This window comes from Trichechus manatus, unplaced genomic scaffold, assembly GCF_000243295.1.
Source record: "Trichechus manatus latirostris isolate Lorelei unplaced genomic scaffold, TriManLat1.0 scaffold00035, whole genome shotgun sequence".
NCBI lineage: Eukaryota > Metazoa > Chordata > Mammalia > Sirenia > Trichechidae > Trichechus > Trichechus manatus.
This window is the reverse complement of record NW_004443971.1, coordinates 10,366,362-10,438,450: the sequence shown is the minus strand read 5'-3', so window position 1 is coordinate 10,438,450 and position 72,089 is coordinate 10,366,362. Positions and strand designations below refer to the sequence as shown.

Here is a 72,089-nt window from a genome sequence, read left to right as displayed (position 1 = left end):
TTTGGACTAATATTTTCCACGTGTCTTTGGTTTTTTTCATTCTCCTTTGTTCTGGATGGGATGGGAACAATAGATGCATTTTAGACAGCCACTCACAAGCTTTTAAGACCCCAGACACTGCTCACCAAAGTAGGATATAGAACATTTTCTTTATGAACTATGTTATGCCAGTTGACCTAGATTCCTCTGACACCATGGTTCCCACCCTCAGCCCCAGTAACTCGGTCCCTCAAGGTATTTGGATGTGTCTAAGAAGCTTCTATGGCTTTGCCTTGGTCAAGATGTGCTGACTTCCCGTGTATTGTGTGTTGTCTTTCCCTTCACCAAAGTTAACACTTGTATACTATCTAGTTAGTGATTTTCGCTCCCCATCTGTGATGATTGTGTGTCAACTTGGCTGGGCCATGATTCTCAGTGTTTATATGTGACCACTCCCATGATTGAGTCTGCTGTGAGTAGCCGATCAGTTGCAAGGGAATTTCCTTGGGGGTGTGGCCTGCATGAGAATATAAGTAGACGTTCTGGCTTTCTGCTCACTCTGGATCCTGTGGCTGCCTCCTGTTCGTCTAGCCTCCAGTTCTTGGGACTTGAGCTATCAGCTTATCTTCCAATCCCGGGATTCATTGATCTTCACAGCCTATGAGTGGAGTCCTGCTTTCCAACCTGCTGATCTTGGGTTCGCCAGCCCCTGTGGCTACATGAATTGGGAGAAGCCTCTATCCCAATCCATGGACTTGGGACGTTCCAGCGTCTATAATCACGTGAGCTGTTTCTTTGATATAAATCTCTCTATATATATATTTATACGCTTTACTGGTTTTGCTTCTCTAGAGAACCCAACCTAAGATACCATCCCTTCCTTCCCTCGTAACCATCAAAGATTGTTTTTTTCTGTGTGTGAACCTTCTCTTGGGTTTTTATAATAGTAGTCTCATACAATATTTGTCCTTTTGTGATTGACTTATTTCACTCAGCAGAATGTCCTCCAGATTCAGTATTTCTCCTTTTGTGACTGACTTATTTTACTCAGTAGAATGTCCTCCAGATTCATCCATGTTGTGAGACATTTTGCAGTTCATTGTTGTTCTTTATCATTGTATAATATTCCATTGTGTGTATGTACCATAGTTTGTTTATCCGCTCATCTGTCGATGGGCACTTAGGTTGTTTCCATCTTTTTGCTACTGTGAATAATGCTACAACAAACATGGGTGTGCACATGTCTGTTCGTGTGACAGCTCTTATTTCTCTAGGATATACTCCTAGGAGTGGAATTGCTGAATCGAATGATATTTCTATTTCTAGCTTTTTAAGGTGCAATATACCTGCAGATTTTTAAAAATAAAAATATAAAAGATTTAAACAGCCCATTTAATAAATCAGATTTAACACATATTGAACCCGCACCTAATAATTTAGAGAATACCCATTTTTTTCATGTACAGATAGAACACTTAAGAAAATTTGACCATGAGAAAGGCCATAAAGCAAGTTTCAACATTTTTTTAAAAAACTGGCCTCACACAGTCCATGTTCTCTGCTCCTTGATTACTTTTTCAGGAATTACATCTTCTCCATTGGATGCAAGTAGGCAAATCTAGATGCCTGCTTCTCACAGTGAAATCTGGCAGAGGATAGATCCTCTCAGTTCCGAACCAACAGAACTAGGAGACAGGCCTGTGACCTATTCTCGGCCAATGGAACCTGCTAGCTGCTGACTCATGGCAGAGATCATTCATCACAGCCATGAAGAGGCCTTTGCAGTAGGCTCCAGAGCTGCCCACGTTCCTACACAGATTCTGTGAGCCTGATCTTCCAGTTTCCTGTCCATTTTGTGAGCCCTTAATATCCTTCCAACATATATTCTCAATCTCCTAAATTAGCCAGAATTGGTTTTCGTAAATGTTGAGAATAATAGATGTTCATAGCACATGAACAATACAACAGAAAAGCAATACACTAAAAGTTAGAAGCTCTCTCCCTAGGAGACCACTGTTATCAGCTTAGTATATCCTTACTAACTTTTTTCTATTCATAATATAGAGGTGGAATAGGTCTCTAGATAGTTTGGGGTTATGGGGAATGGAAGGGATTTTTGCAACAGAAAAAAGGTCATACTAGATATATTTTTATATAATTTTGCACTCAATGCTATAGTATAAGCATCTTTCCCTGTCAGTATATATAGATCTATGTCACTCCTTTTAATGGCTGCATAGTGTTCCATGGCACGGTTACCATAATTTAATCTTCCCCTTTTGTCAGACATTAACACTGCCTCCAATGTTTTGGTGCTACAAATAATCCTGCAATGAGCACCCTTACATTTACACAGCTTTGCACACTTGTAGGCAAATATTTCTGTAGATTAGGTACAACCTAGGAATCATTTCTGGGGCAAAGGATATGAACATTTAAGTTTAGGTACTGCCAAATTACCCTTTTGTGGATATATCCCTCCTACCAGCAACAGAGGGCAGTACTTGTTTCCCCATGCCCTTATGAATAGAAATTTTTATTTATTTCTAGTAATTTGATAGATGGAAGTATCTTTTGGGTTTTCATATGCATTCCCTTGATTACTAGTGAGAATGGACATCTATTTCAAATATTTATTAGCAAATTTGATTTGAAACTTTTTCTTACTGACTTCTTCACATAGCAGGACTATGAACCTTTCATCTGCTATATGTTGTGATTATTCTCTCCAAATTAGTGATTTGTTTTTACTTTGGTTTTGATGTCTTTTGCTGGATGTAAGTCCTTAATCTTTATATTGTAATTTCTGTAATTTTTTATGGCTTCTGGGTCCCAAATCATGCTCAGGAAAGTTTTTCCCTGCCCCTAACTATAAATGAAGATACTTACATTTTCTCCTGGAGGCAACATGGTGTAGTGGTTAGTTGAAGAAGCCGAGGCTCTGGAGCTGGACTTTTTAGGTTCAAATCCCATTTCTGCCATTTACAATGTATGACCCTGCTTACTTACCTCTCTGCCCTTAGTTTTCTCATCAGTAAAATGGGTTGTAGTGAGGCTTAAGTGACTTAGTATAAATAAAGCACTTACAATAGTGCCTGGCACACAGTAAATACTCAATGTGTGCTCCTAGTGTCTAGTGCCTTTATAGTTTTATTTTTTTTTACATTTAGATCATTAATATACCTGGAATAGTTTTTTTCCCAATTTTTAAAAATTTTATTGTGGCAAATATATATAACATAAAATCTGCCATTGTAACCATTCTTAAGTGTACAATGCAGTGACATTATCGTATTCACAATGCTGTACAACCATCACCACTATCTACTTCCAAAACTTCTTCATCACTCCAAATAGAAACTCAGTGCCCATTAAGCAATAACAACTCCCTCCTCCTCCCAGTTCCTGTAACCACTAATCTACTTTGTTTTTCTTTTTGTGATTTTACATTGAATTTCTCTAATGAATACATTCTTTTTAAAAAATAGTTTATAGTGTTTTAGGTGAAAATTTACATAGCAAATTAGGTTCCCATTTAACAATTTTTATACAACTTGTTTGGTGACATTGGTTTTACAATGTATCAACGTTTTCATTATTTCCTTTCTGTTTGTTCTGTTTCCACTAATCTAGCTTCCCTGCCTCTCCTTAGCTTCTCATCTTTGTTTCAGGGTAAATGTTGACTGTTTGGTCTCATATGTTGATTAGTTAGGGGAGCACAGTATTCACGGGTCATATTATTTATTTTATAAGCCAATCTATTATTTGGATGAAAGGGGGCCACCAGCAGTGGCTTCAGTTCCAAGTTCAAAGAGTATTTTAGGGCAATTGTCTTGGGGGTTCCTCTAGTCTCTGTTGGTCCAGTCATCTGGCCTTTTATAGGAATTTGAGTTTTGTTCTACGTTTTTCTCCCTTTCTATCCAGGACCTTCTATTGTGTTCCTGGTCAGAACAGTCAGCAGTGGTAGCTGGGCACCCACTAATCTACTTTTGTCTCTATGCATTTGCCTAGTCTAGATATTTCACATAACTTAGATCATTCAGTATTTTTTTGTGTGCGTCTGACTTATTGGAATTCTTTTTGGTATAATGTTAAGGCTCTTATTTTTACCCAACAATTCCACTCCTAGGTGTATACCCAAGACTTGAAAGCAGAGACTCAAACAGAGACTTGTACACCAATGTTCACTGCAGCACTATTCACAGTAGTCAAAAGGTGGAAACAACCTAAATGTCCACCAACAGATGAATGGATAAACAAAACATGGTACATACATACAATGGAATACTACTCAGTCAGTAGGAAAAATGAAGTCTTGACCAAAACCAAACCCACTGCAGTCGAGTCAATTCTGACTCATAGCAAGCCCACAGGACAGAGCAGAACTGCCCCACGGGGTTTCCAAGGAGCAGCTGATGGATTCAAACTGCTGACCTTTTGGTTAGCAGCCAAGCTCTTAACCACTGTCCCACCAGGGCTCCAAAATCTTGACACATGCTACAGTATGGATGGAGCTTGAAGACATTATGCTGAGTGAAATAAGTCAATCACAAAAGGACAAATATTGTATGACTTCACTTATATAAAAAAGACAAGAAAAGGCAAACATATAGAGACCAAAGTTTATTAGTGGTTACCAGGGGCTGGTGGCATTTGACTGTGTGGATCATAACAAATTATGGATAACATTGTGACAAATGGCAGTTTCAGAACACTTAATTGTGCCCATGAGGAACCTGTGCATAGATCAAGAGGCAGTCATTCGAGATACTGCATGATTTAAAATCAAGAAAAGTGTGCATCAGGGTTGTATCCTTTCACCATACTTATTCAATCTGTATGCTGAGCAAATAATCCCAGAAGCTGGACTATACGAAGAAGAACATGGCATCGGGATTGGAGGAAGACTCATTAACAACCTGCGATATTCAGATGACAAACAACCTTGCTTGCTGAAAGTGAAAAGGACTTGAAGCACTGATGAAGATCAAAGACCACAGCCTTCAGTATGGATTACACTTCAACATAAAGAAAACAAAAATCCTTGCAACTGGACCAATAAACAACATCATGATAAACAGGGAAAAGATTGAAGTTGTCAAGGATTTCATTTTACTTGGATCCACAATCAATGCCAATGGAAGCTGCAGTCACGAAATCAAACGATGCATTCCATTGGGCAAATCTGCTGCGAAAAACCTCATTAAAGTGTTAAAAAGCAAGGATGCCACTTTAAGGACTAAGTTGTGCCTGACCCAAGCCATGGTGTTTCCAATCGCCTTATATGCATGTGAAAGCTGGACAATGAATAAGGAAGACCGAAGAAGAATTGATGCCTTCAAATTATGGTGTTCCCGAAGAATACTGAATATACGATAGACTGCCAGAAGAACGAACGAATCTGTCATGGAAGAAGTACAGCCAGAATGCTCATTAGAAGCAAGGATGGTGAGACTTCGTCTCACATACTTGGACATGTTATCAATATGGACCAGTCCCTGAAGAAGGACGTCATGTTTGGTAAAGTAAAGGGTCAGTGAAAAAGAGGAAGACCCTCAATGAGATGGATTGACACAGTGGCTGCAACAGTGGGCTCAAGCGTAACGATTGTGAGGATAGCACAGGACTGGGCAGGGTTTCGTTTTCTGTTATACATGGGGTCGCTATGAGTCAGAACCAACTCGAAGGCACCTAACAACAACAAAGGGCTGGAGGGAGGGGGGAAAGGGAAGTGCTAACAGTGATGGAAAAATCTCATTGATTAAGGGTAGGTTTGCAAAGCTGATTATTGTAATTGCTGTCAAGAAGCTCAACACCTGTAAAAAGTTGAATTGGAGAAAGTTGTGTGATATAGTTACAACAACGACAGAAACAAAAAGAGAGAGAAGCTGCTGAGGCTGAGGCTGAGGCTGTTTATGTACAACCAAACCACCTCATGGGATTTGGCTCCTTGGTTTGGAGGTTTAAGGTCATAGTTTCATGGGACATACCAGTTGGCCTAATAACATGTTTAGTGCTTCTGTTCTACCTCCTAGGGTGCCTGGGGTCTTAAAAGCTTGCAAGTGGCCATCCAAGGCACAATTGGTCTCTATTCACCTGGAGCAACAGAGGAAGGAGAGTCAAGAATAGGAGGAGGATATGGAATGTGTGGCTAATTGCCTCCATGAACTGCCACCTTTATCATGAGACCAGAAGAACTGGATGGTGCCTGGCTACCATTACTAAACATTTTGATCAAGGATCCCATAGAGGAATCCTGATCAAAAGGGGTAAAATGCAGACAGAATTTCAAATTCTCACAGACTCCAGACTTTCTGGACCCATGGAGGCTGGATGAACCCCTGAAACTATTGCCCTGAGATAATCTTTAAATCTTAGACCAAAAATACCCAAGATCTTCTTAAAACCAAACAATAGTTTAGCTTAACTAGTAAAAAATGTCTGCCTTGAGCATTATGTTCTTTTAAGGACTATCTATATGAGATCAAATTGATAACAGCAACTTGAAAGATTAGACAGGAACCTTAGGAGGTACTGAGTTAATGTTAATGTGGGAGGAACAACTCAGAAAATGAGGGTGAGAAAGGTTGCACAACTCGAAGAATGTAATCCGTGTCACTGAGTTGCACATGTAGAAACTGCTGAATTGGTGTATGTTTTGCTGTGTGTATCTCAACAACAAAATTTTAAATTAAAAAAACTCTTTTCTCATATGGATAGTCAGTTTTATCAGATAGCCTATTTTTTTCCACTGGTTTGAAATGCTACCTTTAGAATATACTAAGGAACAGGGCCATCCCTAGAAGGGCCTTGAGAAGCCTCAACCAGCACATGGCCACCCATGATAACTACGCTTGAAAGGAGGCAGTGATGGTTAATGTTGTATGTCAACCTGGCTAGGCTATGATTCTCAGTGGTTTGGCAGACCCTATGTAATCACCTCCCATTTTGTGATCTGATGTGAGCAGCCATCAGCTGGCAGAGGAGTTTTCCTTGTGGGTATGACCTGCATCTATGATATAAACAGATGTTCTGGCAAAGCTCTCTAGATCCTGCGTTTGTCTTGTCATCGTCTGACCTCCGGTTCTTGGGATGTGAGAAGCCTTCAGCCTACCACCTGACCTGCAGATTTTGGATTCAGCCAGCTCCTGCAACCCCATGAGTCAGTAGCCTGCTGCCTGACCTGCAGATTTTGGGTTTGTCAGTCCCTGCAACCGCTTGAGTCAGGAGAAGCCTCTAGCCTGCCGCCAGACTCATGGATTTGGGACTTGCCAGCCTCCACAACTGCGTGAGCCATTTCCTTGAAATAAATCTCTCTGTATATATTTATACATACACTTCACTGGTTTTGTTTCACTAGGGAACCCAGCCTAAGACAGAGGCTATCCAATTAGCACTTCGTTGACTCCTTAGGACTCTGCTAAAGGCAGAAATTTTGAAGTTGAATTTAATAATGTTCAGAAAGGGAACAAGGTACACCATTTGGTGGCTTCTCTCCCCTAAGGCTCACCCACATACAGAACCAGGGAGGTCACCCCAGTTGCCCTACTCAAGCGACAAGCTTGCTGAGGGATGCATTCTTGGAAAAAGTATGCCCAGTCTAAAAATGTGCATTCTCCAAAGTAATAATGGTAAAAGAAGGGGTTAAGGGAACTCAGTTACACTGAATTATATACTAAGAGAATACAGACTATATGCTTATAAGATGGGCTATGTTTAACTGTGAAGGGTGACTAGAGTTAGTAGAGGGTGACAAATGAAAGAGTTTCACAAGTGTAAGAGGCTTATCTGCATTAAATGATTGTGTAGGAGTCACTGTGAGTCCAAATCGACTCAATGGCAACTAACAATAGGCTGAAACTTCACCTTTTCCTTTAAGAAACTCAAACGCATGAACAGTTAAGATATGCTGGCATCTCCTGGTCAACCTTGTGTTGCACTCCAATCACAAGCAATAAATAGCAAAAAGGAACTCAGGCCAGATGAACACAAGTCCGACATGATATGGTAACCAAACCAAAATAAAGCAAACACCCCGTGGGAGCAGGAGGCTTGACTGGTGCTGACATTCACAGAGTGCTGCTTTCCTGGCAAAGTCTCTGGGTGGTGTAAGCGGTAAATGCGCTTGGCTGCTAACTGAAAGCTTCGCGGTCAGAGTCCATCCAGAAGTACCTCGGAAGAAAAGTCTGGTGATCTACTTCTGAAAAATCAGCCATTGAAAACCCTATGGAGCACAGTTCTCCTCTGACACACATGGGGTTACTATGAGTTGAGGTCAACTCAATGCCAGCTGGTATGTGGTGTGTATGCTCTCCTGGCAGTGGTCTTCGATGGTGCCTGTCAGACATTGCTGAGCAAGCAAATGTGAACAGTGGGGTGAGCCTAAATAGAAAATTCAAATATTCTAAATGCAGTTAGGCTGGTATACATCCTCACTCAGAATGCTGCAAGTTTGTGCTGAAACGAAGCCGGAGGGATGGGTATGAACCCAAAACAAACAAACAAAAACACACACACAAAAACATCAAACCCACCGTGTGGCTGTTGAGTTGATTCTGACTCACAGTGACCCCATGTGTTAGAGTAGAAATGAGCTCCACAGGGTTTTCTTGACTGTAATCTTTATGGAAGCAGATCACCAGGCTTTCTTCTGCAGAGCCACTGGGTAAATTCGAACCAACCTTTTTGTTAATAGTTGAGCACAAACTGCTTGCTCCATCCAGCTTACTTTGCTCCCTTCTCTGCTGTCCCACCTTCCCTTTCACCCCCCTGCCCCACCCTACCTGTAGTAGTGGTAATGTAAAGTACCCAGAGACCCAGAGCAATTATCATGGCTGGGAGGTCCTTTATGGAGGAGTAACAAGCTTTGTCAGTGGCTCCTAAGGCAAATTAAAAAGACATCTGACTGCACTGGTCACAGTGGAAATGCAGTGAAATAGGTGGGGATCATCCTGTTAACACAGGCAGTGCGATAAAGGAAACTCAAAGCCAAACAGACGCAAACCTAAGACGTTAATGTGATCTTTATTACACAGCACATCTGGTATCTGTGCATCCCAACAAGTATACGGAATAGTCTAGAAAACCAAACCCAACCATTGAAAATTACACTAAATGAAGACTTAACCCATAGTCGCATCTCTTAAAAATACAATTAACATGGTCCTGCTGTAACAGTATCACAGAAAGAGCCAGGTAGTTTCAGATGGGAGAGGATAAGGACTGAAGTTTGTCCCAGGTTTTCTTCTGTTATTGCACTTTTATTCTACACACTTAGTATGTTACATCTTTATTTAACACTATAATAAACATTAGTCCTTTAAAACAAACAAAAAAAAATTACATGAAGACAAAAGACAACAAGCTGTCCAGATCAATTTTCTTTTCAACCCTCTGGACAAAGTGGCCTCCCCAATGCCAGGTGTTCACACACAGTCTCCACCATCCCCTCAGGTGGGCCGGATGATAACAAAGCAGAAGTTAACAATAAAACCCTTTAAGAACAGTAGGGCTACTAGAAATCCCCAAGGACGTCTGCAATACAAAGATTTCTCAAGGTCACTCCTTCCTTACCCCGACGTTGCCCAAGAAGGATAAATCCACTCCTCCTTTTTTCCTTTTAAAGGAAAGGTAGGTTATTTGATCCAGCAAATCAAGCTTTAGAAAAGTCAAGGAAAAAAAATACTCTCTTGGCAATGGACTCTTCCAGGGCTGTGAATCCCGCTCTGATGCGACACAGGCTTTGGCATTTCCATGATTAGTCAAAAGGAATACCAAGCATGCCATCCCTCCAAGGCAAGGCCAGAGGGCGCCCCTATTCCCCAAAGTGCTACTGTAACCACCACCCCCTCTCTGCTTCTCAGCACTCAACAAGCCAACGTATAAAGTGTCATTCAGTGCAGTTACCACGTTACAGCCCTGCCACCCCAAACTACTTCCCCCCTCAGGAAAAGAAAGTTCCAATCCCTCTGAGAGCTGACAGGTACTAGTCGAGAGGTGCACCATTGCCCTGATTCTAACCCTGGTGGTGGCGGAACCTTTCTGCCACTGTTTCCTTGAATTTTAGTGTTTAAAAATTAGGAGAAGCTGCTGCCTGGGCTCTGTCCCCCTGAAGCTGATGGAGTCAAAAGTGACTCTCTTTGGTCTGGGAACAACCAGCATAGTCCTCCTTCCCAGAGAAGTGAAAGGCTTGCTCGGTCAATGAGCCATTCTCAGTGGAGGATCAAGGGAACTAGGTCATGGCTGTGGACACCTTGGCCACACTGAACATTCCTCACCAGAGCCAGGCTGACCATGCCACCAGCTACCTAGGCACAGGTCAGTCATTCGGCCGCCCCAGGCGCCACCAACACCGCTTCAGATTTCTGAAGCGAAATGAGTGACCTGACTTCAAGGGCATTAAAAATGGCCAGGTGGTCATTTTCTCGCTGGGGTAAAGTACCCTAATCAAGTTGATTACAAGGGTAGCACACGGTAAGGGTGATTCTGTCATGATGCCATCCACTTTCCTCCCCCAGCCACCTTACCTCACCACTTGGAAGTGTGTACAACCACAGGTAGCAGGTAAACTCTTCAGGACTTTGGCTATGCTGAGTCCTCCATAGCCCAAGTGCCACCAGATTTCTTTGAATATCTAGTGTCTTCCCAAGTAATACACAATACAGTACATTTCACGGCATTCCATCACTTTAGTAATAATGGGTGCCAAGGAACAAAGAGTCCAAAATTAGCTGACAATGTTATAAAACAAAAGCAAATATACATACATAACACATGTATTCCTGCACTCAGCCTGCTGAGTGTTTAAATAACACCCCCAAACAGCCCTATGTGGACTTTGGCTGGCCTGGAGACTTTTAGCAATAATTTGCACCTTTTTTCGGAATACTTCTTAAATGAACTATAACACAACTACTCTTCTTACTTAGCGTTAACCCCTCCCTAACTCCCTTACCCTGGGCAAAAAATGTGGGGAATCTGCTAGAAAACTGGTATCTGAGAGCAGACTAAGCCACAGGGAATAAACTGAAATGGGACTCTGGGTGGGGGGAAACGTAACCTCCCAAGTGTGAATGGAGGTAGGAGTTAAGACTTCCAAAGAATGTTAGGAATGTGGTCTCCATAAGGGAGCAGAGACTTCTAATTATAACCAGAGCTAAAAGAAACTCTGAAAAGAGGAACTATGTAAGGCTTTTCTTGAGATTTCAAACAGAAAAGACTTATACTGATTTTCCTTTTTTATTATTTTTCACAAGTAGAGACTACTCATCTTTCCTACCTGAAACCTGGCTTCCTGGAAGTCCCATCATTGTCCCCAGAAGGACAACGAATTAATGCTGACAAGAATAGAGTGACTTAAAGTATAGCTAGTAGGTATTAAAAATTCTAAGAAGTGTACTGAGCATTCCACCAAAACAAGGCTCTACCCTACAGAGCTCAAAGATCGGTCACTTCATCCTTTGCAAGGGAAAAGGTTTTTATCCCTGCAGTTTCTGAAGGCCTCAAATGTTTAGGGGGCTGCCACACTCTAACATATCATAATTAGAGCCCAGGACAGCCAAAGAGTTCAACTAAGTTTTAAAGATTCTATGAAAAATTTCTTAGACTCCACTGACACTGTTAATATTCAAGAGATGGCCATTCTGGCACGACTCTGGAAAATCCCATCTTGTTCGGGGACCTGTTTCCCATACTGTGGGGCTGGCCACATGGGCCACATCACACTTCCTGGGGATTAGGCAAATAGATGGAGGCTGCTCACCTCCACTGCCTACTCCTCCTTTGCCTGCCTGTTTTTCTAAATCTAATGGACCAGTTTGGTTGAGGAAGGCTTGAAGTCAAACATTTAAACCAGTGTTTAAATTATACGCCTTCCTGTGACAGGAATCAGAATTTCTCTCATGTATACTTCATGACAAACTCTCCAAAAGACTAGCATCCCTCCTCCCAACTGCAAAGGGAAGAGAACCTTCCCAGACACCAACACACAGGGTAAGGTACACACACACAGGGTAAGGTGTACACACACAGAACTAAGAGACTGTTCCCTTTTGTCTCGTTCTTTTTTTTTCTTCTAACAAATTATATTTAAAATAAGGTAAAGAGAAGGGACAAATTGCAGCAGAAACCTTGGTTAAAAAGCTCATTGATCAAGTTTTTAAAATGTCAGTGTGTTAGATTCAAAAATAAAGAGTTTCTGATTTTGTTAAGTTGTGAAAACAAACTGGTATCTTCCAGTAGATTTGTATGGAGCCCAGGGCTTCCAGATCTTGCCAGCTTCTCAGGTCTCACCAGATACTTCAAAAGTGGGTCAGTTTTGCTCAGACACTCACCCCCAGGTACCATGTTATCTGCAGCTTCCCCACCTTGAGAACAAAACCAGAAAGAAAAACAAGACCCAAGAGTAGAGGAACAGATTCTGTTCTGTTCTGGGTTTAGCAGTAACTCAAAATCCAATAGCTTATACACATACATACATATATGCCTTTTTTTCTTTTTTTCTTTTTTTTGCCTCTTGGTGATGTAACTGTGAAACCCACCCCCAGAAACCAGGGATATGTGATCCTACAAGTGTAAACACACTGGTGCCTTGAGGGACAGAGGGGCTTCTTTTGTGACCTGAGACCTCTGGTTGCAGACAGCAGGAACCAAGCACCCACACATTATTTTTGTTGTCTCTATGTTCTCACAACCACAGAACTAAGCTCAAATTTTCTAAGGGTTCTGACCACTGAATGGAATCAAACTGTGGAAGTCATGGCAATGAGTTTCTAATACTATCGCCACTGCAGTGTCCACCTGGTATCTTGGAAAGAAACATATACAGTGAGCAGATGATGGTAAGATTTGCCTCCTTATCAATTCTAAGGCCAGACCATCCCATTTGTCAGCTTTTACACATGACCGAGACAATCTTTCACTAACGGGACAGCTTGGGACATCGGTGAACTGCCAAATATGCTCAAACAGCCATCTAACTCTTCGCTATCCAAGAGTCATCTTTGCTTGGGAAGGTCTCAAGTTGCCCAGCAAGCACCAATCCCTCAAGAGCTCCATGTACTGAATAAATGTCAAACTTTCCCCATGGCCAAAAGGTTGGGGGAAAGGGAAGAACTAGAGAGTAAGAGAGAATGGCCTCTTCTTTGCTTTCAAGTGGAGTCATCTAGTCCTCTGTTTGGCCGCTCAGAATTTGACTTGCATAGCCGGTCCATGATGCCCTGGAGCATGGGCTGGACAATGCCCAAAAGAGGCCTCTGAGAGGGGTCACCATCCCAACAGGCTTCCATCAACTGCCAGCACTCCTCATCAAACACAGGGAGACGTTCTGGGCGGGCCCCTAGAGGAAGGAGCATGGAAATAAGACCAGACTTAGTAAGAGGGAGACCAATGTAACGAAGAGGCATGACCAGCTGACAGGCTGATTATCCAGCTGGAGCTCAGCATGCTGAAGATGCAATGAGTTTTGACTTCCATTGCAAAAATCTAGGTTAGAACCTAACAGTAACACTGATGAAAAACTGGAACACACTGGCATAGGAAGCTGAAGAACTGGAAATTCTAAAGAAAAAAAGGCATGTATGACTGTATTGCCTTTTTGAAACATTTAAATGCAATGCTGCCTGGAAGCAAAAGTGTGACTTCAATGTTTTCTTGATTCCAAGGGGGGATGAAGTGTGTGTGTGGTCCTGCTGGGTCGTGGCTGCAAAAGGAGGCAGGAAGCCCCTGCTGCAGTACCCAACCTCACGGCTCTCACCAGGGAGTAAGTAAGACAAGTAGGGCTCAGCCCTCTTACCTCTCCGCACATTGTTCCAGAGGTGGTCTTTGCTGGCACACCTCTCAAATGCCTCAGGGAGCTTGACAGAGCCTGAGCATATATACCAGAAAAGAATCCCAAAAGCGTAGACATCTACGGAATTGTCATACTTTCCTACAGCAAGAAGGAAAAGCAGTGAGTGAGAGAGAGGCAGGCAACAGCAGCGCTGCCACCTTGCATCTGCAAAGGTCCTTATCCATTCTGTCTAAAGCTTTCAACATCCGTTCTCATAACAACGCTGTCATGGAGGTGGGGCATATTTATAACGCCCGTTTCACGGTACAAAAAACTATGGCACTGGGAGGTCAAAGCTAGGTGTTGGCAAGAACTAGCTACTGCCTAGAACTTGATAAGGAGAAGGGAAATCAGCCTTTTTACTTTATGGAACAGTCAAAAAAATAAATCCAGAGAGGTCATAGTAGGGACAGAAAGTTGGGAAATACAGGTGGGTGGGTGGATTGGAACCAGAATAAAGATTTTTAAAGTCAGACACAAGAGTCTGAATTTAGTAAGCAATGGGAAGTCATTTACGTTTTACAGCAGGGGGTGACATGAATAAGATGCTTTAGAAAGATTATTCTGACAGCAGTAGGGTGGTGCGAAATGTGGAAATACCTTGTAAGAAGCAATTTGGCCTTCGTTCACAGCACTGTACCAACACCTGAGGCTAATGAGTGGGGCTGACCAAAGAGAGACACCAGAGGGCCCGATGCTGCCTGAGCCTCAGAAGGCATGAGGTAATCTATCATGGCCACCTGGGGACGCCCATAAGCTCCCTGAACCCTGAGGTATAGATGGGGCTTGCTGGTTGGTAACCATGCATAGGAGGGGTGGCGTGCCCCTCTTTGGGACATGGAAGCTCCACGCTGTGACCCCTTCCAGACCTCACCCTATGTGTTTCTTTGTATCCTTTTTGGTTGTAATAAATCTGTAGCCATAAGTATGGTGTTCCTCCATGAATTCTGTGAGTCATTCAGTGAATTAACGAACCCACAGGGGCAGTGAGAGCCAGCAGGAGCTGGCGTCCACCTGTTTGGCAGTCTGAAAGAAGGGGCCCTTCTAACGTGTGAGCTCTGACCTAGCTCTGGGTGGCTAGGGTCTGAGAAACGCTGCATGTGCAGCTGGTCTCAAAGATGGCATCCATCTAATGTGTGAGCTCTGACCTAGCTCTGAGTGGCGTGAGAGGCTGACAAGGATGGAGAAGTGGAGAGGTGAGGACTGGATCCAAGTCCACACTATTGGAAATGGATTCATGCTGATCCTTACCACGCAGTTAGCAATGGAGGTAGAATGTGTCCGCTGTGCCCCTTGTTTAGTGCAGGTGCACTGCAGGCGAAACAGTGAAAGGAACTTAAACATGAAGTAGCCAAAAAGAACAGGAGCAGTGGGAATAGAGATTTTTTTTGAAAAAGTAAATCTAAAGAAAGAAAAACATGGTAACTGTCTACTTGGTTCATATCTGGGTAAGGCTATAGCTATCCAGCTGAACTCCTAATCCTTATGTGTATCACTCAGATTGGGGGGAAACTTGTGTACAAGGCCAACCAGAGAAATGTAAGCATTTTGCTAGGTTTAACTCTTATCAATATTAATGACTGACCTGCAATTACCTTTTCATCTTCCCTGACAATGGTACAACCTTCTCCATCCACTCAGGCTCAAAACCTTGGAGTCATCTTTTAGTCCTTCCTTTCTGTTCCTCACCCACATCAAGTGAATAAAAAATCCTGCCCATTCTTGAACTGATCTCAAATCTGTCACGTTTTTTTCTATTTCAGCACTACCAACTTAGTCCTGCAGACAACCACCACCAACTGGTCTCCCCAGCCTCCAGTATTTTCTCTCCTTCAAGATAAATGTTTGGATTTTGGAAACAGAAAGCTTTAGATTCAAATCCCAGCTCCACTTCTTTCTAGCTCAATGTTTTGGGCTAGGTTTCTTCATCAATCTGGCCTCAACTTCTTTATCCGTAAGTTGACATAAAAATGCATCATCATCATAGAATTGTGAGGAGTAAATGAAACAAAATATATGAAACAACATACCCACAAAGCCTAGCTTAAAAAATCTACTTAATAAATGAGTTCCCTTCCTACCGACCAATTTGTCCCAGCCTGACTCAAGTTCTCCCCCAAATCTCAACTCTACCACAAAATCATCAAACATTTCAACCTTCATTTATGCCTTTTCTGAATACTGACGGTACTTCATGTAGCACATAATTTAGCACTTAATCACCCACTGTCTTATACTGCTCCCTAATTATTTTACCTCTCTTAATATGATATCTCTATGTCAATGTTAACTTCTTTAATGGTAGTGGACAACTCCCTATTATCTAACCAACTGCGAGTTATTATTCAATCAGTATTTTATGATGAAATAATTGGTTGATTATGGCAATTTATGGCACTAATATCCCAGAGAGGCATCCAAAAGAATAGCTGGTGACTGCCACTGGCACTTCTCTATTTTTTCCCTCACCCTTTGCCCCTTCTCCTGCCCCCCTACTTGTCTTAGGTTTCCCCTGTTCTCGTTTCTCCCTTGCCTGTGCCAGACCTGCCATAGTACTAGGGGATAATACTTAGCCCTAGGGGTAGCACTCGGGGTTAAAGTACCAAGCCCTGTCCAAACCCACTCTCTGCCCTCCAGCCTTACCTGTGAAAAGTTCAGGGGCCATATGGATTGGGGTCCCCACAATGCTGCCTGACATCATAGCCTCCGGCTTGCAGAATCCTAAGTCAGTAATCTTGGCACGGTTCTGCTTGTCTAGCTGCCAACAAAGCAAGGCAAGAGTCACCCTGTCTCCGATCCTGCACACGGCACTCAGTTTAGACAAACTGAAAAAGCAGGTACTTAGTAAATCCTGCCTCCAACCTGCCTGTCTCTAGATTTGTTCCCATTACTGTCTTCCTCCCCACACTATGAGCAACCTGATGGCAGAAGCTGTCTTTCTCGTCTTTGTACTTCAGACACTGAACATAGTGCTTAGCACATATCAGGACCTCGGTAAATCTTTGAAGAATGAGTAAGTGAAGGTCCCTGGAAGGATACTGAGGGAAGCATTTCAGCTCCTGATTCTCCCCCAACCTCCACACCGCAAGGCAGGAAGCTGATAACCAGGAAGGCTGAAGTCCTCTAGTCACCTGAGGAGAGCTTCTTGAAGTCCCTGTAGCTTCCTTCCCTAGAAGTCCATGAAAATAAATCTATTTGGCTATAGATAAGCCTCTCAGGTTTCAGTCTACAATTTTAGGAATATTTTTCCCTTCCCCCAGAGAAAGAGAGAGAGTATGAATCTGAGTGAAGGGTACGTGGGCCTTCACAGTACTTGTCTTTTAACTGTTCTGTAAGTTTAAAATTTTCCAAAATAGTATTGGGAGAAAAAAACTTCAAGCATTATAAGCTAGGCCTGTGATGAAAACCAGTGAGGAACATCTTCAGTGCACGCCCCCGAAGTTTAAGTTCAAGAATGTAAAGTTCAAACTTTGAGTTCAAGAGGATGGTATATCCATTGTGCTGTTAACTCTACTATTTTCCTTCTGGTCTTTTCTCATAACCAAACTTGCATTTACATGTACTCTCCAAAAGGTCACCTAACCCAGAGAGGAAGGGTATTATCTTGGGGAGACAGCTCTACTTACCAGCACATTCTTCAGTTTGATGTCACGGTGGACGAGTCCCTGGCTATGCAGGAAGCGGATCCCCTCCACCACATCAAGTGCTATCTGTAAACGTGTCTCCAGGGTCAGCCCAGCCTTGGGAAGACAAAAGAGCTTACTTGTCACTAACAAGGAAATGCCTGGATCCCTACTAGCTTGAACCAACTGAGAGTTCCTTCTGTGGGATGCTAAAGGAATGACTGTACTAGAGCACACAAGGACAGAGAGGGGACTGAGAGAACAGGGAAGAGGACAACAGAGAGGGAAGGAGAGGAAAAGCAAAGAAGAGCAAGCTATAAAGGAGACAAAGCCAGATAAAACCCCTGGAGGCTGCACTTTGCCAGCTAGACAATCCACAAGTGTGACTAGGAGAGGTGCAATCAGACAACTGAAGCATGACCTCATTTCTAACACTTCAACAAACTCTGGAACTGCCCACAAGGCTCAAAGTAACTAACTCTAGGTGCCTCAGGCCAATTTACTTCCATTGCTTTGTAGGCCTGGTTAGCCCAGGTTTGGTGGATTCAAATACCAAAGTCATATTACTTCTACCAAGTCTCCACTTTAGGGTCTCTTGAATTCTGGAGAACATCATACTGCTTATCCAAAAGTTCAAGTAAGGTTCTCTAGCCCACTTATGGAAAAGACTCCTCTGAAATGAAGAGGGAAAACAAAGTCACTTGGAGAATCATTTTCTTCATCATATTGATTCCCCATGGCTCCTGGAAGCATTTCTAAGGTTTCCTTTGTCCTACTTCTGGCAGCTTCTGTTTAAACTGGTACAAGATGAATTTGTGAGAAGGCACCCCCTCTTCTTCTCAGTAGGGTTTCACCACAACTCTTAGCCCCAACTGAGGGTCTCACCACAACTATTAGCCTTCACTTCAATAAAATCCTTCGGTAGCTTCTCACTGTCTATAATAGAATTTGGATTCTATGGAAATTCTTAACATTTCTGGTCCTCTATAATTTGTTCCCAAACTCTCTTTACACATTATCACCCTCCTATTCCCAAAATGAACCACCTGCTTCAACCTGACTGTTGTCCTTACTGATCTTCACACGCGCTCTGGGCATTATGCTGTTCCTCCCCTCTCATGTGGCCTCTTCTCTCCAACTGCACACAAACTCCACATCGTCATGAAAAACCACTGACTCAAATTCTCTTCAAAGCCCCTGGCAATTATACTTTTTGGTGTCCCCTTATGGTGCTTAGTATAGGGCCTTGTACCAAGTTGTCACTAATAAATATTTGTTGACTAAACAACAAAAAATGGCTTTAACCATTGAGGGCGAAAAGAGAAAGAACAAGAGAGATACAGGAAGCTTGTCTGCTCTTCTAAGGAACTCTGGTGTTATTCTAAACCCGGGGGGAGTAACCAGTCTAGATTTTAACCACCTCCACCGAGGTCAGAGTGGTGAATGACAATATCCTGGATATATATTGAAAAGAGATTCTGAGATAGACATTTTTAAGGTTTTTTGGAAATAAAGGCAACAAAGCTGGATTACTCCAACAATCTCTTATGAAAACCAGAAGCTCTGATTAAACAGGAAAGGATGGAGGTCCAGCAAAGAGCCTGTGTATCTGGTTGCCAGCTGGCTCTGGCTCTCTCCTCCATCAACTCACCTTCAGCCCTGTGTAGAGGTCCCGGTGTAGGCGCTCCATAATGAGCAGCACGGCAATGCTGGAGCCCCCGCCATAGCTGTAGTCAATGACTGAACCATGGAGATCCACCAGTCGCTCATGCTTCGGCAGAGACCTGGTGCAAAGGAAGAGGGCTCTGGGCTACAATGCTTAGGTTCTAATCCTACACAGCACGCCACAATATGGGAAGGAAAAGCCTCAAGACCACACTTAGGCCAGGTCTGGAGGTAATGGCTCTCAGTATAGAGACAAGGCATGGAGAATGGCTTCTCCAACAAGGACAAAAAAAAAAAAAAATTAAATCTAAAAACTGATAAGCCATAAGGACTAAGAAACAAAGGCAAATGTGAAGATGAGATAGAAATTAGGATGGTGGGGAAAAGCAAAGACAGGAAAGGCCTTTGAGAGAGCATGCTTCTGGGTTAGACAGAGAAATACTAGTCCACAACATTTTGAGACCTAGATATGAAGACACAGGGCATGCTGTAGCTCTTCGTATAAAACTTCTACTGGGCTTCTGGCTTCTCTATCTTTTTTCCTATAAAGATGAATGATATCAGGACCCACCTCATGTAGTGAAACTCCAAAGCCAGGTCATTCCAGTGCTTCTCATCTGGAGGGACAACTGACTTGAGGGCACAAGGGAAGTGTCCCCCCCAGTTGTCACACAGGTACACCACACCGTACTGGCCCCGGCCTAGTTCCTGTCCCAGTTTAGGTTTACCTATAAGGCACACAGACAAAGAGAGATAAGGTTGGACCAACCTGGAAGCCAGAAAGCCATACTTATCAGGGTGAGAAGTTCTGGTGTCATTCTAAGCCCGCAGAAAGTAACCTAACTGGTTTAATTTAAATAAACTTTGACGATGTTATTTGAACTACATAAATAGCAGGACCAAACAAACTTCAGGAGTTCAAAAACACCTAAGTAAGTGTGGAGGTGGTTTTGCAAGGAAGGACTGCAGTTCTCTCCAACGCTGGACATGAGACTGTCAGGTATCCAGGACCCAAAACAATCACAGACTCACAGTGCAGCAAGACGTCCTGTAAAGAACGGCTCTCCAGTGAAAGGCGGGCCAGGCGGGGAGCATGATCTTTCCGAACCTTCAGCCACAGGTCTTCAGTTTTCTCCAGCCGGCCTGAGTGGCCAGCTTCCAGCTGGGAGGGAAACAGAAAAAAGGCATATGCTTTATCGAGTGTCTAGCCTTGACCTTCTCACTTGTAATACAAGGATAATAATATCTACCTCATAAGGATGATTGTGAAAACTAAATTAGGTGTATATAATGTGTTTAGCACGGAGACTGGCACACAGTGGGCACTCAATAATTTTCCTCTCCCTCCCCCTCAACATACATGCACACACACCCACAGCAAAGGGAAAGCAGATGTCACATAACTGTGCACTAGTACTGAAGTTGGAAAGTCATCTCTTTTTATCACACATCCCTAAAATGCTCTTTAAACTTAGAATTCCGAGCCCTCTACATTTTCATTCCTCACTCAGTGAAATGGGGAAAAATTAACTGAGTTCCCTCCATTCTCCCTAGAATAAGAAAAACATCCACATTAAAAAAATGTACTGATGAAATTTCCTGTAATGTAATATTATCCTTTGACAAAATAGAAAGATTTTTCTTTTTATTCTTAAAAGAGAGCAGAAAGCAAAATATTCTCCTATGGATGAGAGTCTCCTCTGCATGGTCCAGCCCCATCTCCTTTCCTACATACCCACCTGCCGCAAGGAGGCTGCAAAAGCCTCATGAGAACTATTGAGCCGAGTCCGGAATTGGCTGCAAATGCTCTTGGCCAACTTGGAGGCACTGAGGCTCTCAATGGCTTCTTGGGCTACCTTCCTCTTCCACTCTAGAGTGATGGCAGGTGGGCTTACCCATGTGATGCGCTGGATGATCTGCCAGAATGAGGACAGTGAGATCACTGAGGAGTGGGAGGTAGGGACCACTACAAAGACCCAATGCCCTCTGTTCTCTGCATTATCCACTCATTAGGAGCAGGCTCTTAAGATAGGAGCTGTATGAAGTCCAAGGCTCCTCTCCAGTTCCATCTACCTCACAACCAGGGCCCAGCCCAGATGAAAGCATCAAAGAACACCAGGCCTAATCTTCATGAACACGAGCCCTTGATACATTCAGTGCCAGGGAGGGCCTGATAAATCTCTTTCTGAAGTCAGTAAATAACTCTACATAAGAGCCAGATCAAATTCCAGATCAGGAACTGTACTCATGGCCTCCAGCAATAACAAAGCCTGCTTTTGAGGTTGGGAAAAAGAAATATGAAGAAGATAGTGAAGTCGAGTCTTATGACTCCATAAAATATCAACTAAACCCACCACTTTTAAGAGTTAAGGGGGGGCACTATTAATAATTATTTCACAATAGGCATAAACTAGAATTCTCCCAGGCAGGCAAACCAGAACATGGCTACACCAACAGAAAATCCTAGACATCAGTTCTGCGTTGGGGTTACTAGAAGTCATTTGAGCCAACTGGGGACTGAAAACATTTTCTCTAAGCAACCCCTACCTGCTTGATTTGCTCCCAGAGCATCCTTGTTACTGAGGACCCCGAGTGAAATGTGACTTCAACATGATAGGCGGCATTTAAGATCTGAAAGAGAACATACCAACAAAATCAATATGCCCCGAGTAGACAAAAATGCAATGAATGATATTCACTTCAAAAACATAGTCCAGTTTCAGGGTTCCCAAATTTATCCCTCAATATGTATACAGAGTCAAATCCTGGGAACTCAGGTTGATTATCTACTTTGTGATTATTTAGGCCCCTTTACTTCATTCTTCATCTTCTTGCTCATTAACTTAGCTGCAATTTTACTGCCTATGAGCACCTCCCACATATGGTGGTCATGTCATAGGAAAACAATAGAAACTTAAAACTGGTTGGCAAAAAGTTGAGTGAAAATGCTAGGCTAATTTGAAGTTGGGCTTGTAGGTGGATTCTGTTTGTGTTATCCTTGACATGGTGTTTTAACAACCATTCTTTGAGCACCTACCTGTTTGAGATAATTACTGGTGATGTGAACTGAGACATCCTGAGACTTCTCCAGGCTCTGCAGACACCGTTCCAGAGTTCCCACAAAGCTCTCACGGAGGTAATCCACTGAGCTGATCAGTTTATTAGCCACGGCCTGATTAAGCCGGGAGATGATGAGCTCCTGGATCTGTCGGATGCAGCATTTGATCTCTCTGGTGCCCACTGGTTCCCCATTCTCAGGAACGATGATATCTATGGAAGCAGAGAAATGAACCATTCAGCTACACAGGGAAAGAGGCAGGCACACTAAATAAAGGGGTTTCCCATGTCAATGCCAAGGAAGTACCATGATGATGGCTACAAAAACACATGGTTGGTTTATGGACAACTCCAGACCCTCAGCATGATCAGAGGCCAAGTAACCCTCAACTACTTAAGGCAGCTAAAGATCCTGAGAAAGAGTCATTGTCTCTAGAATGAGCCAGTTGATTTTGTTAGCTTTTATGTCACATTATAAAAGAACAACAACATTTATTGAATGCAGACTATTTGAAAGGCACAACAATAAATATTTTACATATGTGATCTAATTTAATCCTCACAATAACTTTGTCAGGTGGGCATTACTGGTTATATATTGCAGATCACTTGGAGGACAAAGCCAGGACTGGGAAGGGGATGGTATAGTTAGGAAGTAATGCTGTCAGCGTTTGAACCCAAAGCTCATAATTCTAAAGGCTGTGATCTTTGTAATATCTCATACCACCTAGCATATTAATGAGAAAAATCCAAGAGTCAGGAATTCAATTCTAATCAATTACCAGATAAATAAAAAGTAAGACTCGACTGTTGTCCCCACCATTCTACTACCTCTCAGGATTAGAAAATCTGTTTTCCAAGCCAGAGAATAAGAGAACTTAAGACAAATTGTGTGCAAAAATATCTGCTCCTAAAAAGGCCCTCTGATATCTACTGGTGGAAATTTAAATTGGTGCCACTTCTTCGGCAATGTTATCAAAATTTTAAATCAACAAATGAATGAAAAAAATCCACACACCCTTTGACCTAACTATTGTACTTCTAGGAATTTTTTTTTCTAGAAATATTCCTTTGTAAGTCTCAAAGATGTGTATGTACAATAATGATCAATGCAGCAGAGTTTGTAATGGGGAGGGGGGAAGGAAACAGCCTAAATGTCTATCAGTGGGGAATAATTAAATAAATTAAGGTATGTTAATTAGAAGACAACAGATCTGTATGCAGATTTATGGAAAACTCTGTAAGATATATTGTTAAGTGAAAAGTAAGGTGCAGAAGAATACATGTAGGGGAACTGGGTGACTAGGGGACAGTATATTTATACCTTTGAATAAAGTCTCATATATGTAGGTACTATCTTTTCAAAAAACAATAAAATTTTATTAAGTATGTATAACATGATCCCCAGCGTGCACGACCTTTAAAACAAACAATAATAGAAATCTGGCTCCATAGGATACGTGATAGCTCTCTTCTAAATCTACTTATCACTGGCTTCCCCAAGGTTAAGTCTGCCTCAAGGACACCCAGAAAGAACTTAGCATAAGGTAAAAATCAGACATGTAAGTCATGTCTAATATGTAGCCAACTTACGTAGTAGATCCACAAAATCCACATGCAGGTAACAGAACCAAACGTCTGATCTACTTGGTCCCAGTTATCCCCACATCTGGCTTACCACTATATCCCAGGCACCAAGCATGCTATGCCTGGCACATAACTAGACAATTAATTATTTCACTGTCTGCCCAACCTACCTGCCCTGACCACCCTTCATCATGTGCACTATGATGCTGGCATTGATGCTCCAGTGTCTTTAATTAAATACTGGGAAGACTTCCTAGGATTTCCACTGTAAGTGAGCATGTCTCAGGAACTCCTCCCTGCAGTGGGAATTCACAAAAGAGGAATCTTTCTTCATCTTTAGAAACACCTATAAGAAATCAGGCATCCTGTGCTTGCTAAAGTCAACTATAGTCCCTCTGTATTTCTAAATGTGACATAGCTATACACCATCATTCATCAACTCATTCATTCTCCAAAGGTGTACTGTGTACAAGACTGTGTTACTTGCTTTACAGGATATGATGATGAGACTCAGATCCTGTTCTTCTTCAATGCTAAGAGTTTAGAAAATAAAAGAAAGGAACGTAAATGACTATAAAAAAGATAGAAAGTGAAATATGCCAGAAATAAGTTACAAATAAAATGCTGTGGGAGTTCCAATGAATGAGATTATTATTAGCTCTAACAATTAAAGAAGCCTGCATGAAAAATGGCATTTGGGAGAGGCCTTAAGGATAGATAGGATTTGGAAATTCACAGACCGATAAAAGACGTTTCAGGTTTAGGGAAGCACATGAGCAAAGAAAAAGTGAAGAGGGTGTACGGCGGACAGCAAGATCAACCAAAATGGAAACTACAGGAAGGTGCATAGTGGAAAATAAGATGGGAAAAGTAGGCAAGGGCTAGACCTTGAAAGGTCTGTGACACAAGGCTAAGGAGTTCCAACTTAGCCTATAGTAATGGGTAGCCAGTAAAGATGAACTGAAGATGAGAAAGAAGTCAAGGAGATCAATCAGGAAACAACAGTCCAGTTAAACTAAAGAAGAGGGAACAGAGAAGCAGAGGTAAAAATGAAACATCGAAGATGACTCATCAGGACTCACCAACTGAATGGACGTGGCACAAGGTAAAGAAATCAGTTAAAGACAACGCTAAGGTTTTGAAGCTGGGTACCAGGAAGAAGGTGGCATCAGTAACTGGGAACAGTTTAAAAGGCAGTAACACACAGAGATTAATAAGAGTATGGGCTCAGGAATCAGACTGTATAGATTCAAATCCTGCCTCTACTATTTACTAGCTGTGTGACCTTGAGCAAATCAATCTTTCTAAGCCTTGGCTCCCTCATCTAGAAAATGACAATAAGTAGAATCCACCTGGGGAGGTTGTTTTTGAAAAAACACTGATATCAGGTTCCACGTCAGAAATTCTGATTAATAGGTCTGAAGTGGTCTTTAGTGATTTTGAGCAACTATCTACATGTTCAAAAAGCCTCCCATATGATTTGGATGTACAGCCACGGTTGATAACCTAAAGGATAACTTACAAGCCTTGTCATTTTAATCAACAGGAAGTAAAGCTAACGTTTATACATGGAGGTTCATACAGCAGTCAGCATACAAACTCAGCAGCATCTAAACTACAGACACCAAAAGACCCAACGAGTTATCTTGGCCCAATTTTGTTCATAACCATTCATGAAGAAAAGGTAAAAACATTACTTTGGGCAATCCTCCTGAGTTGGGTTTTGGGAGCAGCCTGAAAAGAAAATGCGACACAAGATGAAAAGCAGAACCAATAAAGAAGCAAGGCCGTGCGTGCTGAGGGAGCAAAGGTTACAGCATGGCCTAATAACATTCTTCAAGCAGCTCTTCTCCAACTCCATTCGGGCTAGGGGGGTACAGACATAAAGGGAGATTTAAGATGAATTTAGCAAAAGTTGGGCTAACAGTTCTGGGAAGGAATGACAGTGGAATATTCCAAGAAAGCCTTTGAGAACAAGAGAAGCCGCTTTGCTAAATGATTTAAGGTAAGCTGCTGCTGGTAACAGTGAGGTAGATGAGATTACCCTGAGGTTCCTTTGGGCTTAAGAGCTAATGTATTCAATTTCCAGCTAGAAAATGGGTAGAGGCTCCGGTAGGCCGAGCTCCCTGCCAAGCTCTCTGGTACCTACCTTTAAATTCCATGTTAGCAGCGTCATCCAGAAGTTCCTCCTTCATGGTGTTAAGTGTCTCAACAATCATGTCCTTCATTTCCTCCTGCTTTCGGTTGGCAATATTCATCAGTGATTCATACAGTTCATTCTCCTTTTTTCGAGTGTATTCCAGACGTTTGGGAGTAATCTGCAGGTCCCGCTGCATGTCAAAGGCCTGGTTAATAAAGATGTCAAGGCAGTGGCAGTGCACCAGGTTCAGGGCCTTGGCTGCATCCACCAGGTGAGTCTGTAGCACCTGGTGAGAAAATGTGCTCAAGTGTCTCAGCTTCTCACTTTGTTCTACCAACATGCTCTGAGCTTTAGTGTCCTGGCCAGGGGCCCCACAGTTACAGTGACTGCTGCTCAGATAGCCCAGGTCAATGAGCTGACGATAAAATGGTGATCTTTCACTCTCCGTTCTTCTGGTGGAGGAGTCAATGATCTCCGAGCCCAGCTTTGGCACTTTGAAAAAGAATATGGGAATGGAGAAATACTCTCGGATTTCCTGAAGCTCTTGCTCATCCCTCTCTGAGAGTTCATCTTTGTGGAGTGCATAGGTTACCACAGGCAAGAAATCATTCACCAAATCACCCAGAACATCCACTGTGGGCCGGAGGCCTTGGCACGGTGCTACCACAATGTCCACTTCCTGGAAGGGGAAGGGGGTCAGATCAGCACCTCAGGGTCAGAATCAATCCCTGCCTCCCCAAAGTCCCACAGTGAGATCAAAATCCAGATCTATGATGGGGCAATTGGACTTCCACCTATCATCTGTGCACCTCCTTCCTCTGGTACCAACATTCCCTGGTGCAGCCTATGCAGGCAGGCACTCATCTAGAGAGAGTGAAAAAATGAGTAAGTAGAAAGGATGGCAATCCCTTTAGCCATTTCTGATCAAAAAAAATATTTGGTCCTTGCCTTCCTTTATTGCTTGAAAACTCCTACTGATTCCCTCCAATGAAGAAATAGGACAAGTAATGGGAAAAAAAAATGTTATGGAAATTATCACACTGGAAGTGAGTCTGCCTGGAAGAGTCCCCTCCCTCTTCCCTTCTCCTCATACCCGGTCCCCACCATTCTAACCTGGCCAAGTCTCAAACATCCTTTAAATCTCAATGTATATGTCATGTCATACCCTTAGAGTCTTTTCTATTTACACAACCCCAAGCACTCTCTATTTCCTCTTTCTTAATACTCAATGCATTTATAGTTTATTTAATTTAAAACCCATTTTTCCCGTTAGCCTGTAAACTCTTTGAGGGCAGGGACCATGTCTTGTTCACAATTGGAACTCCAATACTTAACACATAGTCCCATTGCCTTCAAGTCAATTCCGACGCATAGTGACCCTATAGGACAGAGTAGCACTGCTCTACAGGGTTTCCAAGGCTGTAATCTTTTTTTTTTTTAATTGTGTTTTAGTTGAAAGTCTACAGAGTAAATTAGTTTCTCATTAAACAATTAATACACATATTGTTTTGTGACATTGATTGCCAATCCCACAATGTGTCAACACTCTCCTCTCTTTGACTTTGGGTTCCCAGTTTCCATTTGTCCACCTTTCCTGTCCCCTCCTGCCTTCTCATCCTTGCCCCTGGGCTGGTCCAAGGCTGTAATCTTTATGGAAATAGACTGCCACATCTTTTTCCTGTGGAGTGCCTGGTGGGTTTGAACCGCCAACCTTTTGGTGAGCAGCCAAGCGCTTAACTACTACACGAGCAGGGCTCCTTTAGCACATAGTAAGTATGGAATATTGTTGAATCAATTAATTAAGCAGCAAACTAAAAGCCAGGTTCACCAAACATTATTGCTGTCCTATTGTGAGAGTTTGCAGGTGTCCCAAAGTTTTGCTTCCCTAAGTCTTGGTAATATCTTTATTCTCATGATCTCGTTATGGCAGAAACTACAGTTTACCAAACCAAAAAACCTGCTGCCGACAAGTCGATTCCTACTCATAGCAACCCGACAGCCTATCCAATATTTACCCAAATATGTTTTACAGACAGGGGCAGCCAATGAGATGTAAGTGGGCAGGGTTTCCAGGAAAGCGCTTTAGAGGAGAGTTGATTCTACCAGGAACTATGCTCGTTGGCTTGCCCTTCTTCCTGCTTGGAGTGCAGATGTGATAGCTAGTGCAGCTGTGGTCATCCAGCAACCCTAAGGCATACCCTGAGGGTGGAAGCCAGTGTTAAGGACGATGAAGCAAAAAGAAAGAGGGAGCCTAGGTCCCTGATAATCACAAAGCTGCCACACTGGCCCTGAACTAACTGCCTTCAGATTTCTTTTATGTGAGTGTTGGGGTGGGGGGCTGTGACTAGTTTAAATTCCTGTTTTCCTGATTATATTACTGTTACATGTGATTGAACCCAGTCCTAACTGATACACCAAGTTCCCAATGTCAGTTTCAAGGATGATCTTTGGTTTAAAACAAACCTTCTGCAGGTCCTTTACCCTGTAGTCTGCTTTGTGTTCTGCTTCTTTCCTGAGGATGTCAAAGCGCTTAGGCAGCATATATTTCATTCCACTGCATAGGCTGCTCCCCTATGTCTCTGAAACCATCTACTTCACCTGGCATTCCAGACCTAGGGTCTGACCTGGGATTCACGCCTAAGTCACCATCAAGGGCACACAAACCTCAGAAGTCTTCAGAGGTCTGCAAATTCAAAATCAATCTTCCACAGAATTCTAGCATATTTTTACAGTCACAAAAGAAGTCAACATAAATCTGCTCAAGTTTGTGTCCTTAACAATAATCAGATATGGAAATTTTACTTCTTTTTAATCTCTCCCACTACCAACCAAGTGCAAAGGTCTCACCTTCTTCCCCAACAGAGAACTAAGCTTTATTTTCAAGCAGGTCACACAACTTTCATTTGACTGGCTACCTTGAGGTCTCTAAAGCTAAAAGTGCCTTAGCATCTCACCATCTGTAATTTGAGAACATACTATATAAATCGACCAACTCTCCACCCAGGCCTAGGCCAAGTAGAAATTTGTTGTTTCATCTGTGCCTCAAACTGCACTGAACGTTTTCTGGTTGGAAGCCTAGCCTGACACTCATCGTGCTATTCAAAACAAACCCCTTTTCACGGCCCTGAGTCACACACGCTAGAGTATGAATCACTTCAGTGAGGCATATTCAAAAAGATGGTAAGTGAGAAATTCTAAGGTTTAGAGAACACAGAACTGCATAAATTCTAAGAACACAGAATTGCATAAACGCCGGCATTATAACTACATATAATAACTCAATAAAGAGAATCCCAAGAAATGAAAACTGTTATACTAACGTGGAGAATTTTAGGTGGAAGTGTTTTTTAAAATATATATTTTAATATTGTAAAGCTGTCCTAAATATATATATTTAAAAAGATGTAAATTAATCAATCAAATTTATTACAGGAATATTATGAGAAGAAAGCCTAAATTTATTCAAAACTGATAAGTGTTGTTTAGAAAATTTCAGGAAGAATTTCATTTACTTGTTTATTTGATGGATTTTCTTAAAATTATAAACTAAATTTACAGGTTTTCCTCAAAGATCTTTTTGTGTGTGCAACAGAACCATGAGCCAAAGCTGCTAAGTCTATTTGTAGGACCAATATTCTAACAGACAAAACCAAACCAAACCCATTGCTATCTGGTCAATTCCGACTCATAGCGACCCTATAGGACAGAGTAGAACTGACAAGTTAACTTTATTCCTCAGAGGTGCAAATTCATCAAATAAAAAAAAAAAAAAAGACTCAGGGCTTTCTAATGATAGGATATAACCTATATATATTGGCACTCCTAAATCTATCTTGTGCTAAATAAAAATGGATAGAAAACAGGTAGCCTGTTCTCTCTGCTCTGTTAGTTCCCTGGTTAATTAACTTCCAGCAGCTGGTCTCACTGCTCGGACTGCCACGAATGTCAGAGGCAGCAAGGAGCCGCCGGCTGAGACCTTGGCAGCAGAACAAATCAGACGGGAACATGCTATGTAAATCTGCAATCCTCACAGTGAAGCGGTGACTCATGCCTCACGGTTATAAACAAAAAGGGAAGCCAGCACTGTCTCCAGGAGACAGGGAGTGAAAAAAAGAATAATTAATATTGAGAAGAGTAAGCCAGAGCTCTCCTGGCCCTATTATGGCTACCTGGAGGAAAGTCTGACCTCAGATTGTCTGTTTCATGAAGGCTATATGACCACCACCTAAAACAGTGCCTGTCACTTAATAGGAATTCAATTAAAAAATACAGAATGAATGAATGATGCCTTTACTACTTACTCACAACCACTTTTAAACAGCATATATAAAGGTTTCTATCTTTCAACCCACATCCCACACAGTTTAAAGATTTCTCCTTATCTGGAATTGCTGTTTACTCCCTACTCCAAGAATGAATCAGTGACTAAGCATTTTGCTCCTAACTCAGGGAAGAAAAAAGAATTTTAGGGAATCAGGGAAGTGTCCCATAATTCCCATTTCGAGGCACAATGAATTCCTGAAGAGATTTCTCTTGTAGAACACATTCTGCACAAACCCAGGGAGTTTATGGAAGTTATCTGTTACCATCAATTTTCTTGAGAGGATGAAGAAAATGCAACAGAAAGGAGAACGCAACTGTGCAAACACCAGAATTCACCACTTTGGTTTTATTTTTGATATAAAATGACATTATTCTAAAATGCCAAAAAGCAATCACTCCATCACTGAAGAAGCCTGACCACTTCCTTACTAATTCCTTAAAGTACTGGCTCTTACTGGTCAGAACTCTTTAGTCTACGGCTCATGGTGCATTACTGAAACAACCGTAAAGATGATTATACCGATGACTCGAACAGAAAACAGTCGTGTACTCAGGCTAAAGTGGCAGGCAGCAGGCGTCTTCGCTTTCTCCACGGTTCTTAAGCCTCAGGTTCACATCACGCAGAAAGTAACCACACAACTACCTAACAGTCTTGCCCTTGCTCAGCACAGCCTTACCCTCAATCCCTGTGCCCATATCCTAGCCACCTTTACTTTCAATTCTCCTTCCATTCCATTCTCATAGGGCAATTGGAAGATTTTTCCTGTTTGTTTTTACAAAGAGGTTGATTCTCCTTCCTTTTTATATAGTTCCCTGAACTCACTATCACTCTTAAATATTAATTACATATTAAGGAAAATGCCTCTCTATTCTTGTTACATTGTAGAAAATACTGTGGCTCTTATTAACCTTCAGTTATCAGTGGTACAAACACTCTCCAAGGAGAAGCTGCAATTGAATGGGTTTCTAGGCTACCACATGCCTCATAAGAACCTAAGACTAATGTGAAGCCAACCCAGAGCTTTATCCCAGTAGTCAGCACAGTATGGATACAAGCTCATCTCCCTATGTAGTAAAACTATCACTGTGGTGTCTGGGAGGCCAGAAACAAGACTTGAGGGGGAAAAAAAATCCCAACCAAAGCCCTAAGAAAGCCAAAGAAACCAAGAAAGCATCATGCTAAAAGCAGAAATATATCTGAATACCCAAAAACAAAGGTTTAAATCTACATTTCAACTCATAAGCATGAGGCCCTTAAGGACCTAAACTATCTTTTCAGTATTCCATACTGCAATGAATTCGGTAACAGATAAATTGACAAGACTGTACTGAATAGCCTCCATGCATTCTACTTTGTGGGTATTCAAACATCAGCTACACTTATATGGAAATAGAAGTAGGAATCTGAAGATTTATTCTCTTACCACTTACCAGATTTATCAAGAGTTAGAAAGTCAAAATAGCAGAATGGAGAAGAGAAAAAGAGGAACAGGACACTAACGTTTAACTTAATACAAACCAAAACCAGTTGCTCTCAAGTTAATTCAGACTCATGGCAACCCCATGCGTGTCAGAGTAGAACTCTGCTCCTTGAGGCTTTCAATGGCTGTTTATTCAGAAGCAGATTGCCAGGCCTTTCTTCCAAGGCACCTCTGGGAAGACCTGAACCTCCAACCTTTTAGTTAGCAGCCAAGCATGGTAACTGTCTGTACCACTCGAGGACTTTTTTTTACTTTCTGATATGAATTTATTTTCCTGTGTGACTCACTAGTACTAAAACTGCTTGATCTGGGCACTACCTGTGATGATCTTTGCACGTGGGAAAAAGGGACAGGGGCCCTGGATGCCCCAAATAAGAACCTGGGTGAAGGTGGGAGGTGGGACAGGGTGTGGGGCAAGAGGGTGGGAGTTGGGATGGGCAGGCAGACTTGGGAGGGCCTTGAATGTCAGAGGAGGAGGGTAGGCTCCATTTGGGGTACAATAGGGAGCCAGAGAAGGTTTAGAAGGATGGGCTGAAGCATGTCCAGGTGGCAGGGTCAGTGAGGCTCCGAGTGCCAGGATGAAGGCGGTGGGGTTGGGGTCTCATGTGGGCTGTGTCACTGCTCCTGCCTGCCATGTACACCTGCCAGTCCTCTGTAGGGACTCTTGACTTTATATACTTCTGTATTATTTATATTTTTGTAATATCTTTCTCTTCTTTCATTTAATTACAAAAGTAAGTCATAATGAATTATGCCTCTAATCAAAGAAGAATAAGAACTATAAGTAAGCTGGAACAAGAAGGACTTAAGTTTAGTGCTCACTTCGGCAGCATATAAACTAAAATTGGAATGATACAGAGATTAGTACGGCCCCTGCACGAGGATGACATGCAAATATGTGAAGCATTCCATACTTTTACAATATGGGGGAAGACAGCACAACATGATCAAGGCACAGGAAGACACTGGGAGGTACGTAAGAATAAAGGGCAACTATGGTAAATGCTGTAACATACAATCCTACAATAACAGTAATAAACAATAACTTGTGAGTAGATACATAGGTTAATATGTATGCTAAATAGGTGAGGGAAGTCATACGTGATTACACCTGCATACATATATAGGTATGGTTGTGGAAATTTCTATATACATATTTGTTAATGCTGCATGTATACTCATATACACATATAATAGAGCACATAGGGGGCACAGTTATAGAAACTACTTAGACATTGGGACTGAACTACTGGACTTGAAGGCTAAGGACCATAGTCTCAGGGAACATCTAGGTCAACTGGCAAAATACAGTTCATAAACATAATGTTCTATATCTTAGTCTGGTGAGTAGCATCTGGGTTCTTAAAAGCTTGCAAGCAGCCATCTAAGAAGCAACTATTGGTCTCTTCCTGCCTGGAGCAAAGGAAAACGAAGAATACCAATGACTCAAGGAAGCAATTAATCCAAAGGACTAATGGCTCACATAAACCACAGTCTCCTCTAACCTGAGACCAGAAGAACTAGATGGTGCCCAGCTACTACTACTGACCACTCTGACCCAGGATCACAATAGAAGGTCCTGGTTAGAATGGGTAAAAAATACAGAAGAAAATCTAAATTAAAAAAAAAAAAAAAAAAGACCAGACTTAATGGTCTGAAAGAGACTGGAGGAACCCCTGAGACTACTGCCCAAAGATAACCTTCTAACTTGAAACTGAAGACACTGCCGGTGGCCACCTTTCAGCCAAATGATAGAGCTATAAAATAAACAATAACACCCACGAAGAATGTACTCCTTAGAATGATCAACTATATAAGACAAAAAGGGCAACATTTGCCCAAAGCCAAAGACGAGATGGCAGGAAGGGACGGGGGAACCGAACTAATGGAAACAGGGAACCCAGGGAGGAAACGGGGAGAGTGCTGACACCTTGCAGGGATTGCAACCAATGTCACCGAACAATCTGTGTAAGAATCATTGACTGGAAAACGAATTTGCTATGTAAACTTTCACCTACAGCACAACGTTCAAAAAAAAAAAAAGGAGTTAAGTTTAACCAAAGAGAGAAGTTCCAACATGAACGGTTGTCCAGGAAGGGATGGGTGACTGATAGATTAGGAAATTCTCTTCTCAAAATGACAGTGATTTACGCATTCAAAGGGAGGAATCAACTGGTCTCTCTGCCAGACACTGTGCTAGGTGCTTCACATGTACTCTCTCATTTAAGCTCACACTAATCCTAAGAGACAGGGATTACTAGCCACGTTTTACAAATGAGGGAACTGAGCACCAAAGAGTCACACAGCTGAGTAACAAAGTCAGGATGTAAACCCAGGCCCACTTGACTACAAAGCCCACGTTCAATCAGTAACTGAAGGCCCACTGTCAGGCACTGTTTGATCTGATACTACGGAAGTTTTGAAAGAAAAACAAAGGATGGACAAGATGATTTCAGGAATCCTAGCAATTCTAGGGGTTATGTGTTGAAAAGTACAAGCTGGTTACAAAGTAAAGGCCCTGCTATGAAATAAGTAAATAACTTCTAAAGGATTGGTTCAGATATCACAAAACAAGTCAAAAATAAAATATTTTTAATAGCCCCAACAACAGAACTTGTCTGTCAACAGTACTTTTCACCTCTGAGTCTCTGAATCAGGACAGACCCCCTACCCCCACTGCCCTCTACTCCAAGGAAAACACAAACAAATCTTGGCGAGAGTGAAACCAGAGAAAGCCAACTGGTGTAGGAAAGAGGCAGACAGGATCCTAGCAAGGCGAGAAGACAAAGAGGAAGATTAAACCTGTACTCTCTTTGCGGGATTTTCTCCCCAAGAGCTAACCTGAAGGTCAGAAATGAATGAATCAGTGATGGTGAAGAGAGAAAATATACCTCAGCTCCAATCTGTTCTTTTAAGAGTTATCAGGGCTGCTACAGTGAACACAGGGATTAAAAAAAAAAGAAAGAAAACCTTCTATGATCCCACTTACGTGAAATATTCAGAAAAGGCAAATGCATAGAGCCTGAAGTTCATTAGTGACTACCTGGGGCATGCAGGAGGGAGAAGTCAGGCCTATTGCTTAAGTAGTACAGAGTTTTATTAGGGCGACTAAAACACCTGGAAACAGTGGCGATTGTGCACAACACAGTGAATACGGTAGTTAATGCCAGCGGATTGTACACATAAGGGCGGCTGAAATGTTTTGTTACATATATTTCACCACAATAAAAACTAAAAAAAAAAATTTTTTTTAATAAAAAAAAAAAATCTTGCCTCTAAACCCCATATATCCTTAATAGATACATTGACATGTGACAGGTATTCCCAGCTTTCTTGAGCACTGCATGCTGGAGGGTCACATTTCACCACGTATGCTAGTGAGTGCTAGGGGAAGGCAGGGGGAGATGTTCAATTCCAGGAACTCAGGACCACTGCCGACAAGGAATTTATAATTTAGCATTTGCTGAACTTCCCACATCCCTTTTTAACACACTGCTTTAGTTCCTCTTTCTTCTTGCCCAGTAGAATCATGGTTTCTTTACTTCAATTATATCTCTAGAATAACATTCATTTCTCTGTCCTGTACATATTACTCCAACCTTGTTTTTTTCCTCTCCTTGCAATAGTCATTTTTTGCCTAATTCCATATACTTCCTACTGCCAACAGTACCGTCTTCCCCTGAGGAACTTCATCCAGCCTTCTTTCCTACTTTTTTTTACTTCTCAACCATTATCTTTCAATTTAGATGCATTCAAGAGATGATATGTAGCTAACTAGAGATGAGCAACACATAACTAATCTCGCCTTACAAGGCACCACAATAAATGCCAACAGCTAGGCAAAAATTGAGAGAAGCTAGTTTTCTGGCAACAAACAATGTTTAGTAAGTTTTGGGATTAAAATTTTGCATTAACTTTTTTCATTTTAAGTAAAATTCTTTATGATGATGTGTTGTAAAAAAAAATTAACTGCTGAGAAATTAAAAATATCAATACCTGTATGACATTAAAAACAAATTATTTAAAAAAAAAATTTCCACTGAATTATTGATTGAGGATTATGAAAAGAAAACTTTACAACTTCAATTGGTCAAGAGTTAAAAACGGTAAAAAAATAAGTTCCTTTCTAAGTCATTAGACCTGTCCTGGAAACATTAGTCTATCTCAGTTCTCTAATACAGACCCCACTGGACATCACCGGGAGCTAGTGTGGCCAGTCTGGCCACCAGGTGATATGCACATGTGTCCACAGGAAACACTCTGTGGGGATAAACAGGCATTGATAAGAGCAGAACAACTGACAGCTTTGTAAATGCCACAGTAAATGAAACACCACTGCTAGGCTGCAGGGATTCCATCTCAGGCTTGGAAAGTTTAATCATCTCAGCTCTTTTTTATTCCTTTTCTTACAGTTTTTCATAAAAAAAAAAAATATAAACACATATATATGCATTTATATATAAACTTGGAGGCAGACAACTGTGTTCCACTGGACTTATGAGAGGAAAAGAGAAAAGAAGGTAGTAGGCGTGTGTGCTACGTAGAGGGGCGAGGGTGGGCTAAGGCTAATAATTTGTACATAAAGACAGAACTACTGAATATGGCAAATGGTGAAATGTGTTGCCAATTGGAAAATGACTGTTTTAACACTAAGGAAGGTTTTAGACATTAACAGCTTTACAGTGTTCTTCTCTTGCTGAATTATGAACTGAGAATCTCAGGGGACACAGAACTAAAAACTAGGAATACCAAGCAGTGTGGGGCCATGGGAGGTGGCCTGTTCTGAAACAACTGAAAATGGCTAATTTACGAGGCCTTTAAAGGAACCCTTTAGAAGAATGACCATTGTATGACAGGGTAGGGGGAAATTCTGCTTTGATAATTTGACAGCTCAAAATGAACATCCATTTCCCCTCATTCAATCATGGTTTCCTTTCTTTATCGCCCCCCTTACCAACCAGATGGAAGGGCTGTTTAGAGCTAATTCATTGGTCCTAAATATAACCGAAGCTAAACAAAAAGATCTTTCTTACTGGCATGAAAAATCTTCAAGGTAGCTGTGATATGCTTCCAGCAATAAGCTGCGCTTCACTGCTATATTTAATGGAGACAGGAGCTTGAGTGCTGAAAGAGCAGTGCCTGAACTTCACAAAGGCTACAAAGGCCCCTCTGAGGCTCAGCATCAAGCGGTTCTAAACTTAGAGCCACTGGGTCTGTTACTATTTCCACATCAAAACCATTGGAGAATAAAGCAGATCCAGAGAAACACTGGCTAAGGAAGCCTTACAAACCACACGAAACAGAACACTAGAGGCTACAGAAATTCTCAAGGAAAGAGAAGAGTGACAATATACATTTCAGCTGTGCTGACAGAAAGCTGATTTGGTATCTCAACTTCCCAACCAAGTGGCCTCTTCCAGTGCTACTTCAGTTTGACTACTTAGGACATACCAGGAACAGGCACTGCAACTCTTAGCTACAGTAAGATACCTGCTTAGATGTGTGCTTGGGGCATGGCTCTTGCTTTCTTTCCTGTCACTTTCTTTTATCACCTCAACTCATGGAACAAATGTAAACGAGCACTCGAAATTAAAACCAATAAAAATAAAAGAAACAGAGAAATCAATCTCTCCTGAAATCAAGTTAAGAACTCAATCTTGCCTCTCCTGAGGATGGTTTTGTTCACATTCCAAGATTGTTTTTAAAAGGCAAAAACTGAAAACAATCATCACCCTGCTTACAGCGGTCATTTCAGCATTTGACAGGCTTCTTTTTAATTGCAGGTCACAGTATACCAGGTCACGGCATCAATTTAGTGGGTTGCTTACTATCACTTTAAAAAAATGAAGTAGAATAGAAAATAAAATATCGATGTGTTTTGTAGGAAATAAAAGTACTGTTTCGTAAAACTTTTGTTTCAAATGTACATGTACATATGTACTGGGTTGTGATGTGAAATTTCTTACAGTAGTTAAAAAAAAAAAAAGTCTGAAAAACACTGAGCTATGGGAAACTTGAATGAACTGGCCCAGGGTTGTATATCACAGAAAGATTATGTAGACATCAAATACTTGTGAAGTGTGAAGTTCATGGGTCTAAACAGGCCTCAGCCCAACTCTTCAGACAGGGATTGGACTGGACTGTGGGACATAAAGTGATACTTGTGAGAAGTGTGCCTCTTAGCTCAAGTAAGTACAAGAGACTAAACAGGCAGCTTCTGTCCGGAGGTGAGATGGGAAGGCAGACAGGGTTAGGAGCTGGTTGAATGGACATGGGGAATCAGGGGTGGAAAGGAGGAGTGTGCCGTCACAGTATGGGGAGAGCAATTAGAGTCACATAACAATGTACGTATAAATTTTTATATGGGAAAAAATAAAATAAATAAACAGGCCTCAGTCAACAAACAAGGACTGCTGTCAGTTACCTAGGAACTTTCACACATTCTGGAACTAGGAAGTAAGAGCCTTCAGCCTGAAGACAGAGGAAACTCACCAATAATTAAAACTGAGCTGAGATTCTGTTTGGGATGATATAAAACTTTTGGAAATAGGTAGTGGTGATGACAGCATAACATGGTAACTACAATTAATGTCACTGAATTGTGCCCTTAAAAATGGTTAAAATGGCAAGTTTTTTGTTATACATATTTTATTACAATAAAAATGTTAAAAAAAAAAAAGCACTTTTCCTTCCGGCTTGAGGATCAACTGCCATCATGAACTACATGGTAACTACCTGGACCCGGAAGTTCATGACCAACTGACTGCTTCAGCGGTAACAAATGGTCGTCAATGTCCTTCACTCTGCAAAGGCAACAATACCTAAGACAGAAATTCGGCAAAAACTAGCCAAAATGTACAAGACCACATCAGATGTCATCTTCGTGTTTGGATTCAGAATCCATTTTAGTGGTAGCAAGACAACTGGCTTTGGCGTGATTTACCATTCCTTGGATTATGCAAAGAAAAATGAACCCAAACATAGACCTGCAAGACATGCCCTGTATGAGAAGAAAAAGACCTCAAGAAAACAGCAAAAGGAACCCAAGAACAGAATGAAGAAAGTCAGGGGGACTGCAAAGGCCAATGCCGGTGCCAGTAAAAAGGAGTAAAGATTCTGCAGTGACTTGATCTGTGGTGATGGTGTGGATTCTTCACCAGAGGATTCTTAAACTGTAAAAACTTTAAAAAAAATTTTTTTTAAATTGAGCAGAGAGAAATGCTGGCTTATATACAAAGCCCCCTCTAGCATTTATAAGATAAAAGAAACCTGGTCCCTGGAAAGAAATGAGATACTAGTTTCAACTTCTACAGTGTCACAGCCTATGGTCACAACCACAGGACTCATTTATTAACTGGGAAACTGAGCCTCTTAGAACAGGGGCAGATGAAGAGGTTATAAGAAAGAAGAAACCACTCTCCCAGTCCTGCCAAACAGCCCTTCTTTCTCGGCACAGATAACCAAGGTGAAGGACTCTCTATTCTGAGCATGTCTGCTGTCTTAGTTATCTAGTGCTGCTATAACAGAAATACCACAAGTGGATGGCTTTGACAAAGAAATTTATTCTCTCACACTTTAGGAGGCTAGAAGTCCAAATTCAGGGTGCCAGCTCCAGGGGAAGGCTTTCTCTCTCTGTCGGCTCTGGGGGAAGGTCCTTGTCATCAATCTTCCCTTGGTTTAGGAGCTTCTCGGTGCTGGAACCTCAGGTCCAAAGGACGTGCTCTGCTCCCGGCGCTGCCTTCTTGGTGATATGAGGTTCCCCCTGTCTCTCTGCTTGCTTTTCTCTTTTACATCTCAAAAGAGATTGACTTAAAATATAACCTAATCTTATAGATTGAGTCCTGCCTTGTTAATATAACTGCTTCTAATCCTGCCACATTAATATCACAGAGGCAGGATTAACAACACATAGGAAAATCACATCAGATGAGAAAATGGTGGACAATCACACAATACTAGACATCATGGCTTAGCCAAGTTGATAAACACATTTTGGGGTAACACAATTCAACCCATAACACCTGCATTCTTTTATTCCTACCTACTCCTGACCCCTAACATAGTCACATCCTTTGCTGATCCCCATTTGGCCTAATCAAATAACCCAGTCCCAGCTATACAGTAGGCAAGGAAGCCTAGAACGAGAGAGGAGTCCTTCCTAAGTGGAGCTATGAACACTAGGTAGACAGTATGATCTCTTAGGTGATGCCACAAGAACATGTGCTCTCTTTGGGAGTTTACTTCAAGAGAGAAGCAAAGACATTCCTCTGATGACTGGATCACCATACCTCCTTGCACTGAGCCAACCTTGTCCTTATATTCCCAAGTTCCTTTACACCTAGTAAAATGATGGCTAGGTCTAAGGAAAAACTCACAAAATTCTTTATGTGGTCTCAGTTCTAATAAGAACAGTAATTACCCATTGTCTTAGTGTTCCTTTTAGATGGGGATGGCTAGAGACAATTCCAGCAACTCCTTTCTTCTAAGAAATGAAAAATGATTTCAAAGTCTGATTATAATTCTTCTGCAAAAGTATTATCAAGAGGCAAGAATCACATTCCTTCTCTTTTAGAGAGAGGGATAAGGAGGCAAGGAGACAAACTGCTCAGGGCCTAGCAGCATGGTGGCAGAGGCAGAGATGGGTACTGCTATGCCTCTGGCTATTTTTCAACCTCCTAGATTATGTTTCTTTGACTTCACAAACTGAAACTCAGACCCTTGAATATGTTTCGCCAAATTACTTTCTGAGAAAACCCAAATAAAAGAAAAGCTGGTCTGCAAGTGTGTGACTGGTGTAAGTATGAGATTGGTACCTGTAAGAGAGCATGGTGCATCGTCACCTCCAGTTCGGCTAAAACATGGGCAGCATCCTCACTGTCCTCTTGGACCTCCAGGTCCTCCTCGGGGATGGTCTCCCAGTTGCCCTGGTGAGCAACCAGAGTATGCACTAGTTCATACTGGCCAGGGAGTGACAGGCTGACCCGAGTCTGAGTCCCATAGGTGAAGCGGAGGCGCCGAAGCTTACAGCTCTCCTCACTGCCCAGCTTGGTGGTAGGAAGCACCTGCACCCCCAATAGCAGGTTCAACAGCTGGCACTTGATATTACAATCCTGGCCGAGGATCAAGATGCAGGGCAGGCAGTTCACAATCTGCTGGAGGTACTTCTCTTCCTTGGGTGGGAAGGAAATGCAGCTCAGCTGGCCTGGCATGGGGAGGGAAGGGTGGAAAAGGACAAAGAAGTTCAGAGAGAAGAGTGAGGACAGGTAGAGACACACACAAAGAACCCATTAGGAGGCAGGGTCCTAGAGGAGAAATTTCTAGGAGGCTCTCAGCTGAAGGAAATACCAAGAAGACATCCCAGTTAGAAAAGGCTCTTCAAACATCAAACAGAATTCCCCTCCCTGGCTCATCCCCAGGAAATGAGCTGTTGTTTCTACCCAGAAAAGGTGGTCCATACCCATTGCCATTGAGTAGATTTCAACTCATAGCGACCCTATAGGACAGAAAAGAATTTAGGATTTCCAAGGCTATAATCTTTATGGAAGCAGACTGCCACATCTTTTTCTCTTGGAGCAGCTGATGGGTTTGGACCACTGACCTTTCGGATAGCCAAAAAAAAAAAAACCAAACCCGTTGCTGATGAGTCAATTCTGACTCAAAGCAACCCTACCAGGCAGAATAGAACTGCCCCTAGGGTTTCCAAGGCTGTAATCTTTATGGAAGCAGACTGCCTCATCTTTCTCCTGTGGAGCAGCTGGTGGGTTCGAACCACCAACCTGTTGGTTAGCACCCAAGTACTTAACCACTGTGCTACCAGGACTCCTTGAAAAGGTGGCAGTGACCTGATTTATCCGCCTTTATTTCACTGAGTGGAGGGACAGCCTAAGGAGTTTACAAGACTCAATCACAAACACAAGATCATTAAAATGACAAAGCCAGAAAAGTCTACATTAACTGGGACTTGAGTCCAAGGAGAAACTACACCTAAATACAGGCAGACCCCACGTTATGAACGACTTCTGTTCCTAAATCTGTCTTTAAGTCGGATTTGTACTTAAGTCAGAACAGTTAGGCATGGTTCATAGCTAACGTCAGTTAGTCAAATGTTTGTCTTAGTATACAGTATATAGTGTACCTTTCTAAGCATAAAAAACGTTAAAGAAACACTTCAGATACACTGAAACATCTTTAACATAAAAATACAGTAATAATAATGTTTTGATGCACATCACAAAGTAGTGCCCATGTGTTATTATAAACCATTGTATGTACCTTGAATTTTTAATATAATAGGCTTTACAGGGGTTGGTTCTTGACTACAAGTTGTACATAAGTTGGACGTTTGTAACCCAGGGACTGCCTGTATGTCAAAAGGTTTTAACTTCCTTCTAATGGAAAGACTAATACTTGAACATATATGGCCCTGTTACATTTCTCTTCCATATGCAATTTTAGCTTGTTACTTTCCTCACTTATGACATATTTTATAACTAAATGTATGTATGAGCTACATCTTCAAATGCACATATATCAAAATAAAATGTTATTCAAGTTTGCATAAGCTCTAGAATCTTTTCCAGTTCATCTCCCTGATAGCAGGTGACAGCATCCCAGCCATCAAGTCATCTGTTTTCTTAAAAACATCAGGTGCTCAATTAAGATCAATACTTCCTAATCAGATCACATTCCTTCAGCTTATGGATGACAAGACCCTGAGTAAGAGAAAGCGAAAGGAGCCTGTTACAATAAAATCCAGGCAAATCTAGGAAGAGATGCAATCTATCACAAAAACATCCTTCTTTCAGGACAACCACCACTAATCTAACCAGCCAGCTCCCCAAAACAGATTCAAATAGTATTCGCGGGAGAAGGAAAAGCTTCCTAAGACACAAGAACTTCTGTATGGGAAAAACAGGCAGAAATTAGTTCACTGAAACCCTCAGATTCTGAACTAGATCTTTTTTCCACCTCTTCAGTACCAGTGCTCACCTATGCCTATGATTCAGGCAACTCTTGCATTTGCTCAGAAAGGCATAGACACACAGTTCTTAGGCTGTAAGAAGGTTGATCTAGGCACGAGATGCACACATCTTAATTAAATTTCAGGTAGCACCAAATGAACAGTACTCACTTTAATCACTTAACCACAAGTTGCATTAACCCATCTGTAAGCTGCTTATTTTGCTCCTGTAGCTGAAGCAAGAAGGAGCCCTGGTGGCACAAATGGTTAAGCACTCGGCTGCTAACTGAAAGGTTGGTGGTTTGAACCCACCCAGCGGCTCCACAGGAGAAAGACCTGACAATCTACTTCCATAAAGATTGCAGCAAGAAAACTCTACGCCACATGTCTTAGTTATTGGTGGTGCTATAACAGAAATACCACAAGTGGATGGCTTTAGCAAACAGAAGTTTATTCTCTCACAGGCTAGCAGGCTAGAAGGCCGAATTCAGGGTGCCAGCTCCAGGGGAAGGCTTTCTCTCTCTGTCAGCTCTGTTGGGAGGTCCTTGTCATCAATCTTCCCCTGGTAGAGGAGCTTCTCAGTGCAGGGACCCCGGGTCCAAAGGATACGCTATTCTCCTGGCTCTTGTTTCTTCGTGGTATGAGGTCCCCATGTCTCTCTGCTCACTTCCCTCTTTTATATCTCAAAAGAGATTGACTTAAAACACAACCTAATCTTGTAGATTGAGTCCTGCCTCATTAACATAACTGCCACTAATCCCATCTCTTTAACATTACAGAGGTAGGATTTACAACACACAGGAAAATCACAACAGATGACAAAATGGCAGACAATCACACCATACTGGGAATCATGGACTAGCCAAGTTGACACACATTTTCTGAGGGGACACGATTCAATTCATAACAGGGCAGTTCTACTCTGTCACATGGGGTCACTATGACTCAGAACTGTCTCAAAAGAACCCAACAACCCAGTTGAAGAAAGAGAGGCCTGACTCATTAAAGATGTTATCCTCCTTTAGACTGTATCTACTCTGCTACAAACCTATTTCAAATCCTCAAGCCTCCATCTCTTCCACAAATGGCATCACTAAACCAGAGATAAGGTTTAAAGAGATCTGCTTTCACCCAGGCCCCTTTATGTATTTCATTAAGCTCTTCCTTTCATGTCTGTGTATACCACCCTGGCCTGTGCATATACATCAGCAACACCACACATGGAAACAAGGAAATCTACTCTCCTGGGAAAGAGACAGGTTCCTTTGAAAAAGCAAAGGGCTTTAAATGCGTCCTAATTCTAAGGAAGGTATTTAGTAAGCACAAGCATAAAGCAATAGACTACATGTCTCATCTTTGACCTGTGATCTAAAAGCGAGGAGGACACAGCCAGTTGCTGTGTGATCACTTAGCAACTGGCAACAGGTCAGAGTCCCTTAGCATCTTGTTCACAACTACACAATACTTATCACAGTTTATTCTAATTATCTGTTTATAATTACCAAAAGCAGGAAGAACCATCATATTTCTCTCTGTATCTTCAACACTCAACACAATGACTGACACATAGTAAATACTTAATGTTATATATCTGTCTGTCCTGTGCACGAATCCATTTATTTTGAAGAAATGTCTATAGAAAACTATACGCAGTTCCACCAAGTACTTGGAAAAGTTCAGTGTAGTTTAAAAGCAACAGTCATTCCTAAAAACCTCCTATCTTTCAACAGGGAGAGTAGATGTGGATAAAAGACTAGGGCCTCCTCATTCCCCTTGCAGAATTTAACTGCCATAGTCTCAGCCTGAGCGGTGAGAAGTCCAGCTAGACTGCCTTCACTGTCACCTAAACAGCCTTTCTTTCCTCTTTTTCCAGTCTTTCTCAGATTTCTCAGAGAGGTGTCTAAATGTAAGTTCAATCGGACAATCTTTATCACTCCTGTAATAAAAAGTTGTTACGTAACAAACAACAACAAACAAGATGAACTCTGTCACTGCTGCTGCTAGCAAAGTGGATAACAGGGAACAAGAACCAACTAAACCACTTTTCAGGACCAGAGGGAGAGGCCTCAGCGCTTCAGAGACAGTGTCAATTAGAGGAAAGGCAGTTAAACATGCTGCATCTGCCAAAACCAAAGCAGATACACCCCATCATACATCTGACCCAAATCATCACCCTCCCAATCTCTCCTACAAAAACGACTACTACAAATAAGCCTTCTGGTGTCAAAACAACCAAAGACCAGAGAGGGAAAGGGGGCTTCAGTTGAGCCCAGGTCTAGTTTTTCGTCTCTATGCACTCGGTGAGGGTTCTGTGTGCAACTTCTGGACGGAAGAGACGTAACCATCTCTGTTTTTCAGTACGTGATTATTCACGCCCTTTGCCTCTCCCGTTGATCTTTAGTTCTTTCACTGATCTCCAACAAGTCTACAAGATTTGAACAAGGGCATGGGGAGGAAGGAAGTTAAAACTAGATCGTTTCACTCCTTGCTTCCCTGAGCAAATATGTCAGCAAGGGCGGGGTGCAGCATCAATGTGGAAAGAGCACTAGAGAGGAGGGCAGGTGTTCTGACTCCAGGCTTCTACACGGACTTGCTCTGCAACCTTGGCAATTCACTTATCTTTCCGAGCCTCAGATTTCTCATCTGCAAACTGAGGGGGTTGAGTTAGATCATCTTTAACACCCTTTTCAGCTCTAAAATTTCAGGATTCCATCAGATTTTAACTATTGGAACAATAATGATTGAGGCGGGCAGGAGGTTGGTTTGATTGATTTGATTGGATTTTAAATTATATGTGAATTTAATTATGCAAGCTCTCGCTGGACTTCTATAACTGCAGATCAAACAGCTGGCTGACCTAGCCAGGGGCTCTGAGAACCTACAGTGCAGCCTCAGCAGTTCCCTAAAGAAGAGATTAAAATTGTAGACGGACGTAGGAGGGAGGAAGAAACCCATTTTCAGAGCTAGAGCGGAGCTGCCTCACTGACAGTTAAAGGGCTTCCAAGTTAATCAGGTTTCTTTTGTAATTAATGTAACAGCATCTGCATATGGGGCTGCCAGAAGGGAACAGCCTGGCTCCTCAGCTGGTGCACATTAACCCAGCCAACTCTGGCTGGAGGAAGATTCATATCAAATTGTCTTAAGTGCAAACTAAGGCTTTTCTTTTCTTCTTTTTTTTGGTGGTTGTTCTTATACAGACGATCTTGACAGGGCTTACTTAAAGCAGAAGGAGGTGGAGGGGAGCACCTAAAGTAGCAGCCCACTTTGTTTTAGATAACATTAATTGAGCCCTTTCTAAGTATTGATCACTTTACATGCATCATCTCCTTTAATGCTCACAACAACTTAATCAAACAAGGCCTATTATTATCCCCATTTATAGATGAGGAAACTGAAGCTTAAAAAACAAAACAAAACAGCCCCCTCCCCTAGTTTTTCAATTTACCTACAAAGACTAGAAGGTGAAAACACCAGGCTATGCAGGAGCTGGGCCCAGGTCTCAGGGGCCAGGTTAACACTTGGTAGTAGACAATGCCCCTACCACATTTTTTTCCTCAATCTGGGACAAATAAACAACTTTTTCATTGGAGGACTCCAATTAAAAGCAGACTGACATAATCTCTATGAAAAGATACATAAAGTTGCCCAAAACCATGGGGAATAAAACCTGGAGAGGGGAAGCACACTATTACCACTAGCTGGCGCACACTTCTTAAATGTTATCGTTATTCTACCTAAGGTCTCTAGAGTCCCTTTTCTAAAAGAAATCCTAGGCACTTTTTAGAGAAATTCTTAAGGCTCCTCTTGTCAGTCAGTGCATATTACTTTGGGTTTAAAGTGAAGACTATTCTAGAAAGGGAAGCCTGGAGGGAGGGAGAAAAGGAGGAAGTGCTAACAACATTTTTATGCCACTAGTGACCCATTAGGATAGATACTTTACATTGTTTTTGGAGGCATGTGAATGGATTTGTATCAATACACTCCCTTCCTTACCTGTTTTCCATCTTAATAATATACACTCTTGAGAGGTGAGTGATGGCCAAGGTAGGGAAGGCATTATATAGAGTAAGTGCCTTAATATATTATCGCAACTCATAAGGTTGACAGGGGCTTCAAAATTAATTCCAGTCTCAACACAGTAACTACTGCAGTCCTCGTTCTTTCTACCCAAGAATTTACCTGTAAAGTTTTTTTTAATCTCACTTTTAACATTAACTTCCCTGTGTATAATATGTACTTTTATGGCAAGCCACCTCACATCCTCTCTGAAAGTGGGTGAAATACAAAAGATTTTACAGTTAACTGACGTAACCAAAGAAACAAATACGCATATCCACAAATAAGCAGTGATGCTTGGCTGCTAATCGAATGGTTGGAAATTCGAGTCTACCCAGAGGTGCCTCAGAAGAAAGTTGCTGTTCTACTCTGATACACGTGGGGTCACCATGAGTTGGAGTCAACTCGATGGCAACTGGTTTACTGTTTTTATGTGCCAAGAGTAGAGAGAAGGACAAATTCTAAGTTGAGAAAAGAACATTATACAGTCTTTCTAATATAATCAATCCTACTACAAGCTTCAAAGTATTAAGCTACACAAATCTCAGGAGCAGATAAGAGAAATTCTAGCCAAGAAACATTTATCTATCATTCCCAAATAAGCTCTTTGACCTTCAGGTGAATTTAAGAAGATTCTGAATTACAGAGGAGGCAATCCCATTTGAGGAAGACATATGCTTAGGTAGTCCGAGTTTCAGAATTCTCTTCAGGACCAAACAGTACAAGGATTTTTGGTTAAAGGGGATGGTTTTTGGAGATTACACATTGAAATGCACTTAAGCAGTCAAAACTCTTGTTGGAATTTGGGAAGTCAAGCTGGTGGAAATGTCTCTAAAGTTATCCCATCCGGTGGCCATGTTAAGCTCTCTAACAGTTTTCAAGGAGCAGATTGTACTGGCACCTGGAAAAAGACAGAGAGCCTCTCCAGAGGCTTCCACTCCCTGGGAGCCAGGTGAAGTGAGGAGAATGCACACAGCAGCTGCTAACAAGCTCCTTTCCAGGCAAAACGGCTCTAGAGACTGGTCATGCTACAGAGGGAACAGAAACGCAGCTGGCAGCTGAGGCTGTAATTTATGGAACCCAGAGATGGAAGCGGTCCCCCAAAGGAAGCCAAACCCATGCTTCACAGAAGGTTTAGTTTCTGTCATCGGAAAGGCAGATTCTTACAGCCTGTAACCATTAAGATGATCCGAAGGTGGAGATGTTTCAAAAGGACACAGGAACCAGCTAAAAGGCGGGCTCACTGACCAAATCAGGGACAATTTAAGCATAAAAATAAATGATAGTAAGAGATTACAATCCTTTGAAAAGCTTCCCAAATCCACACTGATATAAAATAAATAAACAGAATAAATAAATGGAAAGGAAAAGCTCTTCCTTACAGTAGAATGCCACTAATAAATGTAGAAGGGATAATGAATTTAAAAAAAAAAAAAAAATTACCACTGAGTCAGGTGGGAGTTGTCAATGGATGCTTGGGCTAGTGGGAGGAGGTCTTCTGAGGAATAGGATTACCGGTGAAATCTTAGAACATCTCCTTATAAAAGACTAATCAACTGCAAAGGGAAAATGGTGCATTTAAAGAGGAGAAGCCTAGAGGACACCAACATGACCAGTGATGAAGGTTAACAACGCCCCGGGTAGGAAGGGTTGACATCGTGTGCCCCTAATGTGATGCGCATCAAATCATTTCTGTGCCATTCCTGCTGACCTGAATCTAGTCATGAGAAAACAAAAAATGGATCCAGGTTCAGAGTCATCCTATAGAATGTAAGCCCTACTCTTTAAACTTGTCAAGGACATGAATGCCAGGGAAAGGTCCAGGAACTGTTCCAGATTAAAGGAGGCTGAAGAAACATGACAATAAACACATGTTTTCCTGGATAGTATCCTGGACCAAAGAGAAAAAGAGACATTGTTGGGACGGTCAGTGAAACCTAAATGGGGTTGTGGACTGGATGGTAGTATTGAATCAATATTAATTTCCTGATTTGGAGCACTGTACACTGGTATTTAGAAGTATGTCCTTGTCTGAAAGAAATGCACACTGGAGTGTTTAGAGATGATGGGACAACCTACCTACCACCTGCTCTCAAAAGGTTCAGAAAAAGACTAGAAACAATACATATATAGAGGAGAGATTGGGTGATACATTAAAATGTTAACAATTAGGGAATCTGCATGAGGGGATACGGGAGCTCTGTGTATTGTTCTGGCAACTTTTATGTAAGTTTGAAATTATTTGAAAATAAATTATATATTCTTCAATGATCCAAAGGGATACCCAGCAAAGCTTACCCAGGTCTGGATCTCAGAGGAAGGAGATCAGAGACGAAATTTTACTTGAATTAAAAAAATGGCAGGAAAAAATACATCAAATACAGAAATAAAAGGTATTAATGCAGCAATAACAATTTCTTCCTTGCCTTCACTTTTTTCCTGCACATTACCTTCTATCACTTCAATCTCCCTGTGATTGTTTACCGGTGCCAGTTCAAAGTCGAGGAGTTTAAGGCATTAATCTAAGTAAGTAGCTCAGGATCACATTTAGAATCCAAATCTACAAGACTAAGGAGTATAGATCAACATCATGCTCCAGCACAGGACACCCTGATGAAAAGAACAAATAACCAGCAAGTTCATTAAACAAGGAGCCACCAGAAGAAGCTTGACTTTGCACTACCTGCAGTGGCCCCTTCCGTTCATTTAGCAGTGGAGAACACATCTCCACCTCTTCAGAGGAGTGCAGGCCTCCTCCTTATTATTCACTAACACATAACAACTACTCTTCCAAGCTGGAGAAGCAGAATGTCTCCATTTCTCTCCACTGACCAAGAGCCAGCAGAACAGGCCAGTTGTTGAATCAGGAGAAACTGAAATAGGTTTCCCCAGTGAGGTTCTTGTATGTCAAAAAAATAAGAATGACTTTTCCCCTACCAGATATTTTCCACCGTTTTCCTCCTTGTTGTCGTTGTTGTTAGGTGCCGTGGAGTCGGTTCCAACACATAGCAACCCCACGTACAACAGAACGAAACACTGTCCAGTCCTGTGCCATCCTCAAAACTGTTGCTATGTTTGAGCCCATTGTTGCAGCCACTGTGTCAATCCATTTCGTTGAGAGTCTTCCTCTTTTTCACTGACGCTGTACTTTACCAAGCATGATGTCCTTCTCCAGGGACTGGTCCCTCCTGATAACATGCCTGAAGTATGTGAGATGAAGTCTCGCCATCCTAGCTTCTAAGAAGCATTCTGGCTGTACTTGTTCCAAGACAAATTTGTTCGTTCTCTGGCAGTCCATGGTATATTCAATATTCTTCGCCAACACCACAGTTCAAAGGCATCAATTACTTCTTTGGTCCGCCTTATTCATTCTCCAGCTTTCACATGCATATGAGGCAACTGAAAATACTATGGCTTGGGTCAGGCACATCTTAGTCCTCAAAGTGACATCTCTGCCTTTTAACACTTTAGAAAGTTCTTTTGCAGTAGATTTGCCCAATGCAATACATCGTTTGACTTCTTGATTGCTGCTTCCCTGAGCACTGATTGTGGATCCAAGTAAAATGAAATCCTTGACAACTTCAATTTTTTCTCCATTTATCATGATGTTGCTTCTTGGTCCAGCTGTGAGGATTTTTCTTTTCTTTATGCCTAGACATAATCCATACTGAAAGCTGTAGTCTTTGATATTCATCAGTAAGTGCTTCAAGTCTTCTTCACTTTCAGCAAGCAAAGCTGTGTCATCTGCATATCACAGGTTAAGAAATATTCTTCCTCTAATACTGATGCCACGTTCTTCTTCATATAGTCCAGTGTCTCAGATTATTTGTTCAGCATACCAACTGAATAAGTATGGTGATAGGATAACAACTCTGATGCACACTTTTTCTGATTTTAAACCACGTAGTATCCCCTTATTCTGTTTGAACACTGCCTCTTGGTCTATGTACAGGTTCCTCATGAACACAATTAAGTGTTCTGGAATTCCCATTCTTCGCAATGTTATCCATAATTTGTTATGACCCACACAGTCAAATGCCTTTGCATAGTCAATAAAATTATATGTAAACATCTTTCTGGTATTCTCCGTTTTCAGCCATGTCCTCTTCTGAATCTGGCTTGAATTTCTGGCAGTTCCCTGTTGATGTACTGCTGCAACAGTTTTTGAATTATCTTCAGCAAAATTTTACTTGCATATGATACTGTTCGATAATTTCCACTTTCTGTTGGAACACCTTTGGGATGGGCACAAAAATGGATCTCTTCCAGTTGGTTGGCCAGGTAGCTATCTTCCAAATTTCTTAGCATACATGAGTGAGTGCTTCCAGCACTGCATTCATTTGTTGAAACATCTCAAATGGTATTCCATCAATTCCTGGAGGCTTGTTTTTTTGCCAATGCCTTCAGTGCAGCCTGGACTTCTTCCTTCAGTTCTTGATCATATGCTACCTCCTGAAATGGCTGAACATCACCAAATCTTTTTGGTACAGTGACTCTGTGTATTCCTTCCATCTTCGTTTGATGTCTCCTACGTTGTTCAATATTTTGCCCACAGAATCCTTCAGTATTGCACCTCTATATCTCCATAATATTGTAAATTAAGGTCAGAGTCAATGTTGTAGGGAATATTTCTAAAGGTTCAGCTACTGTTCCTTTAATTTAAATAAAGAGAGAGTTTGTATTCAAATTGGTCTTGTAATCTAGTCTCTAGCCTCGGGAGTCCCCAGGTGACACAAACTGTTAAGCATTAGACTACCAGCCGAAAGGTTGGCAGTGCAAACTCACCCAGAGGTGTCTCAGGAGACAGGCCTGGCAATCCGCTTCCAAAAGCTCACAGCCTCGAAAACCCTATGGAGCAGCTCTACTCTGCACACATGGGCTTGCCATGAATCAGAATCAACTCAACAGCAACTAACAACAACGATCTAGCTGCATTTATGACAGGGCCTTAGCCTTTGCTCTGGAAAGCTTGACTTGATTTTTTTTTAAAGTGGTTTTTTTGTTTTTTTTTTTTAATTCTGGGAAATGTCATTTTCTCCCTATTATATAGACGGGAAAGAGTAAAAAATGCTAATCTGAAATCTGTCCAGCTTAAATAAAGCACTACAGCTTTTAATCTGATGAAACTAAAGTTAGAGCCTTTCTACATTGGAGAAAAATAAAAGGGTTATATATAAAGCACTTTTTTTCTTAAGAATTAAAAGAAAAATCAAAGCCTTTTATAAATATATAACTTAGACATTATTCTTTGGGACAAATCTAATGCATCATTAGTTGGACAAGTAAAAAGCAAAAACAATCCTCAAGTCTTACTTCCCATCTTCCTGCCCAGAGAACACCACCCCAGGAACGGAAGCACATTATAAAGCCCAACTCCAAAAAGGATGGCGGTCAAAAGGTTCCCACAGCCACATGGCACAAAGCTGGGGAATGCATCCAAACCATTCACACTGCCTGCCAAAGACAGAAATATGCACTGCATGTGATGGATGCTTCAACCAGGGGCCCTCAGGGGACACTGATGAGTCTGCCATGCTCTGACCAACTTTTCTTCAGAGAGGTTTGGTTTGGACTCTGGAGGAACATTATATACAAGAGGACTTTCTCAGAGAGCCTGATTTATAGCTGAAAGCAAGCGCAACACACATCTCAACCACTGCTACATCTATTCTCTGTTCAAGTATCAAGTTCTGGATCCCCAAGATCACCAAAACCGTGACCTGGCAAACAACTGAATCAATCATCAGGCATAGGGATGGCCTGACCCTAGACAGACATCCTACTGGGACCTCCAGTCAGACCTCTGGGAGGCAAGAAAGAAAAACTGCATCTAGATCCACATGGATCACCTTCTATGCTCTTGTTACGAACGACAGCACTCAGATTCCCTGGACCATGTAAGAAGCAGAACACAGCACCCTAGAGGTGGGCTATTTCCTATGAGAACTAAGAAGCAAATTGACCTTAGGTCTTATAACTGTTAGGGGAGAAAAAACAACACCCACCCACACACCTCAAGTCTCTTCATACTGGCTTCTCTATGAGTAACCTCTGAGAAAGATAGAGAGATGAAAGAGGCTCTAATAATAATCTTCCTGAATGAATGCTGCATTTGAACCATACAAACAAGACGATTATAATTACTCCATTAAAGAGAGTAGGGCTAATTCTCTGCACTCCGCCAGAAAGTGTGTAGATTCTGAACTGTTTTTATCAATGTCGTTTAATCTCACAACCTCCCATATACTCTATTCCCATTCCCTCAAAAATAGCTAATGGTTACGCAGGTAACCAATTTGTAGAAAATGCTCTAGAGGGAATGTGTTATTTCATAACATGAACTTGGAATTAATAATTTCAGTTAGCTGGACTGGGGTTCATCACTCCGTGTCCTGTGCGCAGTACTCCGTCAGGCATTAAATAAACACTTGTTGACTGAATGGATATTAAGGATTTACTTCCTGTATTATGGAGAAGCTCTGATACGCTGGTACAGCATGCAACTCCAGCCTAGCCAGCCATCTAACAAATGCATATCATTGGTTCTTTTTTAGGGGCTCAGTAAAATGTGAGTGAATTTACAAAAATCCGTATCTTCTATGGGAAAATAATGCCTTTCTGAAGTGGGAAAGGAGGACCACAATTGCATTTAATTACAAGTATCATTTCAGTAATTACCAGCCATGGAAATAATTTGACAACTACAGGTAGTCCCCAACTTAGGACGTATTCGAGTCACAATGAACCACACTTACGACCCTCCGTGTTTGGTTTTTTTTGTACATCTTATCATTAGTAATATGTACTACATATAATGTTGCAGCATGTAATTTGCTGATGTTATCATTCTCAGATGTAATGTTTCCAACCCCCAAAGACAAATAAAGATCAGATTTATAAAGATATTGATAATAAAAGGCAATAATAACAAAAGCTAAAAAAAAAAAAGAGGTATTCAATTTACGTCAGAACCGATTTACAACGGAGCAGTCGTCGGAACGGAACCCTGTCGTAAGTCAGGACTACCTGTATTTATTTGCCTGTTACATACAAAGCACTATGGTAGGTTATTGCAAGGGATACAAAGATGAGCAAAACACAGTCTTCACCCTTAAGGGGTTCACAATCTAGTAAGCAGGATAAGACAAATATGCACATGGTTATTATACAAAAAGAAAAGAGTAAATAAAAGCATGATCTATATGTCCTAAAGGGTCGCTATGAATTGGAATCGACTTGATGGCAACAGGTTATATGTCCAGCACCTACAGGATCTGAGCAACAGACATAAAGTAAAATTCATATTCCCCTTTACTTCAATAACACACCTTCTAAGGTTTTATTTCCAAAGGAATATTTTTTGAAAAATGCATTTATTGCGGGAAGTTTACTTGTTCCCTTAATCTAGTGAGACAGAGAGTTGAAGCATCAAGAAAGAATAGGCAATGCTGGGAAGATGGACGACCGGATTGGAGTTTTATTTAAATCCCTGTTTTCTTTAAAAACTACTTACAAGGCTGAAGCACTAACCACACTAAAACCGATGAGTGTTAAGATTAAACTAAACATATTGCAAATGATCACAGGCTTAAAGGTAATAATGCTTTTATCCTTGTTACAGCAGGCAGAATTATCTGACCCTAATTGGCACAGGAAACCCTGGTGGCATAGTGGTTAAGTGCTGCGGCTGCTAACCAAAAGGCTGGCAGTTCAAATCCACCAGGTGCTCCTTGGAAACCCTATGGGGCAGTTCTAATCTGTCCTATAGGGTTGCTACGAGTCAGAATTGACTCGACGGCAATGGGTTTTGTTTTTTTTTTTAATTGGCATAACATACTTTATTAAGAAAATGTTCTACATTTTACTTTGGTAAGTAGCATCTGGGGTCTTAAAAGCCTATGAGTGGCCATCTAAAATACTCCACTGGTCTCATCCCTTCGAGAGCAAGGGAGAATGAAGAAAACTAAAGACACAAGGGAAAGATCAGTCCAAAGGACTAGTGGACCACAACTACCACAGCTTTCACCAGACTAAGTCCAGTACAGCTAGATGGTGCCCAGCTACTACCACTGACTACTCTGACAGGGATCACAATAGAGGGTCCCAGACAGAGCTGGAGAAAAATGTAGAACAAAATTCTAACTCACAAAAAAAAAGACCAGACTTACTGGCCTGACAGAGACTGGAGAAACCCCGAGAGTATGGACCCTGGATACCCTTTCAGCTCAGTAATGAAGTCACTCCAGAGGTTCACCCTTTAGCCAAAGATCAGACAGGCCCATAAAACAAAATGAGACCAAAGGGGCACACCAGCCCTGGGGCAAGGTCTAGAAGGCAGGAGGGGACAGGAAAGCTGGTAATAGGGAACCCAAGGTCAAGAAGGGAGAGCGCTGACACGTCGTGGGGTTGTTAACCAATGTCATAAAATAATACATGTACTAACTGTTTAATGAGAAGCTAGTTTGTTCTGTAAACCTTCATCTAAAGTACAATAAAAAAGAAAAAAGAATTATCCAACCATTTTCCATAGAGGCCTGTCCTGAGCCATGGGAAACAGATCATCCCAGGAACGCAAGCTTAGGAAGGGGAAAGGCTGGGAAGGGAAAGGGTGCAAACAGCCATTGTGCTTGGGAAGGGCATTTCCTCCCAGGGCTCCTCCCAGGGAGCAGGAGGCAGCAAGATCAGCGAAGTGGGGTCTGACGCTCTAAATGTCAGGGAATGCAAACTAGAATAAGAGGCTTGAGTAGGTAGTGTCACACTCTACTCATTCAATAGGATAAAGTCTCCGATAAAAGTAAATTCTGGTTCCATGGCAAGCTAGGAGGCACCCAGGTTATGACTCATTTGTAGCAAAGTCTCTCTACTGCCAGGGTACAGTTTATATTCCCGTGGCCAGGTCAGAAAAGAATGAGGGAGGAGCCACAGAAGCAGAGCTGGACTGAGAGAACCGGAGACCTGGGCCTACCAGCTCTGCTCAAAATTGTTCTGTCCCACATTCCATCTTTCTGCTCTTCTCATTATTCCCCTCAACCCCATGTTTCAACTTCCTAATCCAATTTTCAGCAACTCCACATACACACACACAACACACTCGAACAGCCATATATATTTAACACTAACTAATATGCCTGTGTTAAGTGCTCTAATGTACAATATCTCTAAATGTCACAAAAACCTTGTGAGGTAGGTATTATCACTCCTATCTATTTATCTGAGAAATAGTTCACATACCATAAAATTCACCCTTTTAAAGTATACAGTTTAGTGGTTTTTAGTATATTCACAAAATTCTACAACCATTACCAGACCACTAATTCCAGAACATTTTCATCATCCCAAAAGGAACCCTGCACCTGGTAGCAGTCACTTCCCATTGTCCTCTCCCCCAGCCCCTGGCAACCACTAATCTCTCTCTCTCTCTCTATGCCCATTCTGGACATTTCATACAAATGGAATCATACAATGTGGTCTTTTCTATCAGTTCCATTTTATATAATGAAGAAACCAAGACTCAAATAGGTTAAGTAACTTGCCCAAGTCACACAGCTAGTAAGAGACTGAACTAGCATAGGAATCCAGGTCTGATTCAAATGCTTGTGCTTCTGACAACTATATGCTGCTTCCATCAGAGAAGACAATTTAAAAGAAAAAAAAGTGACGGTTTTAGATATAGTTGAAAAAATGGGGCTTTGTAAATCTAAGGTGATAAAAGTAATGATCAAGAACAACAATTATAGCACTATCTCTACTCTTATGTTGAAATGCACAGGCCGCTCATCTAAACTCAAACCAAAAACCAAACCCATGGTCCCCCATCTCTTCTAAACAGATCCTGGCAAACTAGAGAGCACACTCCCACGCCGTTCTCCCCACCACCCCTCTCCCCACCCCATAAAGATGGCAGCTGTATGAAGCCAGCCTATAAAGAATCTCCTCTCTCCCAACTCTCAGTCCCTTTCCCTAATGTCTCTGCCACTTAAACTATATTATTCATACAAACTACTGTTTATGAAGAAAAACAGTCATTTTAAATAAGTACACTAGTGCTTTCCCTCTTCTTTTTAATTCTGGCAACCAGTTATACTAGGGATGACAAACAGAGGGTGAAAAATGTTGGAGAAAAACAGCTGTCAGCTAACCAAAGGCAAAGAGCTATATAAAACTCCAAAGAATTAAACTGATATAAAATGCCTCTAATCTAGCATACCTTAGCTTTCTGTGTTTTTCTTTTCCTGCTTTATGCCTTGCATATATATATGGTTTATATTGGATTATACCTTTCTGAGGACCAAGCTCAGGTCCTCCTAGTCTTTTTCATCCATCATCCAACATAAACAAATAGGTGTACTGTAATGAGGATAATTATCTTTTTTTTTTCCCTTAGGAGAAAAGTACAGAAGAAATCTCCACTAAACAGATGCCAAGGTCAATGTCTTTATTTGACTCTTTATCCCCTATTAACAGCACTGTGACCCGCACGTAACAGACACTCAAATGTTTATTAAATAATAATAGCTAATACCCGTATCACACCTTACTGTTCTAAATATTTACACATTAACTCCCAACAACCGTAGAGACAATACTATTAAAATCCCCAATTACAGATGAGAAAACTGAGGCACAGAGCAGCTGCCCATGGTGAGTCAGTTGGTAAAGGGTGGAACCGGTACTGACAGAATGCAGCACAGACTAGAGCCTTCCAACAACACATTTGAAATTTCTTCAGATTGCGAGGGTTATGATAAATTACAACAGCTAGGAACTCTACCTGATCATATAACAAGAAAGATACTTTTCCTCCTGCTACTTTGTAATACTCTACCCCACCTTTCTTCAGCAGTGCTCAAAGCCTTTATCTCTTTGAACCCTCTGACAGAGAAAAATCAACAGATAGAGGGACATGGCTCTCATCCTCCTGAAGCCAAACCCATTGCCATCGAGTTGATTCCACCTCACAGTGACCCTACAGGACAGAGCAGAACTGCCCCACAGGGTTTCCAAGGCTTTAAATCTTTACAGAAGCAGACTGCCACATCCTTCTCCCACAGAGTGGCTGGTGGGTTCCAACCGTCAACCTTTCAGTTAGCAGCCGAGTGCTTAACCACTGTACCACCAGGGCTCCTTACCTTCTTTAGGTCAGTGGAAAAAGAAAGGCCATGATTTGGGCAGCAGAAAAGGGACTGAATCAAGGAAACTTCACTTACAATTAAGTGTTCTTTGTACAGGCCAAACTACTCTTTAAAAAAATAAAAGACCAACTCAGAGCTCTATTCCACCTACTTTTTAACTTCTAAAACATCACATACATTACACACTCTCTACACTGCCCCAATAAATACTTTATAATACCATCAGAATTAAGAGGGAAGTGTTATTTTGAGGTCCCTCCTACCTCCTCAGAGGTCCCTGAGTGGCACAAATGGTTCACACTCAACTACTAACCACTCAGTGGTGCCATGGAAGAAAGGCCTGGCAATCTACTTCCATAAAGATTACAGTCAAGAAAACCCTATGGAGCAGATCCTATGTAACACATAGGATCGCCATGAGTTGAAATCGACTTTATGGGCAACAGATTTGGTTCCCTCCCACCACCTCCTCTGTAATTTAAAATAAAATAAAATAAACTTTTTGGTATTATAAATGGCATATTAAGAGACATGAAAACTGTTATTATTATTTCATCCTTATAGTCCCCAAATTTCAAATTTAAAGTTAAATCCCAGATCTTCAACTGCTCAAATATCCTGTAACATTCATTCTAGAAGCACAGGAGTGGTGCAAACGGTTAATGCATTGGGCTGATAATCAAAAGTTTGGAAGGTCAAGTCCACCCAGAGGCACCTCAAAAGAAAGTCCTGGTGATCCACTTCCAAAAAACCAGCCATTGAAAACCCTATGGAGCACAATTCTACTCTGACACATCGGGTCGCCAGTAGTCAGAACCAACTGGATGGCAACTGATTCTAGAAGCACACTTCCATTGTGAAATGATTAAAACCTTCTACGGGTTTGTTAGGTTAGAAATTAAGTGTTCCTTCCCTTAACATTCCAAGTTCCTATTAATCAGAAACCAACATGCATAAAGGAAAGTTGAAACAGTCTCTGAGCTTGATCTTACAAAGACAGCCTGTAAAAGGGGAGAACAAGAGCTAGTTGTCTTTCAGGGAGTCGTTTCTACTCACCAACATGATTACCAAATAGCTTCGCAAATGGCATTCTCAAAATACGTAAAGTTAGTGGCACCTCACTAATTTTCCTTGGTGTTCATTTTCTCCTCCACAGATAAAAATCTCCACACTAAACGGAATGGAGGCATTTTATAGAACAAAATCAACTTGCTCCCAGTCCTGTCATCTTCAACCTCCACTGGTTTTTATTTTAGATGGACAGACTCCATAGGGTGAAGAGAGTTAAATACGCAAATATTAATACACGATGCAGTCAACTAGAAAAGCCAACGAGGCAAAATACAAAGGTACATTTGTATGTCTTCAGTTGGTTTTCAAAGACTAAAAACGAGCCAACCAAGGTGTCACGAATACCTCCATCTCTCCAAGGAGAATCTACTCGCTGGTTTTTTTGTTTTGTTTTGTTTTTTCAGTAGTCATTATAAAACAAGGACTTATTTTAAAATAGTAACCGCAACAGAGAGCTTTTAGATAAGCTATGAGAAGAACTTCTGGGAAAGGGAAGCTGCTAGAAAGCACTGCTCCGGGAGAGGGTGAAAGTACATGTTCTGGGGATCATCTCTGAAAACATTAGCCCCTCTTACTCATTTTCTGATGGCCTCACAGAAATCAGTTGTCTCTATAAAGCCATTTCTACAACAGCAAATCTTTGGAGATAGATGTCAAAACCAAAACTTTGGAACAGCTAATCCTCCTCCTCCTCCCATAAGGTATAATAAAAACTTTTTATTTACATTCAGGCCAAGTAAGAAGCCCTGGTGGCACAGTGGTTAGGCACTCGGCTGCTAACCGAAAGGTGATCTACTTTCAACCCACCAGAAACCCACCAGCTGCTCCGCGGGAGAAAGATGTGGCACGTGGCAGTCTGCTTCCCTAAAGATTACAGCCTTGGAAACCCTATGGGGCAGTTCTACCCCATCCTATAGGGTCACTAAGAGTCAGAATTGACTTGACAGCAATGGGTTTTGGTTTGGGTCAGGCCAAGTAAATGCAACAGTATCGTTTTGTACCATAACAGAATGATAGTATCTTATTTTTATTCCCACTTCTGGAGTCTCAGACAAATTTAGGATATTTAACGCACAACTTTGGTAATATGGGGCCTAACACACAAACTCAGAAGAGTTTAACAGTTCATTCAGTTCTGAGCTTCATGTTCAAATTTACTATCAACATCTAAGTTAGTGTTTCTGAAAGTACATCTGCAGGCCAGCTGCATCAGAATCTCCTAGAACTTTTTATGTTTAAATTAGATTCCTAGGATCTACCCACTAGACCTACTAAATCAGAAGCTGCAGGGTGGAATCTGAGACATGGCATTTTTACCAGCTCCGTTTTAATACACTCGAGTTTGAGAATCAGTAAATTAAACTCAACTGCCTTTTTCCTATGCTGTCCTCAAGATACGTACATGGGATGCCTGTCCCTTCTCTCTTACAACCTAAGTTATTTCCAAATTAGACGCAGGAAACTCTCCAGTTCCTCACCAATAGCAGAGTTTAAGAGGAAGCAAGAAGTTAGGAAAGATCAAAGACCATGAACAATGTTAAGTGCTCTGGGGCCTCTACCACACCCCTAGAGAATTATTTGATCAAGAAGGGCTCCAACTTCTAACTACTTCACCATAAGCGCAGGCAACAACTCTGCCAATTCCCTGACATCCATCAGATATCATTTCCTTTGGTGCCTCCCAACCCCATTTACAGTACATTACTTACTTCTCCACAGAGCTGCCTCACGATCAGTGCAAAAGCATTTCACATACATAACAGAACGAAAACACACACCTACTGCAGTCTCCTGGCCTCCTCCAGCTCCTGGAGCACCCCTCTCCCCATTCCTCCATCCCTAAACTGGCGTTCTTACCCACAACTACCCAGCCCCAACTCAGACAACTTTCCTCGGTCCTAGGATTAACCCTGCCCTCTCAAACACCGGCCGTCCTCTAGGTCCTATTCTTGGAACCCCCGCCCTCGGGCGACCCTCGCCCCGGGTTCCCCGGCCGAGGCCTCGGCGCCCCTCCCCTCCCCCACCCAGAGGGATGCCCTCCCACTGCATCCCAGATCCGTGTGGCCCAGGCCCGGGAGCCCGGCCACACAGCCCGACTCCCACTTTCCGCCTCTTCCCGGGGTTGTTTTGCAGGGCCGGGGTGCGGTTCACCCTCCAATTTGCCTCTCCAGTTGTCTCTCCTTCAGGGCTGCCCTCCTTACCCAGCTGCTGCCCGGTTTCGGCGACATCGCTGTCAGGGCCGGGCTCGGCCCCGCCGCCGCCCGTGGGGGAGGAGGGACAACTGTGGTCGTGGGAGCATTTGATGTCGCGGAAGAACTTCTGGGTTTCGCGCAGGTTCTGTCTCAGGCGTCCCAGGTAGCGTCGGTAGCGTCCGAAGCCCCGGCACAGCTCGCGGATCATTCCGCTGCCTCCCGGGCCGGGACCTGACACGGGCTCGCTGCCCCACGGCACGCCGCCACCCTCCATCTCCTCAGCCCGCTGGGTCTTCGCGGCTCGGTCCCCGGCCGCTGGCCCAGCCTCCCTCCTCCCCGCCCCCCAGTGCTTAAGGGAGGAGGAATCCGCCTCCTGACGCCCCCGCCTGCAGTCGGCAGGGCTCTCAACTCCGTCACCGCCGCTGAAAACAAACCAACCCGCAGTGCGCCGCGAACGGAACCTTTATCTCCACCGTCCAGAAGAGCGAGGGAAGGACCACGGGAGGGCGCCGTCGCTGCGGGGTCTCCTGGGACTTGTAGTCTGGGCTGAGGCTGCGCGCCAAAACTCGGCGGCTGAAGACCGGGCACTGTGGTTGGGACTGATTCCTCTGTGGTAAATACCTCACCCATTCTCGTGCTTACACGCGCTCCTAATTTAAAAACGTTTTTCCACATGAATATCCCTGAGGACAGAGAGGAGCTGCAGATTCCGGACGCCAGCAGAAGTGGAGTGCCCTTACTGAAATCAGAGCGAAGGATTTTAGTAGCGAAGAAAAGGAAGGAAACCTGACAGAGGCCAGTTACCCTAAATGACTTCCTCACTTTCCGGATACAGTAGATACTGGGGAATTGGCTGAAAATTCCCTGGAAATAGGAAATCCCTCTTGTCTGTATTGCGTCCTCCTTTTCCAATTTTCCTCCTCCGGAAAGGGAAAGGAGGGATGTGAAAGGGTCGATAAAGAGTTCTAAGCTGAGTAAGTTCAGTTGTTTCTTGAAGTAGGGAGACTGGGCTGGGTAAGGGGAAGTTGAGGTTTGTAGCCTTCTAAACCAGTTTTGATTATCTTAACTTCTGCTAACATAGAAGACTTTCATTGACACAGAAACTGTCACGGAGCTCTGGATGCAATTACAAAGGAAGCAAAACTTGACAACCACTTCTGCACTTCCCACTTTTCCTCCCCTCTTCTCCAGATACAGAGCCCTCCTCTGTCTTTCTTGCTATGGAAAGACCCATCTTTTATCCAGGCCAGACCTCTTCTCTGGTCAGCTGAATGATATAGTGCAAAGAGCGCTGGATTTAAGAGAAGACTTGATTTGAGTCTCAACTTCTTGTCACTTGGCTTGCGTGGCGACCTCGGGCAAGAACCTGTTTCAGCATCAATGAAGTAACTGTTTGGACTAGTTGATTTTTAAGCCCCTTCAGCTATAAAATTTTGTGAGTCCTTCAAAATTTTGTCTTCTGTCTTCCAACCTCTCATCCCTTGAGTGCAGATGCTCTGAGCTAAGTGATGACATGACTATTGGATTAATTCAGTTTAAGACAGCAAGGCTTTACCCTTTCAGGGGCTTTTAGCATTTTATAAAAAGGGTCACTAATTCAAATACTTGGTAAATTTGTGTGAAGGCTGCCTGTCAGCTCTTCGTACACTCCCTCCCTCTTACTTGGTCACATCTTCTCCACTGGCCATTCCTGATCTTGGCAAGACCCCCATGCAGCCCCCAAAAGGCTCAGTAAAACAAATGAAAATACAAAAGGGAAAGATGGTTGTTGGTACTATTTTAAAAAAATCAAATAGTTTCTAATAAAGATCAACTGAGAGGGCACTCAGGTTGGAATTGTCCAGAAAAGGAATTGAGAAAATCTATCTTGAAGAAGGGGTGAATTTTAAACGGGTAGAAGTAATCAAGGAGGGCATTCAGGTAAAGGTCATGAAGCCCACCCTTTTAAAAACTATTAAGTACGTAGTACTTTATTTTTAAATATAATATAAAACATGGTATAAAATTCAAATGGTATAAAAAGTATACAAGGAAAACCTAAGTCTCCCTTCTGTCCCTGTCCTCCAGTCACTGAGTTCAGTTCCCAGCAGGCAACTATTGTTGCACACATGGATATTATATAAGCATGTGTATATATTTTTAAGACAAATGATAGCAAGCTATTCTATTCTGCCCTTGCAGACTCTTCCACACCAGAACATAAAGATCTGCCTCGTTGTTTTTAGCAGCTATACAATAAACTATCACATGGATTGACATGTTTTATTTAACAAGTCCTCTACTGATGGATATTTAGGTGTTTTGCAGCCTTTTGGATTTACAAGAAATGCCTCAATAACTAACCTTCTACATACATCATTTTGAACATATGTGAATATACCTCACCCCCATTTTTTAATAGACTATTTTTTGAGCAGTTTTAGGTTTACAGAAAAATTGCGCAGAAAGTAGAGTTTCCATACACTGCTCCCCTGCACATTGTTTGTCCTATTAACATCTTGCGTTCCTGCCTTATTCTCATTTTTCTTTTGAGAAGTTCATTTTGAATTTTTAAAAAAATTTATAAAGTAAAAAAAAATTTTATAGTTGTGAAATACCTCATTTATGTTATGTTGTTGTTAGGTGCTGTGGAGTCAATTATGACTCATAGGAACCCAATAGGACAGAGTAGAACTGCCCCACAGGGTTTCCAAGGAGTGGCTGGTAGATTCGAACTGCAGACCTTTTGGTTAGCAGCCGTAGCTCACTGTAGCTGTTAACCACTGTGCCACCAGGGCTCCATTGAGGTAGGAGTTACAATACATAGGCAAATCACATCAGATGACAAAATGATGGACAATCAGACAGTACTGGGAATCATGGACTAGCCAAGTTGACACACATTTTTTGGGGGGGACACAATTCAATCCATACACAGAGTTACCGTACAAGAAAGAATTGATCAACATTCAACCATTTCAGGTGATGGCCTATGCTCAAGAACCCATGGTACTGAAGAAAGTAGTGCAAGCTGCACTAGAGACATTGGCCAAAAACAAGCCTCCAGGAATGGACAGAATACCAATTGAGGTGTTTCAACACATGGATGCAACACTGGAAGCGCTCATTTGTCTATGCCAAGAATTTGGAAGACAGCTACCTGGCCAACCAACTGGAAGAGATCAATATACGTGTACACTCCACAGAAATATCTTAGTTATCTAGTGCTGCTATTACAGAAATACCACAAGTAGATGGCTTTAACAAAGAGAAATGTATTCTTTCACAGTGTAGGAGGCTAGAAGTCTGAATTCAAGGTGCCAGCTCCAGGGCAAGGCTTTCTTTCTCTGTCAGCTCTGGAGGAAGGTCCTTGTCATCAATCTTCCCCTGGTCGAGAAGCTTCTCAGCGCAGGGACCCCGGGTCCGTAGGAAGCACTATTCTTCTGGCTCTTGTATTTTGGTGGTATAAGATCCCTTTGTCCCTCCACTCGCTTCTCTTTTATATCTCAAAAGAGACTGACTTAAAACACAACCTAATCTTGTAGATTGAGTCCTGCCTCATTAACATAACTGCCACTAATCTGCCTCATTAACATCATAGAGGTAGGATTTACAACACATAGGAAAATCACATCAGGTGACAAAATGATGGACAATCAGACAGTACTGGGAATCATGGACTAGCCAAGTTGACACACATTTTTTGAAGGGGGACACAATTCAATCCATAACAAATATATATAACAAAACATTCGCTATTTCAAACTTTTTCACATGTACAATTCAGTAACATTACATTCACCATGGTGTGCAACCATCATCGCCATCTGTTTCAAATTATTCATCACCCTTAACAGAAACTCAGTGCCCCTTAAGCAATAACTCCTCCTTTCCCACTCCAAGTCTACCCTGGTAAGCACTGTTAAACTTTGGTCTCTGTATTTGCCTATTCTAGATATTTCATGTAATTTTCATGTATATTTCATATACAATATATGTCCTGTTATTTTGTTAAGCATAATATTTTTAAGGTTCATCCGTGTTGTAGCATGTATCAGAACTTCATTTCTCTTTATGGCTGAATAATATTCCATTGTATGGTTATGTCATATTTTGAATAATATTGTAATAAACATTGGTGTACAAGTTTCTGTTTGCATTCCTGCTTTCAGTTCTTTTGGGTATATACCTAGGACTAGGATTGCTGGGTCATAGGGTAGTTCTGAGTTTAACTTTTTGAGAAACCACCACATTGCTTTCCACAGTGGCTGCACCATTTTACCATCCCGCCAGCAATGGATAAGGGTTCCAATTTCTCCACATCCTCAACACTTGTTATTTTCTGTTTTTCTGATGATAGCCATCCTAGTGGGGTGAAATGGTATCTCATTGTGATTTTGATTTGCATCTCCCTAACAACCAGTGGAGTCCTTGGGTGGTGCAAACGGTTAAGCATTCAGCTACTATTCGAAAGGTTCGAATCCACCCAGAGGTGCCTCAGAGGAAACGCCTGGTAATCTACTTTCGAGAGATTGCAGCCACTGAAAACCCTATGGAGCACAGTTCTCTGAAAGATGTGAGATCATTGTGAGTCAAAATCGACTTGATGCAACTGGTTAGTTTGTTGATTGGAACATCAATGAAGTTGAACATTTTTTCTTGTGCTTATTGGCCATTTAAGGAGCCCTGATGGCACAGTGTTAAGTGCTTGACTGCTAACCAAAAGGTTGGTGCTTCAAACCCACCAGCCAGTCCATGAGAGAAAGATTCCACAAAGATTATAGCATTGGAAACCCTATGGGGCAGTTCTACTCTGTCCTATGGATCACTATGAGTTGGAATCGACTTGATGGCGAGTGTGTTGGCCATTTGTATATCTTCTTTGCTTCTATTCAAGTCCTTTGTCCAATTTTTAATTGGGTTCTTTGCTTTTTGGAAACCCTGGTGGCATAGTGGTTAAGAGTTCGACTGCTAACCAAAAGGTTGGCAGTTTGAGTCCACCAGGTGTTCCTTGGAAACCCTATGAGGCAGTTCTACTCTGTCCCATAGGGTCACTATGAGTCAAAATCAACTTGATGGCAATGGGTTTCTTTGCCTTTTTGTTGTTGAGTTGTAGGAGTTCTTTATATAGTCTGGACATTAAACCTTTATCAGATATATGGTTCCCAAATATTTTCTCCCACTCTGTATAACAGAACAAAATGTTGCCCTGTCCTGCATCATCTTCATCATCCTTGGTATGTTTGAGCCCATTGTTAATGGCTATTGTGTCAATCCATCTCATGGAGAGTTTCCCTCGTTTTTGTTCATCCTCTACTTTACCAAACATGATGTTGTTTTCTAGCAATTGATTGTCCCTGACAACCTGTACAAAGTAAGCGAGTCAAAGTCTCGCCATCCTCACTTCTAAGGAACCTTCTGGTTATATTTCTTCTAAGACTGATTCGTTCATTCTTATGGCAGTCCACAGTATATTCAATATTCTTCGCCAACACCACAGTTTGAAACACATCAATTCTTCTTCTGTCTTCCTTTTTCATTAACCAACTTTTGCATGCACGTGAGGCAACTGAAGAGACCATGGCTTGGGTTACCACCTTAGTCATCAAAGTGACAACTTTGTTTTTCAAACTTTAAAGAGGTCTTTTACAGCAGATTTGCCCAGTGCATCACACCATTTGATTTCTTGACTGCTACTTCCATGAAAGTTGATTGTTAATCTAAATAGAATGAAATCATTGACAACTTCAGTTTCTTCTTCTTTATCAGGATGTTGTTTGTTTTCCACGTTCAGGTGTAATCCAAACTGAAGACTGTAGTCTTTGATCTTCATCAATAAGTGCTTCAAACCATCTTTATTTTTGGCAAGCAAGGTTGTGTCATCTGCATAGCACAGATTGTTAATGAGTGTTCCTCCGATCCTGATGTCGCGTTCTTCTTCATATAGTCCAGCTTTTCATATTATTTGTTCAGCATACAAATTGAATAAGGAAGGTTAAAGGATACAACCTGATGGGCCAGTTTTGAACCATGCGGTATCCCCTTGTTCTGTTAGAACGACTGCCTCTTGATCCATGTACAGGTTCTGCATAAACATAAGTAAGTGTTCTGAAATTCCCATTCTGTGCATTGTTACCCATAATTTGTTATGATTCACACAGTCGAATGCCTTCGTGTAGTTGATAAAACACAGATAAACATCCTCTTGGTATTCTCTGCTTTCAGGCAAGATCCATCTGACAACAGCAGTGACATCCCTCGTTCTAGGTCCTTGTCTGAATAGATGTGCTTAATGTTTTCTTTCCTAGCTATAGTAATTATTCATATTCAGATTATTAATTTTTCTAAGGAGGACAGTATTTCTAAAAACATTTGTTTTTGTTTAAGAGATTCTCTATGTGAAGGTTTATTAACTTGAAGATTAAAGGTCTATAAAACTGAATTGCTAAATACATTCTGCTTAATTATACATCAAATATATTGCAATGCTGAATATTTCATCAGTGGCATCCCTGGCTGTTAGGATGTAGAGCCTGGGGATGAAAAACAATCAATTAAAAGGAATTTGGTGTAACCCCAAACAGAGGTAACGTTTGTTTTACTACCAAGTAGAAGAGCAAGGTTTTCCGGAAATATTTTAGAGTAACTGACCCAAAGTTTTCCAGAAGCCATGAATATAGTTTTGCCACAATTCATTTTCCATCAGTAAGATTAGAAGATTGGTATTGCTTTTCCATATTGAAATGGTTTTGGTCTTTTATCCACTGAGTATTTCTATGTGGCCTGAAAGTTCAGTGGAACCCATTTTTGGTTTATTTTTGTACCTTCCAAGAGTAAAACCTTGCAACAGGTTATATTCTTGTCTCTCTGGGCTGATCCTAGATTCAGAAAGACAGATAGATGAAAACCCACCAATGATCTTTTCTATGTCAGCATTAGCTTGGTAGAGGTTTTCTAGAAAATTCTGAAGCTTTAGTTCTCAAACATGTTCAACTGGCTTAGTTCTGAATCTTTCCATACGTACCAAACGCAATGCCTGACACAGAGAATGTGCTCAATATTTGCTGGTTGAAGGGAAATATTTCTTTCATTTCATCCCCTTGTCTGGCTTGCCCCCCTCATGAATCTAGCTCTGCAGGAAGCTGGTTTGATGGAGGTGAGGGTTAAGATTCTGAAGCAAAGGTGAGCAGAAGCCATCCTGGTCATGGGAACATCACCAAACTACAGAAGAGAGAGTGACCTCTACCTAACAAGCTTTACATAAATCTCTAAGTGCTTAAAAACATGCCCTGGAACATAGCTGAGCCATCTGCCTGTAGGCTTCCTATCGTTCTCCTGGAGCTGAGTTAAGAAAGTAGGGCTTAGTGATTCATTCAGGAAATTTCCTGAGGATATGTACACGTGTTTTGCACAGGGAGTATGAAACTTTTTAAGGGCATGAAGGCATAAAGGGAAAATAAAGTACTAAATTTAAAACACTGTAAAAAAAAAAAGTCAAATAAAAGTTTCAACAGTACTATATCCTAACATAACAGTTAGGATTATTTCTTAGTGCCCCTTCCCATCCTTATCTATGGTTTGTTCAGATGTTATCCATATAGTTTATATCACCTTTGATTCTTACAGCATCCCTGGAAAGATGGATGTTTTTATCCCTATTTTTGAGACTCAGGTTAAGTAATTTGTCTAGCTAGTTAATAACACAGGTTTGTCTAACTCCAAAGCCTTCATTCTTCTAACTCTACATAATATTGTATTTGAATGCTCTCATTTTATATTCTTTCAAGGTTTTTAAAAATAATTTTATTTATTTTGTTGTTGTTCAGAATGTATACAGCAAAACATATACCAAGTTAACAGTTTCTACGGGTACAATTCAGTGACATTGATGATATTCTTTGAGTTGTGTAACCATTCTCGCCCTCCTTTTCTGAGTTGTTCCTCCCCCATTAACATCAACGCACTGCCCCCTAAGGTTCTTATCTAATCTTTCGAGCTGCTGTTGTCAATTTGATCCCACGTAGATCTTAAAAGAGCGTAACACCTAAGGCAGACCTTTGTTACTAGTTAAGCTAAACTACTGTCTGGTTTTAAGACTTTAGAGGATATTTTTGGATTAAGATTTAAAGATTATCTCAGGGCAATAGTTTCAGAGTTTCATCCATCTCCATAGCTCCAGGAAGTCTGGGATTCCATGAGAATTTGAAATTCTCTTCTGCATTTTTCTCCTATTGACCAGGATTCTTCTAGGGAATCTTTGATCAGAATGTTCAGTAATGGTAGCTGGGCACTATCCAGTTCTGGTTTCATGGCAAAGGAGGCATTTGTTTGTGGAAGCAACTAGCTAAACATTCCATATCCTCCTCCTATTCCTGACTTTCCTTCTTCTGTTGCTTCAGGTGAATAGAGACCAATTCTTGTGCCTTGGATGGCTGCTTGCAAGCTTTTAAGACCCCAGGCACTATGCAATGAACTAGGAGGTAGAACAGAAGCACTAAACATGTTCTTAGGCCAATACGCTGGGATGTCCCATGAAACCATGACCCTAAACCTCCAAACCAAGGAACCAGATCCCATGAGGTGTTTGGTTGTACATAAGCAGCCTCAGCAGCTACTCCTTTTTTTTTTTTTCTGATCATTGTTGTAAATATAGCTCTCACACAACTTTTGCCAATTCAACTCTTTACAGGTGTACAACTTATCGACAGGAATTACAATAATTGGCTGTGCAACCCTATCCTTCATTAATGCAAGTTTTCTATCACCATTAACTTCTTCTCCCCCTCCCTCCCGCCACCTGGTAACTGCTAAGAAACTTCAGTCTCTATACATGTGCCTTTTCTTGTCTTTTTATATAAGTGAGGTCATACAATATTTGTCCTTTTGTGATTGGTTTATTTTACTCAGCATAATGTCTTCAAGCTCCACCCATAATGTAGCATGTGTCAAGACTTCATTTCTTTCAACTGGCTGAGTAGTATTCCATTGTATGTCTGTACCACATTTTGTCTATCCATTCATCTGTTGATGGGCATTTAGGTTGTTTCCACCTTTTGGCTATTGTGAATAGTGCTGCAATGAACGTTGGTGTATAAGTCTCTTTTTGAGTCTCTACTTTCAAGAATTTTGTGTATATACCTAGGAATGGAATTGTTGGGCCATATGGTAGGTTTGAGTATTTTTAGAAACTGTCACACTGTTTTTCACAACAGCTCTATCATTTTGCATACCTACCAGAAATGGATAAGGGTTCCAATTTCCCCGTATCCTCACCAATATTCGTTATTTTCTTTTTTTTATCTTAGCCACCCTAGTGTGAGTGAAATGATATCTCATTGTGGTTTTGATTTGCATCTTTCTGATGGCTAATGACTCTGAGTATCATTTCATGGGTTTGGTGGCCATTTGAATGTCCTCTTTGGTGAAATGTCCGTTAAAGTACTTTGCCCTTTTATAATTGGGTTATTTGACATTTTGCTCTTAAGGTTGTTGAAGTTTTATATACATTTTAGTTATTATATTTTTGTCAGATGTATGGTTTCCAAAGATATTCTCCCAGTGAATAGCTTGTCTTTTCACTTTTTTGGTAAAGTCTCAAGAAGGTTTTCATGTTTCTGTATACTCATCATATTTATCTCTTTTAATAGCAACATAACATTCCATGGTATTGTTATGCCATTGTTACTCATCCACTCCCTATTCTTGGACATTTAGGCTGTTTCAGGGTTTTATAAACAGTGCTGCTTAAACATTTTTTTGTTCATGTGGCTCGTTTTCGTCTTTTGAAATATTTCCTGGAGATTTATTCCCAGGAGGGTATTACTGGGTGAAGGGTACAAACATTTATGTGGTTCTAGCTATATAGAACTAAATCACCCTCTGAAAGAATTACTATGTCATTGAATTTTGAAAGAAAGTACTATCTTCTTTCACTAGCAGCCTGTGAGAGGTATAGGGAAGCCTGGTGGCTTCACCAATGAAAACAGCCCTTTGTCCCTATGTCTGCTTGGGTGTGCCCCAGGGCCCTATGAGACTCCCTGAAAATGATTTTTGACATTAAGTATGCATAATCCAGAATAACATCTCACATGGCCTGGTGTGATTCCCTCTTCCCAGGAGAAGCTTCCTTGATTGAGTTGTCTCTCTTTGAAGTCACAAGATCAACAGAAGGTTTTTAAGCAACTGACACTTTCCTCTGGTTTCAGACAGTAGCTCTCCTTTCCTGTGTCAGAAAAGGGAGTGGGAGGTGGCTGTTAGAAACAAATGAAGGCTAGACTTTAGCCCCTGGTTTGCCATCGCAAGCTAGGTGCAAAAGTGTTGAGATAAATCATACCAAGGAGAGGAAAGTCACAGAAGTCCGAGCTGAAAAGGATTTCAGGAACTGTCAGGAGGGAGCAGAAATGACGGAAAGTCATATCAGAATAGGAAAGCTCTATTCTAACCTGCAAATGTGATTTTGAGATATTTACTCTTGCTCTCATTTTAGTTATCTCACACGGCAGGAGTACCATTTGAGGTTATTGAAAGGTTTAGATCAAAATCATATGGCGCATAATAGGCACTTGGGTGCTGATGTTGTTGTTGTTGTTAGTTGCCTTCGAGTTGACTCTGACTCATGGCGACCTCACATGTACTGAGTAGAACTGTTCCACAGGGTTTTCAAGGCTTTCGGAAGCAGATCACCAGGCTTGTCTTCTGAAGCATCTCTGGATGAGGACGTACTGCCAATCTTTCGACTAGTAGTCGAGCGCTTAACCATTTGTGCCACCCAGGGTCTACTCTAGCAATAATTATTATTACTAATTAACATGGTATCTGTAATATAGCCTAGGAAACAGTAAGCACTGTAGGAAAAGTATAGACTTTGAAGTCAGCAAGCAGAAGTGATTTGGAATCTTGGTTCCAGCCCTTTCTAACCAAATGACCTTGGGCAAGTACTAATCTTCTTTGAGCCTCAGTTTTCTCGTCTGTAAAATGGAGGTTATGATACTCACCTTCAAAGTTCGTTCCAGACTA

The 72,089-nt window shown here is 41.7% G+C and overlaps 1 protein-coding gene, 1 non-coding gene and 1 pseudogene across 2 annotated transcripts; 2 read left to right on the top strand and 1 right to left on the bottom strand.

The window, feature by feature from the left end:
- Positions 1–12,478: 12,478 nt before the first annotated feature.
- Positions 12,479–61,478, bottom strand: DSTYK (dual serine/threonine and tyrosine protein kinase). Its single transcript, XM_004375232.3, has 13 exons — positions 61,104–61,478; positions 40,497–40,885; positions 25,889–26,558; positions 22,133–22,365; positions 21,643–21,726; positions 20,835–21,011; positions 20,128–20,257; positions 19,667–19,823; positions 19,082–19,214; positions 17,434–17,547; positions 16,451–16,565; positions 13,772–13,906; positions 12,479–13,315 (listed from the first exon to the last, which is right to left on the bottom strand). The coding sequence occupies exons 1-13, from the start codon at positions 61,366–61,368 to the stop codon at positions 13,128–13,130; spliced, it is 2,790 nt and encodes a 929-aa protein (XP_004375289.1). The 5' UTR covers positions 61,369–61,478; the 3' UTR covers positions 12,479–13,127.
- Positions 32,498–32,601, top strand: LOC111820383 (U6 spliceosomal RNA). The gene has a single exon (XR_002823937.1). It is a non-coding gene; the product is annotated as a U6 spliceosomal RNA (small nuclear RNA).
- Positions 37,986–39,131, top strand: LOC111820377 (40S ribosomal protein S24 pseudogene; annotated as a pseudogene).
- Positions 61,479–72,089: the final 10,611 nt, after the last annotated feature.

What these genes read in the sequence shown, in the direction of transcription:
- DSTYK (XM_004375232.3), bottom strand. Translation starts at nt 61,368, where the DNA reads ATGGAGGGTGGCGGCGTGCCGTGGGGCAGCGAGCCCGTGTCAGGTCCC. An exon ending in CGAAACCGGGCAGCAGCTGG is followed by an intron (nt 40,886 to 61,103) that starts GTAAGGAGGGCA and finishes TCCCCATGCCAG; the next exon opens with GCCAGCTGAGCTGCATTTCC. An exon ending in GGCCCCTGAACTTTTCACAG is followed by an intron (nt 13,907 to 16,450) that starts GTAAGGCTGGAG and finishes TTCTTGCTGTAG; the next exon opens with GAAAGTATGACAATTCCGTA.